General features: G+C 41.8%; 3 protein-coding genes across 16 annotated transcripts in view; 2 read left to right on the forward strand and 1 right to left on the reverse strand.

The window, feature by feature from the left end:
* Positions 1 to 24,354: 24,354 nt before the first annotated feature.
* Positions 24,355 to 46,391, reverse strand: LOC145293151 (uncharacterized). The gene is made up of 2 exons (XM_080139583.1): positions 42,067 to 46,391; positions 24,355 to 24,969 (listed from the first exon to the last, which is right to left on the reverse strand). Exons 1-2 carry the CDS (start codon positions 42,120 to 42,122, stop codon positions 24,714 to 24,716), a joined length of 312 nt encoding a protein of 103 aa, XP_079995709.1. The 5' UTR covers positions 42,123 to 46,391; the 3' UTR covers positions 24,355 to 24,713.
* A 5,916-nt stretch (positions 46,392 to 52,307) lies between these two features.
* On the forward strand, positions 52,308 to 52,985 carry LOC145292774 (uncharacterized). Its single transcript, XM_080138812.1, has one exon. It carries the CDS (start codon positions 52,308 to 52,310, stop codon positions 52,983 to 52,985), a length of 678 nt encoding a protein of 225 aa, XP_079994938.1.
* Positions 52,986 to 57,900: 4,915 nt separating this feature from the next.
* The window catches only part of LOC145293152 (uncharacterized), a 589,140-nt gene continuing 574,951 nt past the window's right edge, over positions 57,901 to 72,089 (forward strand). For 5 of the 14 annotated variants that reach the window (XM_080139584.1, XM_080139599.1, XM_080139596.1 and 2 more), the window contains exons 1-2: positions 57,929 to 58,025; positions 60,399 to 60,480. The gene's annotated coding sequence lies outside the window, so the exon portion shown is untranslated. Of the gene's footprint in view, positions 58,026 to 60,398; positions 60,481 to 60,676; positions 60,959 to 72,089 lie in introns of all 14 variants that reach the window. The other 9 variants (XM_080139585.1, XM_080139592.1, XM_080139598.1 and 6 more) reach the window with 4 other exon arrangements.

A 72,089-nucleotide genomic window follows, 5' to 3' on the forward strand; every position in this document is an offset into this window, starting at 1 on the left:
TGACGGCTTCGTATGGTGTTGAGAAAATAATGAGCTCTATTAATCTCTCGTTCAGCTCCTCGTCTGTAAAATCACATTTATGTGCTAAGGTTCTGGCTCATGTAACAAAGTTGTCCAGCATTTCGTTTTGTTTCTGATGGTACTGCATTAGGTGGAGTCTGTGGATTCAGAAGTTTACATTCACCCGGAGTTGACTTTCGAAGAAATTCCACAGGTGTTCCGGTGACTTCTTTTCCTTGTCAGTGAATCTTAGACCTTGGCATATTTTCCTAGCTTGCTTTTTGCATTCAGTAATTTCTTCATATAGGTTCATTTTGCATTCAGTAATTTCTTCATATAGGTTCATTTTCTATTTGAACAGGGACATAGCTTCGCTGAGGTCTGGGTCTGACCAGTTCATTGTCGATAGGAGGTATGCCATAATTTATTGTTTTGTTATTTTTTGTTTTTATCCGACTCCTGACACCATGTATGAGGGAAGGGACTCATAAGGGAAAGAGAACAAGACACGGTAGTTAATCTCGATAATGATGATGTTTTCGACATGGCAAATAATAATATTATTATTATTGTTATTATTTCTGTTTTTTTTTTTTTCTACAAGAGCGGGGCTCTAAGAAGTATAAATAATATGTATTCACGCTTCTTTTTCCAATATGGCATCGTTTGTATCCCCATGTGGTCACTGGCCGACTGTGCGTGCACAAAGTTTTTTTTCCATCTTATTTTCTTTTCTTTATTGTCGTCTGTAAACATAATACCGAGTTATGTACCCTTGACCCGAGCTTGTACGTCGCTTATCGAGATTACCGTGTCTTGTTGTCTTTCCCTTATGAGTGAGGCCCTTCCCTCTTAACTATACATGTCAGGAGTCAGATAAAAATAAAAAATAACAAAACAAAGGAAAAATACAACCCATCCTAAATAAGAAACATGAAAATACGTACGAACGACAAAGGACGCACCACGTGGTAAACTTTATTCGGTTCTTTGTTTGTTTTTCCACTTATTTAATATCCACTTTTTTAATATCAAGTCACTATACATATTCTATACACTTTATACACTTTCTAGCAAATGAAGCTTCATCAAAACACACAGAAATCGACCCAATTTCTTTCATGTTACAAATGCAACAACAACAACTCGCCATGCAAAAACAGACGACGAACCTCATGGCACGCCTTCTGCCCACCGAGCAACACGCCCCCCCACCCCATTGTCGCGCCATTAACGGGTGAAACCTGAGTGACCAGTAATAGAAGCTGACTTGTCAGACAACAAATGGGTCATTTTTAAGGATGCATGATTTTGTTATAAAGAGATGACGCAACTTACCGACCCCACAGAAATTCGAAATGCACTACAGTCTGCATGCAGTTCATCTGTCAACGAAATGTTGTTCAACTTCATTGCCCTGAATAATACCACAGAGGAAATACTGCTAGAATACATTAAATCCGTCGCAGTGAAAACCGTTCATCCTGAGGTATACCGTCAGCAATTCTTTGTAATGAAGTAAAGTGATGGGGAGATTATCACGTCCTTTATTTCCCGGTTGAAATCAAAAACGATGCTCTGTGCTTTCAATTGTGGCAACCAGCAATGTCATTTTTTGAGGACATGATCAAATCTCAAATCATTGCTGGATTACGGGACACCTCCAACCAGAGCAAAATTTTAGCAGAGATTACGTTCCTGCCAACTGTAAATGACTTAACTAGACGTCTCTTGACTCTGGAATCTATCGCCAGAGCATCTAATCACTTCCGACCAGCAGAGTGGCCCAATTTAAATCTGCGTCGTTAAAAAGTTTCCACCACCAAATAAGATGAAACATAATGATGGCAAATGCAAAGGTTGTGGACACAAGACACACCCAAAAGGACGAAGACAATGCTCCGCTTGGGGCAAATCATGCCACAAATGTGGCAAAGAGAACCACTTCTCAACTACATGCCACGGCACAGCATCGTCAAATGCCATAATGGGAGACTACCCAAATGACAGCCAGGATGAAGATTCTTCATTCGTATCGACAATGACTGTGTGACCTGAATGTATCACAACTTTCACCTAGTAACAGTCAAAGCCGATCACGTAAGGCTTCTTTAAGTAGCAGCTTAACATATTAGGAGAAAAAAGAAATAGAAAGAAAACAATGCAATTTTTAAGTAACACACAAATTACATTTATTAACAGAGAAGGGGAAAAAAATGAAAGCGAAATGTTCTTTTTTTGAGTCCTAATATTCAAAGTTCATTCTTATAACATCGACTGAAAACTTCTGGGTGTGAACCCATAAAAAGAGGGGGGCTGCATAATAATGCCCCATTATGCCACTCTTAACAAGCCATTTAACAGTTAGAGAGAGCATCAATAATTAAAGGAAAGACTTACTTTGTAGAATATATTTTTTGAAGGATAGGAAAGAAAGAAAAAAAAGTCCACCATCCAATGTTGTCGAATCGCGATTACTTCCCTTGTATCTTTACAAGCACAATTTTCTTACTGCAAAAGTTTCTTTTGTAGAAGACGTAATTTCCGTAGATAGGATCCTTTTCTTGGTTTTCCATTCAACACAATTTTTCCTTAGCTAGCAGCATCCGTCTAGCTCTCCGTTGATTACTCGTGATTCTCGCGATCTTGCCTGATCGTTCATGTCTTTGTGCTTTAGGCGTAGTTACTCTTCTTCGGCACTTGTTCTACAGTCTTTTAGAACAGTTCCTGTTCGAGACATGACACATCCGTATATTCTCGGCTTCTTGTCTGCGTCTCCATTAATTATCCTTTTTTAGGGCCTATCTGCCCGACCTGAAACACGTCCCATTCCTAGGACTGTTGTTTCAAATTCCCGAGTCTACAGACACGTCTGCTCATTACAAAATCTTGTCTGCAACTGATTAAATTGGCGGTTAATTTGTATTTTGGCGGCAAAATCCTCTTTCCAACCGTCAACTGAAATTCAACATGCGCGACATCAGCAGCGGCTGTTACAGTTTCATAGGAAGTGAGGGGGTGGAAAGGAAAGAGAAAGAAATGAAAAGAGAAAGAAAGGTGTACCTAAAATTAATTTCTGACAAATGACTAGAGGAAGAAGAGGGGATCCCGCATGGTGCATGGACCAGCAACAAGTTCACACCAGGCCGACAAGAGCCACCTCCATTTTTCAATATTACCATTACGTTAGATACAAAGGCCCACCAACACCTCGGATGATTCAGACATACAAATAGGAAACATCAACCCATCCAATTTCCCACTTTGGCAGACACGGGAGCTCAGAGAAGTATACCTGGTGTGGACTTATTAAACAATCTTGGGTGCACTGCTGAACATCTGCTACGCACTAGGCACCGGTTATGTGCCGTTAATGATGACAACCTGTCCATCATGGGGGCCTTAATTACCACGATGTAAGGCAGCATATTCGAGGATAATATACATCAGCCCAAGGGTTAAGGGCCTGTATATATCACAAACGGCCCTGAAAAAACTAAAAATTATAAATGACTTACCAGCACAACTTAGTAGTCCAGCAGCCACAACGAAGATGGACCCGAAACCAACTGACCAAATGTTAGCCCCTTGCGGATGCCCATACAGATCACCATGCCCACCACTACCAGACAAGCTGCCATTTCCCACCACACCTGAATATCGAGGAGAAATAGAAAGCTGGATCAAATGCCACTTTGCCAGCAGTGCATTTAATACATGTATGCACCAGAAATTGCAGACCATGACCGGAGAACCGTTTACTATCATATTCCTCAACAACCACCAACCTAAGGCTGTTCACAAACCAATCCCTGTCCCCCACCACTTGAAAGAGGCTGTCAAACCCCAGCTTGATGGAGATGTAGCACTGAACATCATTGAATCAGTGCCAGCAGGGACACCAACGACATGGTGTTCAAGAATGATCACAGTGCCCAAAAATGACGGCAGCCCACGTAGAACGGTCGACCTCCAAAATTTAAATGCAGCGACAAGACGAGAAACACACCACACACCCTCTCCATTCAATCTTGTCAACACAATACCCCCCAAGTAAAAAGAAAACTATTCTGGATGCCTGAAACGGATATCACAGTGTTCCTCTGGCTGTGAAAGCATGGGATGCCATCACTTTCATAACAGAATGGGGCAGATCCAGGTATTTGCGAGCCCCCCCCCCCCAAGGTTTCCAAGCATCCAATGATGGTTACACAAAGAGATTCGACACCATTACAGAAAGTTTCCCTCATGTGGCTCATGTGGCTCGCTATGTGGACGACTCTATCTTGTGGGATGATGATATAGCACTGTCCTTTTTGCACACTATTAGATACATCATGCTATGTACTGAAAATGAGTATTTAACCCAGAAAAATTCCAATTTGCAAAAGACAATGTAGAGTTTGCTGGCTTCGACATCAGCCTAACAGGGTACAAACCATCTCAAAAATGACTTGAGAGCATCAGAAACTTTCCATCACTGACAAACATTACAGGAATTAGATCTTTCTTTGGTTAGGATTAACCAAGTTTCATATGCGTTTGCCCAAGCACCATCATGTCGCCCTTCAGAGAACTACTGAAATATAACAGCAGGTTTTACTGGGACGATACATTGGAACAACTCTTCCAGTAATCTAAGGAAACAATCCTAGAAAGCATCCGGGATGGCGTTCGAACATTTGAAATAAATCGCCCAACATGTCTGACTACAGACTGGAGTTGAGCAGGAATAGGATTTATCCTACTCCAAAACATTGTGCATGACCGTTCACAATGGACCACCGTTGTGGGCCAGAACATTGGAAAGTTGTATATGCTGGCTCCCAATTCACTAGACCTGCTGAAAACCGGTATGCACCAATTGAAGGGGAAGCTTTAGCTATAAAGTTTGGATTGGAAAGCTGCAAAATGTTTGTTTTAGGCTGCCCCCACCTGATACTCGCTATTGACCACAAACCCCTCGTGCCGATATTCAATGATCATATCTTGTGTAACGTGATTGACCCGAGGGAGCAATTTGCCCCTCATTGGGAAGCTTCGGACTTCCCAGGAACTGAAGAAGGCCGTATAACTATGATAAGATAGCTTTAATAGATCCCGGGCAACGGTGGATATCCCAAAGTAGTAGATATAGATATATACTTTATTTCATTGTCAAAATAGTTATATTTTGCTTTATTGTTTGGAAATCAGAAATATTGTTATTCGAAAATGATGACGGAAACGTTAGAATAATAGCGTCGACATTGTCTCACCCGACAGACTCAGTACCGGGGGTTCTGACTGACAGCCGATGAACTCTGGGGATCATGGAAATAGATATCATATTTTAGTCCCAAATTGTAAGGCTAGTGATATGGCTGAATTTCACACCCACAAATTTGGGTTCTCCAAATGCGTGTCGTGATTTGATTGGTTTGGGGAATTTTCCATCCCGAACACACACACCAATATATAATGCTAATATCGCGCGAAATTAGTCAGTTTCCAACCAGTTTGCATGCGAAACTCGAAGTAACAATATTATTCTCTGAAGACGTGACCAGCACACCCCTCTTTCGACCCATTTGAGTGCTGTCTCCGAAGAGAAGAGAGATTTGAGACTGTCAAATGTTTTTGACTTGTGATGGGGGTAGATATTTATTTGCTGCCCACATCAGCAAAATGTGGCACAAGGCCGGAAAGTGGGGACCCCGCAGGCTCCCCTAAAGAAGGGGCACTCCTGCAATTTTAAAAATTGCCTGAGTAACCCCGTCGGCATTCCCCGGTCGGGGCGCCTCAGGCAGCAAGCAATAAACTTGCCCCACCGGAAAGCCCGGTGGCAAGGCCTGGGAGGGTGGACCTCCTAGGTATTACCCAGGCGGTGTACCTCAGTCCAACAGGTGCTGGGCCGGTTCCCGGCCCCTCACCTGTTGGGCTGAGTGTCAAGTGACGAATCCTTGACTGGTACTACCCTGTCTCCCTGCAGCCGGAGCCGCTAGGAGACATCCCATCAAAATGGACTTTTGATGGGGGTAGATATTTATTTGCTGCCCACCTCAGCAAAATGTGGCACAAGGCCGGAAAGTGGGAACCCCGCAGGCTCCCCTAAAGGAGGGGCACTCCTGCAATTTTAAAAATTGCCTGAGTAACCCCGTCGGCATTCCCCGGTCGGGGCGCCTCAGGCAGCAAGCAATAAACTTGCCCCACCGGAAAGCCCGGTGGCAAGGCCTGGGAGGGTGGACCTCCTAGGTATTACCCAGGCGGTGTACCTCAGTCCAACAGGTGCTGGGCCGGTTCCCGGCCCCTCACCTGTTGGGCTGAGTGTCAAGTGACGAATCCTTGACTGGTACTACCCTGTCTCCATGCAGCCGAAGCCGCTAGGAGACATCCCATCACAATGGACTTGGGTATGAGATGAATGGATTCGCCAATCATTTTTATAACCAACGGCTGTGCTAAACAACCAATGAAAACGTCGCAAAATTATTCTAAAAATTGTCGAATTTTGGATTCAATCAGTTCGCCGTTTGCTACGTCATGGACCGCATTTAATTTTTCGCCGCCATCTTGGTTACTGATCTGAACTACGCCGCCATCTTTGTTCAACACAATGTCTCAAAACTTAACAGAGACTTTTAAAACTTGCTAAGAACTGAACAACATATTGTAAAAAAGTCTGTAATATATTTTGTGAAATTAGAATAGAATTCAAGCGTCTGTTGTCTTTCTTGCCTGGTTTTGTTATTCGTTTTCACATACTAGGATTCAATGTGATGACCTCTCAAAGAACCAGACGACACGAGCCAAAGTTTTCGAGACGATCGGGGGTCCTTACATAGTTCACCAGAAAGGGTGTTACAAATGGTGGCCGTTGACCTGGATTTACCCTGTTTTGGTTGCCACGGACAAAAGAGAAATCTTTCCATGACGAACTCAGGGGGAAAAAAAGTCGTAATAATAGAGATCGACAGAAAAAGACAAACAGACAGAGACAGTTGGGGAAAAAAAAGAGAGGGAAAGAAACTAAGGAAGCCCGAAAAAAAACAAAACAAAATAAACTCGGAGACATTTCAAAAAAGAAAAACCTTAAGAGAGAAAGGAACATTGAAAAACATAGAAAACACACATTTGAAAAAGACTCTAAGACAGAAAAAGAAACCCCGCACCCCGTGAAGAACACATTTTGAAAAAAACTTAGAAAAGAGGAAAGGAAAGAGTCTGATATACAGAAAACAAACTTTTTTTTTTCCTTTCCCTCTTTTTTGGACCGCAAGTGTGTGCGACGTCAACGACGTAGAGGAGAAAGACGAAGAGAGGAATTCACGGTAAGCAAACGTTTTTTTTTTCTCTGCTTGACTGTCTGTGCAATTTAGCCTCGTTGTAGAGAGAGAGAGAGAGAGAGAGAGAGAGAGAGAGAGAGAGAGAGAGAGAGAGAGAGAGAAGGGAAGATTATATGTGTGTTTTAAAAAGTACATAGGAAAGCGTGTTCTTTTTGCTATGTAAACTGTAAAACGATTAGCACGAATAGTCATATTATTGAGTTAGAGAAAGAGAGAGAGAGAGAGAGAGAGAGAGAGAGAGAGAGAGAGAGAGAGAGAGAGAGTGTGTGTGTGTGTTTGTTTTTAAAAAACAAGAAATACAAATAAAAGAGGAAGTGAAAAAAGTTTTTATTGTTTTTTGCTTAAAATCTTTTGTGTGAATGCATAATTGTTTTTTTTTTTATTATTCTTATCAGTTGTTTATGTGATTTTTCTCTCTTATGGAAGTTAATTGACATTGTGTATATTTGAATGTTTTGAGTGTCATGGGGGCGCAGAGAGATAATCAATAATATTAGTGAAGTAAATAACTGAATTATGCGAATGTCTAGTTAAAACGTAAGAAGGAATTCTTAATTGCGATCCCAGCGTAAAAGGGGATTGCGAGATGCGGGCATTTTAGTAGCAAGAGAGGGGTGTGTGTGGCGCCAGGGAGCGATGATCATCATCGCCGATGATGTTGGTGACAGAGGTCAGGATGGAATTAACTTTTTACGATGAAGGAGAGAAGGCATTAGCAGCCCTCTCGGCGATGTTGGTTGACAAAGACATCAAGAGATGACTCAGTCCAGAGAAATTCCTGGAGGGTCAGAAGACTGGCTTGATTCTGGTTGATGTCACAAGAGGTCAATGATGAAAGGTTAGAATAACCTTGAGTGATCTCCCTGACCTGTGGTCGAGGTTAAATGAGAACTGTCAGAGAATGCTTATAACTTGGGAAGCAAACAATCGGAAATGGGATGATATGTGGCCCCATAACCCACCAGATACAGGGCTAGAAGGAAAAGGGAGTACCCTACCTCGAGAATAAGTTAATACGAGGTTATAGAGTTTTGTTCACTTATTTTGAAGTGACTATTCGTTGACTTCTGTCGAGAGTGGGTTGGCTCTGATGATAATGATTAATGACTTTGGTTACATTACAATTTTAAAATTGTGAGGAGAGAATTCCAGTGATTGAATTTGGTTGAAAAAAAAATGAGAATATTAATTTAATAAGTTCGTGAATTTTGATGAAACATTTTAGCTGAATTGATCTGTGTTTATTAATCGATATTAATCATTGTTGTTGAGAATTAAACTTTTGAGAGTTGTGTTTTTATGTATTCAAACGAGAATACTTGGAAATATTAAATTTTGAGAGTTGAATTAATTTTTGAAAAAAAAAAAAATTTTGTTTACCTCAGTCTGGAAGGATTTCGCTTATTAAACTGAACAAATTTTAGTTGAGTTCGGTTGAGAATAATTAGAAGCATTAATTTCGGCGAATGAACTGACTTTTGGAAGACTTGGAATTTTGCCTCAGTCAGGAAGGATTTCTTAAATGCGAAATAAGAACTAAGAGGCTGCAAAACTGAATGGAATGAGTTGAGAATAACTGGTGCACTCAGTTTTGCGCGAAAGGCGATTGATTTTTTTTAGATGGATTTTATTAATTAAAAAAAAAAGGATAGAATTTCTCGTGCGATAACGAGGCGTTAACTGAGTCTTCTTGAAGGCCGTTAAATATTACAAATTTTTTAGTAATTAATTTCTTTTTAAGTTGAATTCTGAAAGTAACAATCAGTAATGATTGAAGTTTGCGTGAGCTCGTGATGCATTTCTGGATATGGATCCGTTCGGACATGCCGCCTGGAAGGATGCTGGGGGGCGCGTGGATAGCTCCTTGTAATTTTTTTTAGTAACCGTCCATAAGGAGACAGATTAATTATGTTGGAATTGAGGTCGTTGTCTGCATGAGCGTGTGTGTGTCACATGGAGAGAGAAGTGTATTATGGGAACGTGTTTTGAAATACCGAAAGGAATTCGATAAATTAGGGGGCGTATCTGGCTTCCTGTAGTTTTTTTTATTATTTTAACTATCCATGAGGGTATGGATTAATTTTATTGAAACTGAATTGATTGTTTAAACAGCCTGTGACAAAAAGGTGCTTAACTTTTTGTAAATAGTTGTGTTGTGTACTGACAGACAGAATTTTCCTCGCTTTGTTCCGGGGATGGGTGTGATCAAGCTGGTGTATCTGTGGAGACCAGAAGAAATGGTCTGATAGCAAAATGGCGAGCGGTAGCTGACAGAAGGAAGGAGCTGTGTAATGTGATGTGGTCCCGGGCGTGGCAGAATCGCAATATGTTGACCCTCGGTGACCCTGAGCACCACGTTCGCTCTGCTTGTGGTTAGGAAAAAAATAGCATTGATGAACGCTCCACCTGGAGGATGGTTGGAGAGATTGATGGCTGTCAGTCATAGCTGCGTTAATGAATATAAGAGATATTTGGAGGAGTAGAATAATATACCTGAATATTAAACTCTTGGAGCATAACATATTAGTGTTTGTATCTGTAGCAGAAACAAATAGAACTCTTCTTGTGCGTCAGTGCCTCCCCTGACTCTGCGATACGACAAATACTGACCAATAGGAGGCATAGTGCAGGGATCTTCCTTACCCCTTAAGGAACTATAACTGCTTCTGTTCGGGACGAGAAAAACTCTTCCTTTTTCAGCGAGACGTCAAAGAGAGCAGACCTGTTTTCTCACTCTCTTTCTCTGCCTACACCGGTATTGATGGTTCCCACTTGGGAATAACTCTTAAAATGACAACATTACCCGCCTTTGCCGGTGACGTTCGAGTTTGGTTTGCCCAACTCGAATCATGTTTTGCTGCGAACAACGTTTTGGAGCAAACACAATTACATATTTTATTTAGTGCTTTCCCCGCGTCTTTGACTCCTGTTGTCAAGGACTCTTAATGCTACATATGACAGCATAAAGTGGGAGGTACTGCTCCGGACGTCAGTCTCGGCAGAAAAACGTTGGTCCATAACGAACATTTAGGGGACTGCAGGCCAACAGAGTTACTCCACAGAATGAGGGAGCTGGCAGAAGATGTCCCTCCTGACAGTACCCTAATTAAGCAGCTTTTCTTTTCAAGGCTGCCGGCGCAAGTAAAGGCAATACTAGCGCCTATGATAGAGAAGCATTCCGTCGATGTAGACTTGGAATTACAGAGAGACTTTACATGGGTTTTTACCGTAGCAGATTTACCTTACCGCATCCTAGGCGCAGACTTCCTGCATCATTTTAATTTAATGGTAGACATGCGCAGACACCGGCTGATAGACGCTAGTACGGAACTTTCCGTCCCTGGCATAATGCGAAATGTCGCATCTATCAGCCCGGTATTTTTCATTGCCACTTCAAATGATCCTTACCATGAGTTGCTACACTCCTACCCGGAGTTAATAAACTTAAATTTTGTGGTGAGCAAACCCACGCACACCACAAAACACCACATCGAAACCACAGGTGCTCCTGTGTTCTCACGCCCTCATCGCCTCCCTGCTGATAAACTTAAAGCAGCGAAGGCTGAATTCAATCATATGCTACAGTTGGGAATAATACGCCCCTCGCACAGTCCATGGGCTTCCACTTTGCATATAGTCCCAAAATGTGACGGAGATCGGCGTCTGACTAGGGACTACCGACGACTCAATGCCATGACGGTACCTGATCGTTATCCAATCCCACATATACAGGATTTTGCTTCCTCATTGCCTGGTTGTAAGACCTTTTCCAAACTAGATTTGGTCAAGAAACTATGTAAAACTGTATATTTCTGTTAAAAAAGAAACTTTTCTTTCTCTCATTTCTACAAAAAAGAACGTTTTATAAACAAAAAAAAAAAAAACGCAAATATTCCCCAACTTTTTACAGAAAACTAAGAACATTTTTTTTTCTTTGTAAAAACAAAAAAATAACGTGAATAAATGTACATTTTTATTTAATTTTTGTTTTCGTTCTGCTACCTTTTTCTCTGTCGTTTTTCAGCCTAAGCAGGGGGTTATGTAGCAGAAACAAATAGAACTCTTTTCTTGTGCATCAGTTCCTCCCCTGACTCTGCGATATGGCACATACTGACCAATCAGAGGCATAGCGCTGGGATCTTCCTTACCCCCTTAAGGAACTACAATTGCTTCCGTCCCGGACGAGAAAAACTCTTCCTTTTCCAGCGAGACGTCAAAGAGAGTGGACCTGTTTCCTCACTCTCTCTCTCTCTGCCTACATCGTTATCAACAGTTCCCACTTGGGAATAACTACCGGGCAAAGGCAGACGAGTTCTATCCTAGCTTTATCTTTTTTGGCATCTTACCCTTGCTTCAATAAACTTTTTCCTTGTGAAGTTTTATGAAGTTGTTTGTTTGTTTATTCAGTAGCTTGTGTTGAAATATTTATTTTATTAGGGAGTGCCCGAAAAGCAACTCCCTAAATATCTGTACCCCTCTGGATCGAGGAACCAAATACGAGGTTTATCAAGTTATTACTCCACCCGCTCCATATCCACTGGACACACCCAAGTTAGGGTTGGTAGTCAGTTACAGACTGGAGTCAGAATATGTAGCGTTTAATATGGCAAGAGATAGATTCATGCTGTTGAATCAGCGAGAGGCAGGAAAATGCTGAAATAATGGTCTTGGAATTTGACGGTCACAGAGTCCGTTGTATGTCACTGGATATCATGAGTTGTGTGTGTTGGGATTATTTCAGGGGGATGAGAGAGAGTGATAAATCGCGTCTGCAAGGTTGAAGTGGCAAGTGAAGGTCTTTTGCCACTGGCTATAAGTGTAGCTGAAGGCACCTGGTTGGTATCCACGCAACAGAAGATGGAATTGTCCAAGGTATGCAGTAACATGGCTGCTGGGATAATCAGGGTGACACCACCTTTAACTATGGTAGAACTGGACAGGGGATGTGAAGCCTGGTGAAAGGGCATAGGGTTACCTGCGTATTATCAGGTTGAGGAACGGTATTTGTGAAAAGCACCTGAGGTAGAGTGTGCGAGTGACCAATTGAATAACCTCACTGACTTCTGGGACCCCCTGATCCATCATTCACCGCCACATACCTGACTTAGGCTACCAAAAGCTATGGGAGGAGTTAGACGAATAGATTTGAGTGAATTGCAGGCCCGATTAAACAGTCTGGAGAATACAGAAGCTAGGGATAGATTTCATAAGGTAGTGATTACAGGAGCGGGAGTGAGCACGCTAGTAACAATAATGGTGCTGTTGTTGGTGATTGTATGATGTATGAAAAGGACGAATGTAAGAAGGAAGTGAGGCGATGAGCATCTCGAGGCTGATTGCACAGGTAGCAAGAGAGAGTGGTTTGAACCCGCCTGTGATCCTGGAAAATGCGGCTGCTGGTGCTGACAAAATCGAAATGCATTCCAAAAACCTCCCCAACGCTGAGAGACAGAGGAACTGAAGACGGCTTGAAGATTCTCTTCTTTTCTTTTCTTTTTCTTTATTTTATCTCTGTTTTGTCAAAATTCTTGCAGGACGCTGAGCTGAGAACCGTCAAAAGAAAATCCCAACGATAGCTTGAATGACCATCTATTGAGGTGAGAAGAAGTCCTCAGTTGAAAGAAATTCTTACAAGATGCTTATAAAGAACATTTGAACTGTGAATTAAAAGGTGAAACTTCAACTACGATTTCTTAAGGTGAGAAAGATTCTCCTAGTCTAATAAAAAGCGGGTCTTTTGAGTACCCTGATTAGGGCTGTAACCCAATGGCAAGGCTATCTGATTATTAACAAAGTGGAAAAAAAAATCTTGTGAATTATGATTGAACTCTGTGAGAAGCAAAAATTTGAACTATGATTGAATTTCTGAAAAAACTGGAAAAGGGGGAATAACTCTTATGAATTGAAAAAAAAGAATGACAATTAATAATGGGAACTTTTGTATTTTATTGAGTGACATTTATAAATGGTGATTATCTTTGAATTATTAATGTGAATAGTGAAAAAAAAAACAAACACAAACACAAAAAAATTTGCATGTGAAAAGAAAAAAGAGACTTAAATACCTGATGAACATGTGAACTATGAACTGCATCTTATTATCCCTTATGAACTATGAACTTTTTGAACTGACTTTCTTATGAATTTTGGAATGGAAAAAGGGTGAGAACCCTGATTAAAGGGTGGTTGTTGGATTGTGTACATGTTAATTTTTTCAACAGGTAAATTGATGATGGAGAGAGGGAGGTGTGAAAAAAAAATCTGAGGGCGAACTGTGGAAAGGATGGAGCGGTGTGTTGAGAAATTAGACTCCATTGGTTCTATCGAAGCAATGTAGTCTAAAGGGGTGAAATGTAACGTGATCGACCTGAGGGAGCCATTTGCCCCTCATTGGGAAGTTTCGGACTTCCCAGGAACCGAAGAAGGCCATATAACTATGCTAAGATAGCTTTAATAGATCCCGGGCAACGGTGGATATCTCAAAGACTTAAAGTAGTAGATATAGATTTTTTTTTTACATAGAAGTCACCACTTATCAAGGCTCGGAGGCCACCCAGGGATAAGGGTTATTGCATGTACAGTAATCAATGAGATAGTATTGTAGTAATCATTAGTATTGGAGATTTTAGTGTCTTACTTAAGAGGGCGGTTTGTCAGGAATTTGTTTATGTTGAATTTGAAGATATCCAAGTTGTAGTCAGGTGGTAAACAGGCAAACGGAAGAGAGTTCCACAGGCGTGCACTTCTGAGAAAGAAGCTCTGCTCATGGAATTTATGTATGGATTTAGGCACAGATAAAGAGTGGAGAAAATTATTGACAGTAGTTTCTGCCAGACGGGTGTTCCTCATGAAAGATTGGCGAGGGGGCACAAGAGATTGGAGCTCAGATGAACACTTGCCATGGAAATAACGAAAAAACAAAGACAGGCTCGCAACGTTTCTTCTGTGGGAGAGAGACTACAGGGAAGAGAAAAGGGCATCCCCCACTAAGCCACCAAGTCTATTTTGTACTCTGTCAAGGCAGGATAGGCTGCTTTTAGCAGCTCCTTCCCAGATGTGGCAGCAGTACTCCATCCTTGGATGGTATGTTCAGTGGAGAGATTGGTTACGGTGGAGAGTTCGGTGGGGGGATGTCACACCCGGTGGCACCCTAAGTTCAGTTCGGGGTACCACTCCCAATAGTGGTGCCCAGAGGAAAGGTAAACAGCATGGCAGGTATGACCTGTCAAGCCTGCCAGATGCTGAGCCTCTCAGTGCTGTCCCCCACACCATTAATAGAAGTGAATTAGTCAGCTTGTGTGGCTACTCTCCGACCTCATTTGATGTTGTCGGCCCCAGCGCGTCCTATCTAGCTGGGGCGAGTGATCAGGGCTGGTGGATCCATACACCGGCTGGTTGACGGGCTTCAACTGTTATCCTGCCTGCCCACAGGAGGAACATGCTCCTGAGGGCAGGAGTAAGGTCAGTCAGTTCTATGGAGTTGCCCAAAAAAGCAGCCACTGACCCTGATCAGACTACAGCTGAAAACCTCTATGACTGGGAAGCCGCTATTGAGAAGATGGCTACTTCCTAAAGATCAGCAGAAGTAACAGCAGTAGAAGCAGCAGCAAAAAAGAATAGAAGCAAGGAAGTCCAGGTCCCCAACAAAAAAGGAGGGGGTTGCCAGACGGGGAGCTGCAAAGATACCAGTAGCAGCTCTTAAAAGGCCACAATGCTCTTGAAGAGTGGCCAACGTTGTTAACTGGGGCGCCGGATTCCGGGACCATACAACCCGAACAAAAGACGCCTGCAAGTCCTGCCCAGGAGCCATCCCCAGGGACAGCTTGGGGACCCCAGTCACAAATGAAGCCAGGAGAGTATCGCCAGCTCTTCGAGACCAAACACATAGACTTAACAGAAGGGAACATCATTAAACCAGCCTCTTGAGCCGTTAAAGAGCTGGCAAAAAGAATAATCTCTTTCGTCTCTACAGATCTCAATACAAAGGGATTGCCTGGGGTCACCAAAGACACTATGGCAGAACTCCTGTGGGAGTTAAATATCCCAGCTCAATACATATGTAGACAGAGCTATGCCATGTGGGATGTGCTTCTTCCCACAAAAGAGGATGCCTTTAAATTGTCCAGGTCCGACTTGAAGTGGAGGAACATATGCCTCAAGTCAGAGTACTTGAGCTGGCATCCTGTTTTATTGACAGCAAACATCTGGGAGCTGTCTTAAGTCAGTATGGGGATGTTGAGGCAGTCATCCCGGTTCGTGGTCCCCATAACCTCATGGCAGGGGACTACCAGCTAAAGATGAATCTAGACTGGGATGGGTTTAATGATACCACCGTTGCTCAGGTGCAGTACCTGAACAATGACCTGGACAATGAATGTTATTGTGGAGGGCAAGAAACCCAGTTGCTGGCATTGCCAGCAGCTGGAGCACATGTCGAAAAACTGTCCTCAAAAAAATCTCCCCCCAAACCCCAGCTGCTCAGGCCCCGGCAGAACTCCAAAAGTAGGAGCTCCCCCACAACAACAGAAGGGGGCACCAATAAAGACACCAGACGGCTGGAGTAAGGTGGTAAAGGCCGGGAATAAGATGTCGACAGAGCCTCCACCTCCAGCAGCCAAGTCACCAGCTAAGAAGACCCCCTCCAAGAACTTGTGATCCCGTGGCTTCCCGAATCCATAAGTGCCACCGAGGAGCTGCGGAAACCAAAACAAAAATTGTTGTTCCTTTGGAAACATACTCAGAAGGGGAGCAGCAAATAAAGACAGAGGAGATGGAGAAGGAAGCCAGCAAAGCTAATGATAAGATCAAGGAGACTGGCTTCCCATCCCTTCCTCAAAGAAAGATGTGACTATCATTTCTGCTCAGACGCCCCCACCTGAACCCTTCATTCCCACTCCTGAGCAGAACACCCCTCCCCTATTCACTCCCCCAGCAATACCAAGGAGCTGGAAAGCTCCGTAAGACTTACTTCTGTCTCCTTCAGAAGTAAGAACCGAAAAAACCCGCAAGCTCCTCTTCCTACTAGGTGACTGAATTTGCGAGGTAGACCTGCAACAATGCAGCGGCTGATATCACCGCCTGCCAAAGGGCAATCATCAAACCTTTGCAGCTTCTTACTCAGGTCCGAAGTAAAGATGTTGATAACCCAAGGAACTTTCCGGATGCCCCCCACTAGTAAAAATATTTGTGCGGAAGGGCAAAGAGGGCTGTACAAAAGCTCTTTAGAAGATGGTGGAAGAGGGACATGAATCCCTGCCTCAGCTAGAGCCCCGTTGTGAAGGGAGGGTCCCTATTTTTATAGGGCCCTCAAACTTACCTTTCCTTTGGATGTTGGAGGAATTGCCAGAGGCGGACGAGTTTCGTCTGAACTGCTTTTGGGCAGTTTCGGTCAAGCCTTGGCATCCTGACCCCCAGGAATTTCAGGATGGTGGTTGAAACTGATTAGGTGTAATGGCCACATACTTGAATTTGTGTAGTCTAAATACGGTGGACATGAGGTGTTGAAGCAAGGCTTCTCGTGTGCTGAAGGCCCTCATGTCCTTAGACATAGATGTGGCTGTATTACAGGAAATCCACAATGATTCAAATGATGATCATCGATTGCTGTCGAGTCATTTTGATGTCTTTTCAGCATTCGGTAATCAGCAAGCTAGAAGATCCCTCTGTTAGTAAGATGCACCCTACCTGCAATGGTGAACGTTGCACACACTGATGCCAATGGCAGACTGGTTGTGGCCGATGTTGCCATGAACAATAAGAAGTACTGAATTCTTGCAGTTTATGTGCCCTATTCAACGCAGGAGAGGAACCTCTTTTTTTTTTGGCAGTTGGAGGTGTTTCTTGGTGGTTCGGAGTGGTTAGTTTTAGTTGGGGACTGGAATGCCATCCTTGATCCCTGAATTGATAGAGGGGGCGCTAGCAGGATGGGAAGGTGTAATAGCAGTCTGACCTGATGGCCTTGTGCAAGCTAGTCAACAAATTTCACATTGTTCACCCTGGGCGGGAGATGTGGACTTGGACCTCGTCGGCCATCAGTGCAAGATTATACCTGGACCATGTAAAGTGTCGGCAAGATGACATATATTTGGAAACACACTTGTTGCCACAAATGTCTTGTTTAAGTTTGCCTCTCTTGCAAGCGGGTGAGTCTACTTCTATGGAAGTGCGACGCCAAGACCACTCCAGTCTTGTAACTGGGTGTCTTGGGTTCGATTCCACTTCTACACGCCCCCCCCCTTCTAGGGCCACAAGATACTCACGTTGTTGTCCAATGTTTTGAGGCTCTGGAGTAGTCGTGCCACGTGCCCTATGTCTGTGTGGATAGTTTCCTGGGTGGTCGCGTCACCCTTCTGCTATGACACACTGGTTGGTCTTCCTCAACCTCCATCATCTCAGGGGAAGATGTGCCATCCACCTCCATCTGTTCTGGCAGAGTGTTGAATGTTTTGGGCTGGTGTTGATCCGTACACATGGAGGACCATTGTCCCGGTACTTCGGGCTCTGTTATGTTGTCTATGGTATCCAACATTCCTGGTAGCTCCTCAGGTATCGGGTGACAAAAGGTATCTACCACGGAGTTTATTCTTTGGAGGAATCTGCGATTGCGACGGGTTACCCGGTTACTCCCATCAATGCATACATTATACTGCCATTTACCTAGTGTTTCCACCACTCTTCCCATCTTTGCCCATCGGCGCAGGTGTGGACCATCTTGGTTTTGAACCTACAGTTTCCCGAATTTTCAGTGCCTGAAGTGGGTGACATTCCGTGTCATTTTGTCATCGCTGTTTCCCTATAACAACTGATTTCCCTCCAGCATTTATGGATTCGATATCAGTCCTGGAGTACTGGAAGATGGTCCTTTATCACACGACCGTAGAGCATCATCGCTGGAGACATATGTAGGTCTTGTACCAGGATGTTGCGATGAGTCAGTAGGGACCTAGCTGCCCGGTCATTGCATAGGCGATCGCAACTGTCTGTGTTAGGTAGTTCTTCCCTCATAAATCGAAAAAGTCCATCAACTTCTTTTGAAATGGGAACTCGGGGTTCGATGGCGGCATTAGGGATTCCCTAGGTTGTGCCGGTGCATCCAAGATGGTTTTTCTAATTTTTGCAAGCACCAGCGATGCCTGGTTAAAAGGAGACGGTGTATGATGAGTTTCTCGTAGGGTTAGTGGCGTTGAACTTTTGTAGATCTACTGTATGCCTCAGTGACCCATCCTTTTTTGGTGCAACCACCATTCTGGAGCACCATGTTGTAGGAGTACCTACTGGTATAGGTTCTATATGCCCAATGCCACATCTCAGTTGAGGTCCTCCTTAACTCTTTTCTTCTAATGGTGTGGTACCAGGATTGGGGTGTGGACCGCTGAGGATTTGGCCCCCGGGATGAATGTGATGTCCATGGGTTTTCCTTTCATCGCCTGCAGCCGTTGATGTGGGTATACATTGAATTCACTGGACTAAAAATGCTTCTTTATCCATCGTTCCAATCGGGGTCTGTTTTTCTCCGTAGGGGCAAAAGAGATATTGTCCAGCTTAGTTGAGACATTAGTTCTTTGTGGGCACCCACATGGCGCCTTTCCACCATCACTAGTTGCCACATTCTGCTGGGAAGTTGGGTCTGGAAAGTTCTCTGGTACCAGACCAAGGTCTTTTAGGGCTGACTCGGACAGGCAGAAATCTGATGTATTCTTTGATAAATATATAATCTGACGTGTTTCCCGTGATCCTACTCTGATTTTAGCAAATATCACGCCTTTTATATTTAGTAGGTTTTCTGTGATTCCCCGAATTCGGTGACTGGTCAGTACTAGATATTTGTCTGGAAACTTAAGAATTTTTTGGATTTCTGGTCCGCTAGAGCATGTCTGTGCCCCAGTATCTGCGATTGCATCAATGCAGTGAGTATTGAGGCCAGCTGGCCCTATGGAGATGCGGCTGAATTATACATGGGCCTCTGGAATCAGAGTTATCTCTACTGTCAGGGTTGGTGCTGGATCAGAAGTACCACTTCGGAACATATTTTTGTTCCAAATAAGGTACGGCACGGCCTTTGGTTTTGTCAGGTTGGCTTCACCTCTCTTTTTTATTTGCCCATCTTGGCAAATCATCCGGTTACAACGCTTTTTGTGTCTTTGGGTAGTGAAAGTTCTGGATTCTGCTCCGACCACTCCCGCTGTAGATCTGTTGCTGGACCTCTGCTTCGGTTTTCGGCAGACTCTTTTAAAATATTCGGTCAAGCCGCAATTGTGACAAGCCATCTTTGCTGCTGGGCAGCTCCCTCGTCCTTTTGAGTCATCAGGGTGTGAGCTCTTCCCACACCATTTACAGGGTTCAGTATCTCTCGGATTTGATACAGTCTGGTTCTCCCGAGGCCACTGCCTGTGGCCCGACTTCTGTATGCTCGTTGTAGTAGGGTATACACTACTGTGTCTCAAGGCTGACAAGCCTGATAAATTTTTCTTCCAGTGTCGTAAACGTCATAGCCTCCAACAGCACCTTGCTTTGATGCTCCAGGTTTGCCAGCCCTGCCATCATTTGTCCTGTTACCATATCGTTGGAGTAGCTGACTTTTCGACCGCATCCTATCCTGTTTGGATAAGTCACTGAAAAGTTACAGAATTTTGCGAATGATCGAAGTCGTGCCACTTCTGCCTTACAGAATGAAATTCTTGCCAGTACACTTCTTTGTGTAGACTTCTGATGGCTACAAGCTTTATGTGTCATGACAGCTGTTCTTCCGTGACGGAGTTCAGTATTTCTGCTCCTACCATATCGAACAACAGCCGGTTTACTTCTGGAGAGAAGGTCGTTCTCAGCTTGTTTGTTAACGCTGTTGGCTCCGTCAACCCACACATCTCCTTGTATCTATTCCAGGAGCCAATGAATATCGCCCAGTCACCATCACTTCGGTTCTATGGTAGGTCTGTCAGGTCTCCTTGTAAGTGGCTTGCTGGACTGTCCTCCATCTCTTCGCAGGGCGATGTTCTCTTGCTGTAGCTCAAGGATCCGTTGCAGTAATGTCTGCTGTGTTTGTTCGTTCACATTCCAACATTGTTTGTAGCAGGTTTCCTATATCAGTGACGCCATGTAAAGTGTAGGCAAGACAAAGTATATTTGGAAAAACTCGTTGCCAGGAATGTCTTGTTTAAGTAGCCCACTCTTGCCTCTCATGTGGGTGAGTCTACTTCTATGGGGGTGTGACACCAAAACCACTCCGGTCTTGTAACTGGGCATCTTGAGTTCGATTCCACCTCTACAGACCTATTGTTAGTTTGAAGAGGTAATGTAGATTACATATCCTGTCCAAAGTTTCACTGGTTAGGGCACTCTGCCAGATTAGAGTTAGATAGGAACACTAGCATAGCTGGGTACTGGAAGTTAAATACTTCCTTACTGGAGTTATCTGACTTCGGGAAAAGCTAGGAAAACACATAGTGAAGGGCTTAGTGGGGGCGGTTACAGGAAGTAAGTGGTGGGTAAACACTAAGTCTAGTATTAGGCGCTTTTCTGTTCAATATAGCCAGCGCCTCACCTTAAATAAGGCTAAGGCAGAAAAGTGTCTAGTTGCCACATTATACATGGGCCTCTGGAATCAGAGTTATCTCTACTCTCAGGGAAGATAAGTTGACCCAGGTGGTGGCTGGGTCCCTAGCGATAGAACTAGGTAAAGAGGAACTGAAACGCTTGTCTAGCGAGCGGTATGAAGGTTAAGTAGTTAAGGCTAGGTTAGAAAGAGTGTCCAATGAAGCCGTGAATGTTGACGTATCAGAGTGTAGATCTTCACTCTGGTACAGATCGGACAGCTACATTCATAGAGTTCAGAGGACGTGACCTGGTATCAGCTTGGGAGATTTGTGAGGGGTTCCAAAAGCATCTCGCAGATTGCTTCTCTTAACTGTCCAGACTCTGCGGCCAGGAGTTCAGTGACTATTTGGCTGGCTTGCCCCACTTGGAGGAGGCTCAAGCAGCTAGTTGTGATGGTTGGGTTATAGAGCGTGAGGTAGTTGCTACACTAAAGCAGGCCAGCTACAACAAATCTCCGGGACTTGATGGTTTGCCCTACTAACTGTACTTGAGGCTGTCACACATATTCGTTCCAATTCTGATGGGTGTGTTTAACCACTGATTTGAAACAGGATCCATTCTGGGTCAGGTTACCAAAGGAGTGGTCACACTTCTGAAGAAGAAGGATGCATATGTTGGGGGGTGGGGTGAAGCAGACAATTTTAGGTCCATAACTCTGCTAAACACAGAGTTAAAGATTTTGGCACGCGTTCTTGCAAACCGGTTGCAGGTCATTATTACTGACTTGGTCGAACCTGATCAGAATTATGCTGTGAAGGGGAGATCAATTTAAAACAATTTGCATCTGGTCCACACAATCATAGAGGGATTAGAAGATGACACTGATCAATTTAGATCATTCCAAGGCGTTTGATAGGGTCGACCATGGATTCCTGAGATCGGTTCTAGAGGGGGCAGGTTTTAATCCGGGCTTTCACAAATGGATCTCCACTTTGTACACTCGGCTGACGGCAGTTGTTGAGGTGAATGGGATGCGGTCAGAACCTTTTATTATCTCTCGGTTGGTACATCAAGGTTGCCTGTTGTCTCCTTTGTTTTACGTCCTCGTAAATTGAAGATGGGGGAGACTGGACTGGCCCTGCACAGAATTGCTCTTCCTGGTGGCGTGTGCGCCAAGGTTTATCCATATGCCGATGATGTGATAGTATGCATCTCGAACCTGAGATACATCTGCATCATAATAAAGGGTCTCAGGCAGTACAAAGAGGTTACAGGGGTTGTAGTCAACCTTAGCAAATCTAAGGGCCTAAGGTTGGCTGCCTAGCGAAGTACTCTTTCGCTTCTAGATCACTTCAATTGGACTGATGGCCCGGTTTGGATCCTTGGCGTTTGGTTTGGACTGAGCCTCCAATTAAACAAGAATTGGTGGGAAGTACAGGCAAAGGTCTAAGTGTCTGTAAGGATTTGGCTTTGTAAGGGACTTTCCCTTAAAGGTAGTGTGGAGACACATCTTTCCCTTATCCTTTACCAACTGTCTGTACTACCCCTACCTGTGGACCGCTTAAAGGCATTAATGCATTCCATCTCCTCACTTCTTTGGAATGAGGGAAATTCTATGGTTCATAGACAGGTCTGCACTCAACGTCTGCGTGATAGGGGATGCCGAACTTGACTAGCCACAAAAATGCAGAGATTAGCATTTCTAAGTAGAATTCTGACAGTGGAGTCTGCGTGGGGCCCTGCGGTTGGAGTCACTTTTCCCAACCTCATCTCTGATCACTTAGCCAAATGCCATCGGAGGCCAAGGGGTCAATCGCAGTTCTATGATGAATGCTGAGCTGCGCTTCGAGTGTTGCCAGGGTTTAGTGACCTCGCCCGGACTAGGAAAGCACTATATTGCGATTTAGTGGTGGGGACTGCTTCTGACCCACTAGAGGAGCAGCTACAGTTTTCGGAGGGAAGTGGAATTAGGCGCCAGGCGAGAGTTATATAAATAATTCTGAATTTTCTCTGACCTGGTGATTGATTCGCAATGCACTATGCCTCAATGACATGCTCTTCAGGATTGGTTGGACTATCGACACCTTTTACCCATGTTGCCTAGAGGATGAGGTGGAAACGGTTGAACATGCATTCTTCAACTGCTCTAAGCTGTGTGAATTCTGGACATATGTCAGTGGGGTAACGGCTCACATCGTCTCCGAGCAGACGATGTGCCTGGATTTGGAGTCAGTGGTCTACAACATGGATCCATTGTTGTCCAGAAAGGAATGAATGGTGTTTCTAGTGATCTTAGGCATAGCTAGACTAGTAGTGTGGGTTTTACGCATAGAGATAGTGTGTGGGAAGTCGCCACCTTCTCATTACGATTTGATTTTGTATTTTTAGGATCAGCTTAAAATCAAAATCAGATGTGATAGGAAGTTGCCTCTCGCGATATTGAAATTAGGTGGATTCACACCTCTAGCTTCACACCATCCTTAGGTCCCGAAAATTAAAGACCAAAAGAATTGTCCCTTAGTCAGTTGTGTGAATGAGTAACGTCCCCCATTTATTTTAGGTGTTAGAATACTTCCAGAATGTCCTTCCCCATCAAAGTTATTTTCATCCCTTGACCTGTTTCCATGGTATTCTTTTTGGAGGTCACTGTACCCTAAGGACCCCCCCACACACACCTTTTGCCCATAGACTACCAACTCCCTCTTAGGAAGTGTCGTTCTTGTTTTTGGCTATAGCTGTAAAACAGCGAGTGCTTCAGCAACTAGAGTAGATTAGTTAGTTAGCATTTTGTTTAGTTCATGTTATTTTTCTTTATTTAAGGCTTAGGCATATCCCATGTTTATTTAAGGCTTAGGCATATCCCATCCCCCATCATTCGACATTTTTTTCCTTTTTGATTTCATGTACAATCTTTGTTTTCTCTTAGTTTGTATAGAAATGTTTTGATTTTTTTTTCTTTTGCTCAATAAAAAATTGTTTTTCTTGTTTTTGTATATGAAAATGTTTATTATGTTGTTGTAAATAAAATTTGGAAGAACGTTCATGCGTGTGGGAATCTTAAATAGCTTAAGGCCACAAAGTCAACGAAGTATTATAGTGAGTGATAAACTAGCTTAGGGAATAGACAAAGTGGATGACCCCGACCCTCATTCCCCCCCATTCCCTTTTGGTCTCATACCACATTGTTTTAGGAACCCCTCTCATTCTTTGTTACATATTTTAAATAAATAAAGTATTATATAAAAAAATAGGGGGACTTGGCAATAAAGAAAAAAAGAAAAGAAAGAAAGAAAAAAAAAGGGCCTGGCCTTTCGTGCCAGGACATCTTGAAGGTTATCAGCTTTGATCAATGTGAGGAAAACACCTCCCACACACATTAAAAAGGGTAAACATCATAAAAGATGCTGGCTGAGAGAGAAATCTTAAGTTTCAAACAAAAACGAGATGAACTAACCCCCATGAATGACAGACATGGGTTGTTTGGTTAAAGACGAGGATTCGCCTTTTATTTTTTTAAAGGAAGCAAAAAAATTAATCGTTGGATCTGGTTGCTGGTCGCCTGGAAGGCCGCACGTCACTGGAGGCTAAGGTCGGGAACAGGTACTCTAGACGTAGCGTGGTTCAGGGTTGTTCACTGGGTCTGGAATGATCAGCTGGATGTCAAGGCGGCCCGGAACGGATGGTGGACACTGAGATGGAAGGGTCAGTGTTTAGGAACGTGCAACACTGAGAACGGAGGCATCAGTGTTAAAGAACGTATGACACTGAGAATGGAGGGATCAGTGTTTAGGAACGGACAACACTGAGAACGGAGGGATCAGTGTTTGGGAACGGACAACACTGAGAACAGAGGGATCAGTGTTTACGAACGTACGACCGGCAGGGAGCCAAGTGCGAGCAAGGTGGCAGGTGAGGCTGCAGGAGACACCAAGGGCTGGAAAGCTGCAGGAGTGATCTGGAGGCGCTGGAACGAGCTGAGAGGCACCAAGGGCTGGAAAGCTGCAGGAGTGAGCTGGAGGCGCTGGAGCGAGCTGATAGGCACCAAGGGCTGGAAAGCTGCAGTAGGTGTATCAGAATTTTGGGGGGAATTTTTGACACCCCTAACACAAAACTGCGAATAAAATATAAAAAACTTGTAATTTCTCTTATTAAAGTGGGTTGTTTATTTTCTTTATGGGATATACTTCCAAAATAAACTAATAAATAGATAGAAATATTAACAATAGAAATATTACTTTTATTATTTATAAAACAGTATTTACAAAGTATAGGCATGGGCAACGCGCACCTTCAATGACGCCATTTTTTTACGTAATGAAATCAATTGAAATTTACAAGTTAAATTTTTCTCAATTTTTAAACTTCTTATCAAAATTTTTTTAATGGTTCAATTTTTACGATATTTTCAGGGTCAATGTAAAATTTTATGCTCTTTCCAATAAACCAAATTTTAGACAAACGTTTTTTTGTGAAATTCACCCCCCCCATTTTGAAATGTCTATTAAAATTCATATAATTAATTGATTCACCAAAGTTTTATACATCACAAATTGAAGATAAAAGATCAATAAATAAAATATTCAAATTTAAAACAAAAAAAAGAAGTGTTTTTTAGAAATTTACCTGTAAAGTTCAAATTTTAAAACTTTGTTATTTCAAAAACCATGTCGATTTTCTCGTTTTCTTTTTTTTGTGTGTGTGTGTATGGAAGCTTATTTTAGGTTTACATAATTCACTTAATATTGGCCGATGACAACATTTTTTCCTATTTTATCCAATGTTTTTTTTTTCGATATTAAAAAAAAATTTCCAGTCGCTGAATAAGAATTTCAATATATTAAATCAAGAATTCATGTATTTCTTTAAGAGATTAAAAAAAATAATGGAAAAGTTGTTGATCCATGGAGTTGTGAGTGGTCAAAATCCATGAATGAAATGTGTGTATTTTGTATGTACAGTAGCACCTTATCGTCGATAGCTTGTTAAGAGAACATTCTACCCAGTTAAAGTGGAAATGAAATATTGCACAAACTAGCTCTGTGTATCCACCTACGACTAAATACCGAGCGGGATAGCCTCCTTCTATCACATCTGATTTTGATCTTAAGTTGGTGTTTAAAATACAAAATCAGATAGTAATGAGAGATTGGATCCCCCCCTAGCCCTATCTCTATGCGTGATGTCCACACAACTAGTCTAGCTACGCCTAAGATCGCTAGGAACACCATTCGTTCCTCCCTAGGCCACAGCAGATCTGCGTTGTAGACTACGGATGCCAAATCCAGCCATGTCACCTGGTCGGGAACGATGCGAGCCATGACCTCGCTGACATACGCCCAGTATTCTCATAGCTTAGAGCACTCGAAAAAAGCGTGTTCAACAGTTTCCTCATGCTCCTCCTCGCACCAAAGACAATTTGGATTGGTCTTGTCGTCGTAACTGTGACGCTTGTCATTAAGGACAAGCGCGTTCCTAACCAGTCGCCAGGTCAGGGAAAACTCGGAGTTGTTGAGGTAATCCCAGCCTGGCACCCAATTCCACAGAGAGCGCACCTCCCCTTCCAACAGCTGCAGCCACTCCCCCAGTGGGTCTGACGCAGTCCCCTCCACTAACTCCCTGTAAAATGCCCTTCTCGGCTGGCCAAGGTCACTGGACCCCGGCAACACTCTGAGCACTTCTCGGCATTCGTCGTAGAACCGCGGCTGCTTTCTCGGCTTGTGTCTACTTTCGACTGAGTGATCGGGGATGAGGTCGGGAAAAGCTCTACCGACAACAAGGCGCCACGCAGATTTCTCTATCAAAGTTCTACTCAGGAATGCCAGCCTCTCGGCCTGTTTGTGGCTCATCAAATCTGGCATCCCCAAGCTCTCATCAATTGGACGTTGAGTACAGACCTGTCTACGGACGAGCAGCTGCCGCCCATTCCACAAAAGGGAAAAGAGCAACCGGGTCAAAGCCGCAAGACAGTCCGCAGGCAGTGGAAGTACAGCCAGCTTGTAAAGTATGAGCGGAAAGACGTACGTAACACACGCCTCCGATCTACCTTTGAGGGATAACCCCCTCCGAAGCCAAGTCCTCACTGACGCTCCGACCTTTGCCTGTACCTCCGACCAGTTTTTGTCGAGCTGGAGGCCCAGTCCGAACCAAACTCCAAGTATGTGCACCAAGCCGTCTGTCCAGCCATAAGAGCCCGGCGGTGCTAAAGAGCCTTGCCAGGCAGCCAACGGACTTGCTAAGATTGACAACTGCTCCTGTGATTTGTTCGTACCGCTTGAGTGCCTTAATCACCGCGAATATGTCATGATGGCTCGACACGCACACGGTGACATCATCGGCAAACGCGGATACCCTGGCCTGCGCACCGCCAGGCAATTCAATACCGCGTAGGGCCAGTCCAGTCTCCCCAGTCCTCAGCTTGCGCAGGAAAGGTTCTAACGCGAGGACATATAACAGGGAAGACAAGGGGCACCCCTGGCGCACCGACCGGGAAACAGCGAACGGCGCCGATTACACCCCATTCACCTGCACGACTGACGTCGGCCGAGCATACAGAATGGAGATCCATCTGCGGAAGTCAGGCCCAAAACCGCCAGCCTCCAACACAGATCCCAAGAAGCGATGGTCCACCCTATCACCCTTGGACTGATCCAAATTGATCAGCGCGGCTTCGGTGTCGTCTTCTAAGTTTTCTATGATCGTGTGAATCAAGTGCAGATTGTTTTGAATTGATCTCCCCTTCACAGCGTCTGATCCGGTCCAAACAAGTCAGTGATAACGACCTGCAAACGATTCGCAAGAACTCTGGCCAAAATTTTGACATCCGCATTTAAAAGCGTGATGGGCCTATAGTCATCTAACCCCCCCGACACACCCGTCCTTCTTCTGAAGAAGCGTGACCACTCCCTTGGTAACCTGACTCGGGATGGATCGCGTGTTGAACCAGTGGTTAAACACGTTTGTCAGAATGGGAACGAATATGTGCGACAGCCTCAAGTACAATTCATAGGGCAGACCATCGAGTCCGGGTGATTTGTCGTATCCAACCGGCTTCAACGCAGCAACGACCTCACACTCTGCAACCCGACCATCACAACTAGCCGCTCGGGCCACTTTCAGGCGGGGCGAGCCAGCTAAATAGTTATTAAACTCCTGGACGCGGAGCCTGGACAGCTGTGCGAAGCGATCCTTGAAGTGCACCCAAAACCGCTCGCAAATCTCCCAAGACGACACAAACGAGCGCCCTTCCGGGCTTTGGATTTCTCAGATGTAATTAACTAATTTGTGCCCGAGTGAAGTTCTACGCTCTGAAGCGGCTATGTTCACGGCTTCGTTGGACACCTTACATAACCTAGCCTTAGTTACCTAGCCCTGATACCGCTCGCTAGCCGAACAGTTCCGGTTCCACTTGGCTAGTTCTATCTCTAGGGTGTCCCCACACCCCGGGCCAACCTATCCTCTAGACGCTTCTTTGCCTTGGCCTTATTTATGCGAGGCGCTGGCCGTACTTGACAGAGAAGTCCCTAATGCTAGCTTTGGCACTAACCCACCACTTATTCCCGGTTACCCCCACTTCCCCCACTAGCCCCTTCTTAATATGATCGACCAGCTTTTCCCAGAAGTCGGCCAAGGAGGTGTTCAACTTCCAGTACCCGGCCAGTTTGTACTTCCTATCTAAGTTGATCCGAGCCACAAGTAGTTTGTGGTCGGAGCGACCTAACCAGTGGAACGTGGGACAGGTAGTATAATCGAGGGTGCCTCTTCTGACTAGCAACCGATCCAAGTATGTACTCGGGCCAGAGGGCCTATTAGAGAGCCACATCCACATCTCCCGCCCCGAATGATTCACCCGGAATCTATCGACCAGATCGCACGAAGCCATCAGATCAGACAGACTGGTGTCACACTCATCCGTCCCGCTAGTTCCGCCCACCTTATCTATCCTGGGATCAAGGATGGCATTCCAATCACCCACTAGTACTAACCATTCCGAACCCCCGAGAAACACCTCCAACCGCCGAAAAAAGGAAACCTGCTCTCGTGTGGTATTAGGCACATAAACCGTGATGACTCGAAACGATCTATTTTCAACGTCAACATCGGCCACGACAAGTCTGCCATCAGCATCCGCGTGCACAACGCTAACCACTGCAGAAAGAGTGCGTCTAACTAGCAAGACCGCCCCCCCCTACTATGATGGTCACAGAATGCTGAAAAGACATCGTAATGCCCCTCCAGCACCCGTTGATCATCAACTGAAACGAAGTGAGTTTCTTGCAGCGCTGCCACATCTATGTTCATGGACATGAGGTCACTCATTACCCTAGCCGCTTTGCTTCAGCACCTCATGCCCCTCACATTCAGACTAGCTAGGCTCAAGTACGTAGCCATTATGCCTATTCAGTGTCAACCACTGGCTTGAAGTCTTTTGCAGTTAGGATGCCACAGGATTGGGCGAGGTTACCCGAAAGCAACTCGGACGTGACTCGTCCGTCTCGCGTAATTCCCCCGACATCCAGCGGAAAGGTTAACTTTATGGCCCTATAGAACGAAGGGTGGACGTACAACGGGACCCTCCCCTCGCACCTATTTGCCAACTGTTTGAGGGAGTCGTGCTCCTCCTCCACCAACTTTGTGTTCTTGATTGCCGTTTTCGCAGCCTCTATCATGTTCCACATGTCCTTGGTGCGTCCCACCCTCGTGTGATGCACAAAGGTCATGAGTAGAGGAGCGTTTTTAAAATGAGTAGGATCTGCAGTCGATAGACTGTCCACTGTCTCCAGCTTCTGGAGTGGCTTCAGGAGCCTCCTCTGCCTGGGGTTTATTTTATCGGCAGCATGGTGAGGATCCACCTCACAGATCCGGTCTCCGGGGAGGAAGGAGAGCTTCCTGGTCTTTTCTCTCCTTATGGGAGAGGACGATGCCGATCTGCGGCTAGTTGGTGTTGCTGGCCTCTCCCTTGACAAAGAATGGGCGCCAGCTGAGGGTGTATTGAATAGGGGTGGGGATTTTGGTTCAACAGAGGGGGTCTGGGATTCGGGGGGCTGAATCGTAGACAGTCTTCTCTAGATGCATGGGGGAGGGGGAACGGGACCCAGCATCCTTGGTCTTCTTGGCCTTTTTCAAATCTTGTTTCCAGCATTCTACAACGACTGCTGGGCTGTTGCTGACTACCTGCTCCCCTTCAGAATCTGATGAGAAGACCGGATTCTTCCTTTTCAAGGACGACGACTGCAGATCCTTTATCGTGTTCTGAGATTGCGGCTCTGTGCACTTGGTGGAGGAGCCACGTGACGACCCTGTGGGAGCCTGCTTACATTGTTCTTGCAGGGGCTGCTCTTTTGGTTTAGATGGGGTCTTTGCCGATCTTCGTGATACAACTTTGTTCCAGTCCTGGCTTTCTTCTGTGCCCCCTCCGGCTGGCTTTTCAGGGGCTGTTGGTGCCATTGCCTCAGTTGTTCTGGTTGTTGTTTTAGTGGAAGCAGGGGCGCCCGTAGGAAATATTTTGGGGTAATTCCTTCATCATATACCTCTGCTTCAAGCAATGCCAACAGCTTGACCGCCGACCTTCGACAATGACGCTCATTATCCAGGTCTCGCATCTGTGCAAAGCGGGGATTTTATCGAAGCTGGTGCGGTCCACCCTCATTTTGAGTTTGTAGTCCCCCAATAACAGATTACGGGGACCATGCACTGGAACCATAGCTTCGACGTCCCCATACTGGCTCATCACAGCCCCGAGCTGCTTTGAGTCTATATAACAGGGGGCGCCAAGAATGGAGATGTTAGTGTGTCTCTTACTCAGATACTCTGGCTTGAGGCGCAAATAACCCCACCCCAAGTTGGTCCTGGACAATCTAACCGCGTCTTCTTCCGTGGGCAAAATAAGATCCCACGTCCCATAGGCTCTTCTGCAGATGTATGTAGCTGGGATACTCAGCTCCCCCAGCATCTAAGCCATCACTTCCCTCGAGACCCCAGTCAAGGAATTTTTCTTAATAGTCAATAGTGACTAGAGATACTATCCTTCTCTCTAGTCTGGCTATTGTGGTTGGCAACGGCTTAATGATGTTGCCTTCCATCAGATCCTTATACATCGTATAGTATAACCGACGGTAGTCCTCAGGTGCCAACTGAGACTGAGGCCCCCAGGTTCTTTCCTGTGTTGCCGGTCGCACTGGTGTATTTGGGGGTGTCCTGCTGGAAGGTGGCAGTGTTCGTTGTCCGGAAGGAATCGTGCTGTCCAGGGATTCCTGGGTGCCCGGAAGCGCCAGCCAATCAGAAGGCTTCTGTGCTGGTGACGTCACAGTGGCCCCAACTGCCCAATTCTTGTGATCAGGGTGAGCGGCCCCCGCCTTCCTTCTCTTGGAGTGCGATCGCCTTGCTCCCATCTGGGCTGACTTTTTACTTCTAATGTCATCATCGCAACTGTCATAGTTGCTGCTGCTGCTACTCAGCTCCATGTCCCTCTTTAGGGTCTGCGATAGCTTCAGGTCAAGACCAATGATGCTGTTGACAGCCTGCTCCCGCATTCTTAATTGCCTGATCTGGGTCGGTGGTTCTCAACTGCGAGAATTCGAGCGAACCCGAATGTTTCAATCCCGGCCCCAGGAGTACGCTCTTCCTCTGGGTCGGGGGGCTGACAGTTGAAGCCCTGGGTCTCTCCCACCGAGCTGGATCATCTCTCCCAGCTGGCCTAGCCCTACTGCTGCTGGGGACGGCAACATCAAAAGAGTCAGAGTAGCCTAATGCTCTAAACTCTGCTTCTAGAGTGCGGGGGAGGGGAGGCAGTACTCGTACTGGCCTTAGGGGCGTGGCTCTTTATGGGGCCTGTTCCGATGACCGTGTCAGGGACACGGGCGGCAGAACCCGGGCTAGGCAGAGTAACGGAGCCCAGACCGCAGGGAGTGGGTGGGACAGTTGTGAACCCTAGTCCAGTGTTCAGATTTGACCATGAAGGCCCCCTCTGAGAACCGGACCCCAGGCTAGGCATTGCTGCACTGGAGCCTGGACCAGCTACTCTCCTCTTCCCGGAGCTAGACCCGCCGATTTGAGCTCGGGTTTGACCCGCAACCACACCCTACGTAGCTCGGCCAGCTGCTTAAGTCAGCCCGAAAAGAGAACCCTAAAATCTGCAAAAAATATAAAGAAAGAGACAGTTAGTCGCCCCCAAAAAGGGGGCAAGCAGACCAAGGAAGCAAGAGAGATGCTTCCTCGAAGAAAACTCAAAAGAACTAACGCAGGACACGATAGTATAGTGGGGACCGCCTGAGAACAAATCCCTGGGCGAGTTTTTATTTATCATAAAAATTGTGTGTACATTTTTAAAGCATACAACAAGTGTCAGACAGGCGTTATATAACAAAAAAGAATGTTACAATTTTATGATTAGGCATGAAGCCCGAAGGGAATGGGGTGGGGAGGGGTGTCGGGGGTCGTCCACTGGTCTATTCCCTAAAACTAGTTGCAATCACCCCAATACCGCATTCACTCCATGAACTTAAGCTATTTAAATTCTACCCAGAATGAGCTATATTCATTTTGCCGGCGTAATATTAGTGAGGTTGGTCCCCATGAAAACAAACAAACGACTCTATTTAATCCTTGAACGAAATTTATGCACTCAAGAGTAGATTGGGAGTTTGTTGATTCCATCTAAATTAATTTCGTCTAAAGGGTAAAAATTAAATTGCCTGTTTTGTTGATATATGTTCGTGCATTTCACTCGTGCTTAGCCGCATGTTTTACTCGTGTTTTTGTCGAACGTTTCACTCGTGGGTGGTGAATGCACTCGTGTTTGGAGAATTTTTCACTCGTGTTTGGCGAACGTTCATTTCACTCGTGTTTAGCCGGTAAGAGAAGGAGTGGGGGCGAAGAAAGAAAGGAGAAAAAAAAAATGGGGGCGGTGATTTGAAACCGCGACAAGTCTCTCGTCAACAGCTTGTAGTAATTAATGACAGGCCCTGTAACTCTCACGTCGGTCTCCTTTCTCTGAAATGGTGTTTTTTGAAACACCAATTTCAACCTCTCAATAAAGGACGGTTGAGAATTTTACGTCGCTCGCTGGGCCCGACGGAATTCCAAAAAACAGGACTTCACTGTCCGAAGTCTTCTTTGGAATTAATTAGAAAAGGATCACACAAAACTGATTGGGATTGTCCAGCCAATCAGCGTTAAGCAATGCTGATGGCTACCAAAAAAAGGGAAGTCATTAATAGAGAGAGAGAAAGATAGAGAGAGTGAGTGAGTGAGTGACAAAGACGTACTCGTATTCGCCAGCTGCAAGCTCCAACCACTGGTAGTAGAGGTCAAGATGAGGAGGGGGGTAGGGGTTAAGTGAATTTTACAAGTTGGCGAAAATGCTGACAACCCCATCCTTCCCTTTTGCACTGATAATGGTGAAATCCTTAAGAAAATAAAATTCCGACAAATTCAAGAGAACCAAAAATACGGGGGAAGGGGAGGGGGTACTCTCTTTCTTTTGTATTGAATAAAGATTTTAAAATAAGTTTAACCACATATCCAGCTAGGTAAAAAACGAACACTCCGAAAAATCAATTTTATCCTTTAAAAAACAGTAAACAAGTAAAAATATTTCTAAAAAATATTATAGGGTAGTCTTTTCTAAAAACCGCAACCCAAGAATGGTCATAAAATATTTTACAATCAATATTTATTCAATAATAGACCAGTTTTCCTACCTAGCAAAAACGGACGAGGCTTCCATGGACAAATATTCCGTGGACAAGTTTTCCATGGACGAGTTTTCCTAAATTCGGCAAAATGATAGGGAAACAGTTTTGAAAGCCGGTTTATCGTATTTTTTTAAAGGTTTCTGATTACTTTTTTTATTATATTTGAAAGATTAAGCTTAAAGTTAATTTACAAAAGGAAAAAAATATTTGTACACGTGAAAAAAGTTATAATGAAAAATGTTTTCATAGAAACATTCAGACTCTGACAAATTCAGCTAAATTCTGAAGTTAAATAAATTAATTGTAAAAATCCCTTGAAAGATAAATATTAGTTTTCTGGGCCTATATTCTCAACACCTTGGTTTTGCCCTTGGCAGGATGAAAGAAAACAATCAGAAATTACAACAGGCTCACCTTTAAACTTCAATGTAAATTTTATTAAAGTAAAAAGATTCAAATTGCAAAAGATGTGTCATCATAAGCTATCTGCTGGTAACACCTGGAAAGGGTAATAGTTCATAGTTTATCTTTGCGTAATGCTAGATGCAATACTCCGCTGTCGAAGAAAAGCTGCAACAGGTCAATGAGTTAAGTGATGTCTTCCAAAGATGAATGCTGCTAGTCCGGCAGTCCTTGTGGAGTTCACTGTGCATAACGATCCAAATGACAAACAAAGGTCAGGTCAAAATGTAAACCTTAATTTCATCTCTAAGAGACATTATGAGTAATAATGAAAGTCAAAGTTCACAGAGCACAACAGTGTGCGATGAATTTAATATTTCACCCAACATAAGGGCATTGTTGTTTGCAAATAATAACATTTCACCTCACATTCACATCATATTATGAGCCTCAATGAGACAAAGAGGTTTCAAGGCTACAAGCCTCGAGTGAGTTTTTGTACATCCATTCTTACTTAGTCTCTGGGAAAACTACTGAGCTGAAAAGATAAATTTAGCGCCAACCTCAACAGTTAGTAAGAACAAACAATCTGATAGGTTCAAACAAAATTGTGGACGGACAAATCAACTAATGAGGAGCCTGCTTATTTCTGCAGAATTTCTTATACACTGTCAAGGAAAGGAAGAAAAGGTAATGGAAAATCATTACTTTTTTAAATAAGATAATGATGTACTTTAAAAAACTGTCAAAAGTGACAGGTAAGAAATACTCAGTTATGAATTCAATGTGTGTCTGTCTGTTGCCAAATTCAAATTTTATAACCAGCAATTCTAGTTTAACTAAATGAGTTATCGATAATAAAGAGAAAGTGACTTTAATTTAAGTCAATGATGGAATACAAGAATTTATTTTGACATTTTGTCTGTACAACTGAGACAAACCCACTCACCTATGGTGTCCCACTGGTCAACCTCAACGCAACAGAAATGATACCAATTATCGCATAGGTGTTGTTCCATCATTGGCGATTGAACATGTAGGGCATGTAAATTCTGCTACTGCAGATTCAGAACCATATTTTACCTCAAGGGGATAAATATTTTTTAATGAATGAACCTGGACACACCCATACCTAAAAACTTTGATAAGAACGATTTTGTGCTTCAACATCTTTAATTTGGCGTCTACTTTAATTGACAGCAAATGGTCATCGTGCCAAATACGTCTAAATTTACTGACAAATTCATCCCTCAGTTCAAGGAACGCAAGAGTGTATTTTTATTAAGAGGTTCTGGAAAAAGATCCTCAGAACTATAATTATTGATAAGCAAGTGGGGGTGATAGCACGTTTGCAAAAAATGATTAGGGGTCAGAATATCTAGCTGAAATAAACGTGATTTCATTTACGTCATTTATGGCCTTTTGAACATCCAAAAGGGCGGTTAGGAAATCAAAATAACTGACTTTCCTCCTACCCAACAACTTTGACAGATACTGTTTAACAGTCTTAATCAATCTTTCTCATGCTCCACCATGACAAGCAGAGTAAAGGGGAATGGTATAATGAACAATAGTAGTTGATTTGAAATGTTCTTGAAATTGGCCGGAGACAAATACATCTGACAATACCTGACGCTAAGAATGATTTGGCATTGTTGGAATACACATGGGTGGGCACACCAAATAAGTTGGTGAACCTAATAAAGGCTAATAAGAATGAGTGTGTGCTCATGTCTGGCAGTAATTCCAGATGTATAGCATGCAAACTCATACAAGTAAACAATAGGGCGTACAATAAAATAAATACATATTAGATACGTTTGAAGCCAAAACAATGCATTATTACAAAATAAACAGATATTTATTTTGTTTGAAATTTATATAGAAATTTGTAAATATATTTCGAAGATACATTTCATTATCAATATGTCTTTCTTTCTTTTTTTTTTTTTGCTATGTTGTTGTTGGAGCATAGAATCAGTAGAAGTCATTTGTTGTTTTCATGATAGTCTTTTCAAATTTCATAATGCGGAATTCACAAGGAACACAAACCCTAACGTGATTAGGACGTACATTTTGACTTCCTGATTATTATTTTTGACAAAAAATGTCCAGTAAAATTTACACCAACCTGTTTGAATGGCTGGACAAAATTTACCCTATGAGAGGGCAGTTGATGGCCGGAGAGGCCCTTGCAGGGTAGAGAATTGATTCTCTTACATATAATACAGCTGCAGAAAATGTATTTCACCAAAAACCGGATAGCCTTAATTTGCTATTCATTTGAGTTTGTTCCTATATTAGCAACAATTCAAGTGAGATCCAATAATGATCAGTTTGGTCAGGTGATTATTTTTTCCTAACAGTATAGGAAATTTTACATCATATGGGAAAATATCAGAGTTCTGAATGCGTCCTTGGGTCCACATCAGTCTATCTTTATCTAGAAATAAGCTATTTGAAGGTTGTTTCAAATAATCCAATTCCAAGGGAAAAGTTTCATTTTGCATATGAGAAAAAAAGCAACAATTTAGCTCTTTTATAGGTGTCAGTACTTTGGTGTTGTAATTTATCACCAAATCTTAAAACTTTTTTTAAGACATTAATCGCCTTAGATAATGTGGAGAAATCAGATATTGTAATTGGTAAACGACTCTTGTCTGAACTAACTTCATCCGAGAACATACATGTTACGATTTTTTTGTTATTGTAAGGGTAAGGGAGATATAAGCCAGCAGATGCTAACTTGATTAAGCCAATCTGGTTCACAGATTCAAAATTTGAACACTTTGTAGGTTGTAATGCTTCTGGTTAAACGATCTGCTGGATTGTCCGGTGAAGTAACACATTTTAGGCTAACCTCCTCCATAGATTTGTTTATATTTATACGATTTTACACAAAAATATTCTTTTTTTGAACCTTTCCCGTTTAAAACACAGACAGGGCTACTTGTGCATCAGACACAAGAAAAAATGCTTTGATATTGATAGGAATTAGGGCCTCCAAAACCTGAGGAATAACTTTAAGGACCAGATATATAGCCATCAATTCTAATGTAAGGAGTGATTTCCCTTGAATGGGAGCCACCTTAGCTTTGGCAAATATCAAGGAACCCCTTGTTTGGCATATAAAGAGAATCAGTAAGCACGCTATCACAGAAACAAATAATTTCAACTGGGGAGTTCTCCAGGAATACACACCTGGGGAACTCAAAGTCCCAGAGATTGTTCAATTCTTTGGCGTGTATTTGCCACAAAGTCATAAAATCTTCAGGGACTTGCTGGTCTCATGATAAGTTATTTTTTCATAATTGACTGATAATAATCTTCCCCTGAAGAAGTGATGATAATGGATCATAAACACTCGAAACTGAAGATAATATACCATGTTTTGTTTTGACATTGTCGTCTATTACTGTGGGAGTAATTTTAAAGGAATATTTATACCCTAGCATCTTTTCATAGGTGGGGGAAGGGATGTAATAGTACCATCTTCCAACATTTTACTTTGCAAGCTCGTACAATTGGAATTGCAGGATTGAAGCTCAAAACCTGCTTCCTTTAATCTGTCACGGACATTGCTATAAACTGACTACTAGTGGTGACCAAATTGTCAACATAAAAGTTTTTGGAAATCGTGTGGTAGATATTTACCGGCATGGAATTTGAGTATAAAACTCAGTATAAATGGACTGTCATTAAAGCCAAATATAATTGTATTAAATCTGTAGGTGTACAATTACAGGTCTGTGGGGAATCCATATATAATTCTCACACGTTCCATGTGGAACCGAAAAGGATTCAATAACCCTCAGTCTTTATATTCTTTGAAGACCTGCATATAATCATCATACAGTCCTTTACTACTTAAGGACTGAGCAACTCTCTGCATTATTTGTAGTGAGAGCACATAATTGGATTCTACCTTAGGAAGAATTTTCAGAGTTCCATGATAGATCGATATAATATTTGCCGTTCCTAAGAACAATAGTCTTCTTGAAGGCATTTATTTTTTTTTCATCATTTTTTTCACCTTTTTGATTTCAATGGAGTCTAGGGATAAAAACATTCCACTCCATGTTCAAAAGCAGAATCGGCGAAAAACAGTGGAAGTACATCTTCATAAGTAGCAATGGGATTTAACACGCTATCAATTAAGTATAAATTGCACATAGGTAGTGCTTTAATAACTTCATCAAAGGCCAGTAATTCTTTCTTAACCTTTGCATTGAAATTCAAAAATTTAGGCCCCTCACCAAAGGGAATTATGTACTTGGAGAGTGTTCTTGCAGAACCTCCCAAACATTTAATTAAATGGAGATTATTTATCCATTGAATAAGATCCAGGCCTATTATTCCGTGAATAGTACCTATTTACTATGCCTCCCTACGGGACAGTGTTAGACACTAGGGTCGTTTTTTAATGTGGAGAAAAGGTACAAAAATAAAAATTGTCTCAGTCGTGAAGGACTGATCCTCCATTGAAAGAGAACAAGAAATGGAAGTGCAGAATCTGAAGAACAGATACTACACTTTGATATTGACCAAAAGGCCAAAGTAGACCCATTCAATTTAAAGCATCTAGGACAAAGACAAAAACCCTCCTTAGTCAATTTTGACGTGATCTCATCAAATTTCTCCATTTTGAATTTTAATCTTAAATCATTTGCAAACAAAGCAGAAAATGGAAAGTGATGCTGATATCCCAATTTAAGAGACATTTCCAGCTCTAAGTTTTAACGAATTAGTCCCCACAAGCGTATTTTTTTTTTTTTTTACACCACTTATCAAGGCCCGGAAGCCACTCAGGGATAAGGGTTATTGCAAGTACATTACGTTAGTGTGGAGATTTGATGAAGTGTTTACTTAAGGGGGTGGTTCATTAGGAATTTGTTAACCTTGGACTTGAAGACATCCAAGTTGTAGTCCGGTGGGAAGCAGGCAGACGGAACAGAGTTCCACAGGCATGCAGTTCTAAGAAAGAAGCCTTGATCATGGAATCCGCATTTTGATTTAGGCACAGATATAGAGTGGGGGAAATTTTTCACAGTGGATTCAGCTAGACGGGTGTTTTTCGTGAAAGATTGGCGAGGGGGGACCAGAGATTGGAGTTCAGATGAGCACCTGCCATGGAAATAACGATAAAACAAGGATAGGCTCGCAACGTCTCTTCTGTGGGAGAGAGGTTGCAGGGTAGAGAAAAGGGCATCCCCCACTAAGCCACAAAGTCTATTTTGTACTCTGTCAAGGCAGGATAGGCTGCTTTTAGCAGCTCCTGCCCAGATATGGCAACAGTATTCCATCCTTGGACGTACTTGGCTTTTATATAGATAGAGAATTGCATCAGTAGTGAGATATCTTCTGGAGTGGTAGAAGGATCCCACCATCTTTCCAGCAACCATGGCAACAGACTTGATGTACGTGTTCCATTTCAGATCAGGAGTAAAGGTCAAACCCAGAAGCTTGTCAAAACATGGGGCCTCACCCAGACAAGAGCCATCCATCACAATTGATGCCAGCTGGGGATCAGAGCGTTGATGATGTAAGGATAGAAGTTTGGTTTTGGATGCGTTAAAGGTAACCAGCCACATCTTCCCCCACTGAACTACGCGCTCGAGATCAGAGGAGAGAGAATCAGAGAGAACTTTGTCATTTACAGCCTTTGATGTGTTGCCGTAGATGGTCGTGTCATCAGCATAGATGTCAACGAATGATTTAAGTATGTGTTTAGGGAGGTCATTGATGTAGATCAGGAAGAGAGTTGGGCCCAGGATTGACCCCTGAGGGACTCCAGCATTTATATTGCAGGCCTCCGATTTTTGTCCATCTACCACTACTCTCATGAGCCTATCGGAGAGAAATGATTTAATGATTGAGAAAACATTTCCAGTTATACCGTAGCTGGAAATCTTGTGAAGTAGACCCTTAGGCCTTTGATATGTCAAGAGCAATTGCTCTAGAAAGGAAGCCTTTGTCAAGAGATTCACTAATCCTGTGGGATATTAACAGGCATTTCCACCATCACTGGTTTTAATTTATTCCTGGGACTTAAACGGTTTAATATTACCTCAGAAAAGAAGGATTTCTGGCTACCCGTATCCAAAAGACAATAAAAATAGACTGGGCACCCTTTCCCTTCATTGATATTTTGAATTCAGGAAATATACATTTTTCCTGCCCCAATAATATTGGCTTGGGACTTTTGGGGCACATAATAGAAAAATTGTTCTTAAAACTACAAACGGCGCAAGGGTAAAGAAAACCCTTTATTCCCTTGCAAACAGTCCAAGAGTGCTCACCTAGGCACCTGATATATAATTTGAGTTTTTTGGCTCTTATAATTTTTGAGTCAAAGTCCCGATATTTGGGACAAACTTTAGTCGGGTGATCAGTAACTCTACGTAATTTGCAAAATTTATTAATCTCACTATTAATGAGTTAATAAGAATTAATAAGTAAGTGAGAGACTTACTACTCTTTTTTACATTAGTGTGTTTAGGCTTGGAACTCATCACCATATTATATTTTGGATCCGAAGAAGAAGCCAACATTTTTGGCGGGCTATTTTCCTGTCGTGCACAACTAATGGTCGCCATCATAATATTTAAAATGTCAAAAGTGTACGACATGATGGAAGAAAGAGAAGGGAAATGTTCATTAGATTTATTCATTCTGTGTACACTGTTTGGAAATTTAGAGAACAGGATGTGAGCAATCATAGTTCCTGGCATAGAACCATCGGAAAAAAAAATCTGTATTAAAGGATTAGTCCATCTCAGTCAATTCTAGCTTAATGCTCTCGAGAAGAATTTTGAGGTCTTTAATTAGAAAAAATTGCACTGGTCGAGGAATAATATTCTCAAAAATTTTGTTCATTATCAAAGATGAATTTAAAAATTTTCCCTTCAAACAAGCCAAAGCCTGCTCATAATTTTCGGGATTTATATCAATAACTTTACCCTCGCTAAACCAAGTTACTAAATTCAACCTCGTTGGAACAATTTTAAAACTATATTACCCAAGCAACAGGCAAACAGCATTAATAAAAAATTACAATTAATAATTTTTTTTTTATATCATTATCTCCTAATCATGGGATATTCAATCATATTATCTTCATTTGATGAATAATGAAAAAAAAAATTTTTTTTCAAGTTACAATTTAATATTAGATGCTCCTTTTTTTTTGTTTTCCAATTAATAAGATGATAATGGTTTTTTTTTCGGTTACAATTTTAATAAGATGGACAATAGTTATTTATTTCAGTTACAATTCAAATTACGACAATCTAAGAACACTTCAAATTAAAAAAAATTCAACAATCCGACAAAAGAAGCGTAGACATTTATAGTGCAAGATAACAATTATAAGAAATTAAACTACAATTATAAATCAGCCTTATCTCTTTCAAGAAAAAAATGAAGAAGAGGGGAGGGGGAAAAAAAAATGTTTTTTTTGCAAAAATAAAAAACCCCAAAAAAACGATGTGAGATATTCTCTCATTTCGGTTTTGCCCTTGGCAGGATGAAAGAAAACAAACAGAAATCACAACAGGCTCACCTTTAAACTTCAATGTAAATTTTATTAAAGTAAAAGATTCAAATTGCAAAAGATGTGTCATCATAAGCTATCTGCTGGTAACACCTGGAAAGGGTAATAGTTCATAGTTTATCTTTGCGTAATGCTAGATACAATACTCTGCTGTCGAAGAAAAGCTGCAATGAGTTAAGTGATGTCTTCCAAAGATGAATGCTGCTAGTCCGGCAGTCCTTGTGGAGTTCACTGTGCATAACGATCCAAATGACAAACAAAGGTCAGGTCAAAATGTAAACCTTAATTTCATCTCTAAGAGACATTATGAGTAATAATGAAAGTCAAAGTTCACAGAGCACAACAGTGTGCGATGAATTTAATATTTCACCCAACATAAGGGCATTGTTGTTTGCAAATAATAACATTTCACCTCACATCAGGGCATTATGAGCCTCAATGAGACAAAGAGGTTTCGAGACTACAAGCCTCGAGTGAGTTTTTGTACATCCATTCTTACCTGTTGTCTCTGGGAAAATGTAGCAGAATTAGCAGTAACCAAAATGAGAAATAGAGAGCTTACCTCGGATACGTCTGTTTTGGGCTGAGTGAAAGAGAGAGTTCCAAGATGGCGTCCATGGGCTTTTATTAGCGCTTACCCAATGTAATTATCGTTGAATCACGTCTGCTCTCACGCGATTATGCAAATATGTCGTTCCCGGCCGCTATAAAGGCAAGACACTGGAAAGGAGAGGGAGCGTTCTGCAGATTGTGTGTAGGTGATTCTGGCGAGTAGATTGCGCTTGTTACGACCCATGTGTCTGCGAGAAGCGAGTTTTTTGTCCCGTCTGTTTTTATTTGTATTTTTTTTTCTTTGTTTGTTTTGCCTACTACATTTTTGTTTCAGAAAACTACTGAGCTGAAAAGATAAATTTAGCGCCAAGAATAGCCTCGGCAGTTAGTAAGAACAAACAATCTGATAGGTTCAAACAAAATCGTGGGCAGACAAACCAACCAATGTGGTGCCTGCTTATTTCTGCAGAATTTCTTACACTATTTCAAAGTCGTAAAGATCTAAGATATTGAATTAAAATAAAAAAATATATCTTAATCACCCCCAGCCCCAAGTCGTCTAAGTATGGATTCTATGGAAGCCCAAAATATCAGTAAGTCAAAAGGCTGTCTAAAAATGACATCAGGTAGTGAGAGGCAGGTAAGGAGTGCAAAATGGACTTGTTTTCTTTCACCTCCCCAGCTTGTGCATCTGTACATTCATATTGTGAACGTTTTTCTTTCTTTCTTTTTATTTATGCAATCACCACTTATCAAGGCTCAGAGGTCACTCGAGGATAAGGCTTAATGAGTGTACAGTAATCAGTTGGACAATATAGTAATCCTTAATAATGGAAATTTGGTAAATTTGTTAACTTAAGTGAAACGGCTCATCAAAAACTTGTTTACGTTGGACTTGAAGACAACCATGGGGAATTATTGATAGTATTTTCAGTGAGACGAGTGTTTCTTGTGAAGTTTGCCAGGGTGGGGCCATAGACTGGAGCTCAGTCGAGCACTTGCCATGAAAATAACGATAAAACAAAGACAAACTCGTAACATCTCTTCTGTGAGAAAGAGGTTGCAGGGAAGAGAAAAGGACATCTCCTACGAGGCTATGAAGTCTATTTTGAACTCTGTCAAGGCAGGATAAGTCCTTTTTAGCAACTCCTGCCCAGATGTGGCAACAGTACTCCATCCTTCAACGTACTTGGCTCTTATACAGATAGAGAACTGCATCAGCAGTGAGATATCTACTGGATCGATAGAAGGATCCCACCAATTTTTCTAGTAGCCTTGGTAACGGATTTGATGTATGTGTTTCATTTCAGATCAGGAGTAAAGATGAAGTCCAGAAGCTTGTCAAAACATGGAGCCTCCCCAAGACGAGAGCCATTCATTTCAGTTGATGCCAGATAGGGATCAGAGCGTTGATGATATAAAGATAGAAGCTTGGTTTTAGATGCGTAAAAAATAACCAGCCACCTCTTTCCCCATTGTACTACATGCAGAGAGAGAGAGAGAATCAGAGTCGTTTACTTGGTCTTTGATGTGCTACCATAGATGGTAGTTTCATCAGCATAAATGTTTACAAATGATGTAAGGATGTGATTTGGAAGATCATTAAATGTAGATCAGGAAGAGAGTTGGACCCAGGATGGACCCCTGAGGGACACCAGCATTAATACTGTGAGCTTCTGGTTTCTGCCCATCAATCACTACTCTTATGAACCTATTAGAGAGAAATGATTTAATAATTTAGAAGACATTTCCAGCTATACTGTAGCTGGAGATCTTGTGAAGTAGGCCTTTATGCCATACCCTATTAAAGGCCTTTGATATGTCAAGAGCAATTGCTCTAGAAAGGTAGCCTCCGTTGAGAGATTCGCTCATTCTACGAGATATAAATGTAAGCACATCTGCTGTAGATCTAGCAGAACGGAAACCATATTGCATGTCACTAAGAAGGTTATTTTTGCTGGGATGGTTGATTACTTCTGTATTTAACACAGATTCCAGCAACTTACTCATGACGCACAGAAGACTTATTGGCCTGTACTGAGAGGGAGATAACAGATCACCTGAATTCTTAAATACAGGGCATACTGATGAGATTTTCCAGGGTGATAGGAAGCAATTCTCCTTAAGACAACGTTTAAAGTTTTGTAAGTATGGGCGCTAGTTCTGGTTGAAGTCTTTTGAGTACTATAATTGAAATATCGTCAGGGCCAGCTGCTTTACTGGAATCAAGGTTTTTGATTAGCTTGGCAACATTATGTACAGATTTGTATATCACATAGCATGTTTTTTGATACAGGAAGAAATATTGGGGGTTGGTGGCCTTGGTCGCAAAGGGTAGAATTAGCTGCAAAGTTCTTTATTTAATGTAACATGTTTATTCAGCTCGAAAAACAGTGTTTACTGATGTATTGGAAAATTAAAAAATGGTGCCCGACTCTTGCTTGAACGTAGTAAGTGTGGGAAAATGAGTTAAAAATAAGAAACTATAAAAAATACCGAATATATGTCAGCCTCTGTTACGGTAACATATTGAGTGAGTTTCTAACAGTATTTTGTATAGTTTTTTTTAATTTTTAACTCAATTTCCCAAACTTACCATGTTCAAGAGAGAGCCGGGCGCCATTTTACATTTTCCAATACATCGATAAACGCTGTATGTTTTTTGAGCTGAATAAACATGTTACATTTAATAAAAACACTAAAAAAGTATCCAGTTAGGTAGTGTGAGAAATTCCATTTACATCGCCATGTTTCTTGTTTAAGCCGCCTACACAGTTCTAGTAGACGGCCCATGATTGGTTAGTTTGTATGAGTTGTATTGCCGCCCTTTTTTGTATCATGCTTTTTTTTCAGTCCACGTTAAACACTCGTCAGGAAAAGGACTCACTAGGACAGTTCCAAGAATGGAGCTGCCACAATTTCTTCATGTTATATCACCAAAATGTTGGTAAACAAAGGACTTAAATCTCTACAAGCAGAGACACCTTTATATTGTGTCGAAGATATCCTAATTACAGGATGGCATCCTTTGAACATTTTCTTCATCTGGTAAATATTGGAATTTTTCTCAATTTAATTAGTCCCAAGGGACTCGCTTTATGCCTAATTATAGGCACCAGCATTCTTGCCAAACACACCATGAATCCTTTTAAGGAAATGAACTAACACTCCAACAATAGGAGTTTAACTACCGGCTCCCTGTTTAAGGAGGCAAAACTTGCCCACCATTTTGTAATGGACTGTACCAGGATGAATAACTTTTCTTTGCTGTTATTATTGAATAAATTTTGAGTTTTAAAGGTATGGCTTTTGTAATTTGTGGATTTATTTTACCTCTGCCAGAGAGTATTGAGTTTGTGAGAATTAAATTTCTCACAGTAGAAAAGTAACTTATCTTGCCCTTGATAGCATTTATTTGTTATATATTTGTTTTTTGACAATTTTTTCGAATCTATGTGTATAGTAATACAAACCCGATTTCGTTGATACGGATTTTACGGGCTTTTTTCGCAATGTTTCTGAAAAAATTAGTTTTGTTTTTTTATTGTTATAAATTACAATGCTTTATTTTCATAATACATTCATTTTTTTTTTTTTTACTACTGAAAATTATAACTTTAGTAAAAGTGTGTTTTTTGTTTAAACAAAATGCAGTATAACCCAACTTCTTTGTGCCCTTCAACTCTCTTATATCCGGGTCACACCTATATCCGGTGTTCTTACACTGTACATTAACACAGGCTCTAATTTGGGACCAAAGAAAATCCGTCTTATATCCGTTTTTCGTATATTCGGGTCTCTTATATCCGAGTTACACTGTGAAACATTTAAGATTCAATGGGTTCATTATATTCGGCGATCACTATTCAATAAATACTGAAAATGTTATTATAATGGGTGAATTTTTAAGTAAAGGGAGAGGTCAAAATGTTCATACATTTTGAGCATCGTCTATCTAGCACGTACTTAAAAGGAAATGAAACTACTTTTCGTCGTGTTAGGGTTAGAGGCAATTTTAGGTACTCTATCATAATTTGACCCAAATTCTCGTGATTTCCCATCAAGCCCGGGTCAGGCGAGACCGGCAATCATCGGTGTCAGCCAAGCAGCGTAACAGACGCAGACTAAGGAAAAAAAGCAAAACAAACCAAAACAAAACAAAACAAAAATACAAATGCAAATTATCAAAAAATAACAAAAAACCTACCTTGAAAAAAGCAAATATGTTGGTGCTAATGCAGAGAGTGATCCGCGCTATTTTTTAAATCGTATTTCTAAGTTTAATTAAAGTTTTATGATATGTTTTTTTTATTCAATTGTAAGGTTAAAGTACAGAATAGGTAGAAAAACCCCTCCCCTCCCTCCCCATATTAAGAATGGCTTTTTAAATAATAACGTTATTTCAGCACGGATCACTCTCTGCATGAGTACCAATATGTTTATTTATTTTACTTTAGTATTTATTTATTTTTTATTTTTGCAAAATATTCATCAACAGCAAGTTATGTAAATATTGTTATCTTCAAGAAAAGGTTGTTAACCCGTAGAAATGTTAGGTGTAAGTACAATTTTTCTGTTTTTCTTTAACTGTATTTTTTGTTGTTTTTTATTTTATTTTCAAGACTTTTTGTTCAGTCAGGTTGTTTTTTTTTAGTGGGGGGGGGAACAGAAATAGAAAAACAGTTTTATTTACGGTTGTTAATTGCCGGCAGAAGAACTTTCTTGAGATAAGGGTATTTCGGTACTTGTGCATTTAACGAACCAGACGTAACTCAGCATTTGCTCGGCTTTGTCCGGCGCATGACGTCAACAGCTTGGGTTTTGCTGCTGTCTGACGAAACATGGTCAATCAAAACGCTGTGCGCTTAGTTTCAACTCGACGCGCATGCGCGCGTGTCAAGCAGCAGATGAGAATTCCGATATGGGCATTCGAGATGGTGGCGACTAGGAATCGCCAGCGCGAATGTGGGTTGCGGTCACGCCACACAATTGTGGACTGGAAGAATTTCCTGCGAGATATAATATGCCGAGATTACTTTCTCAGGAATCCCCGGCAGATAGGAGGCCCAGCACGCCATATGGTCGAAATCGACGAGTTTGTCTTCTTCAACTGCCGGAAACACAACGTCGGACACCGATGATTGCCGGCCTTGCCCGATTTTTTAAAAAACAGTAATGAATTTTACGAACTCAATATTTTTAAATTTTTAAACTTTAAAAATCTATCCAAATTTTCCTATTGATTCTATTTTTACGATATTTTCAGGGTCAATGTGAAATTTTATGCTCTTTCCAATAAACCGAATATATTTTAGACAAACGTGTTTTTTAAATTCACCCCCCCCCTCATTTTCAAGTGTCTATTTAGGCACCGCCAAAACTGGGGGGGGGGGGCAGGTAAGTACTTTTTGACGGACCGTCTTTTTAAAAATCTACCAAAAATCAGGTAATTATCCGATCAATACAAAATTTTCAGCGATTATTAAGAGAAGAATGAACTTTATAACAGTGTACTTATTTTTCATAAACGATATTATATTTATTTTTTTCTTACCCCCCCCCCCTGGGTACAAATATGCTTAAAATAATCATCTGAAACTGAACACAACATATTGTGTTGTTGTAAGGGACAGAATTATAGATTTAAAAAAAAAAATTAAAAAAATTGTTTGCATACCTTATTTTAACGTCTGATTATCAGAACTTCGATTGTGTTTAATTATCCCGCTTTTGAGTTTTGAAGTGTGAAATTCGGTGAATATGTTATGTAAAATAATTAATTTAAGTTAAGCAAAACAAAAAAAAAATTTTTGGCAAGACTGGAAATTGGGTGGAAATATAGTCTCTAACCCAAAATCCGATAAAAGGAACTACTTACTGTAGTCACCGGTACGTTGTCATGATGACGAAATATAAGCTATAGCATATGTTTTTCAGAAGTTAACCGTTTTAAATAAGCAGATCTTTTTAAAAAATAAACAATATGAAAACTTTTTTATTTTAAATATATTTTTAGGTTAAATTCAGGTTTCATGAAATATTGTTCACAAATCTTTTTAAATTTTCAATTTTTTAAATTTTTATATTAAAATAAATATTGTTCCCGGATGCATTTAATTATACGGGGAAAGACTTCCCCCTTTTGTCTTTTTCGCCACATGAATTCCATCATATGCGTATCAAAGGTTTTTTTACCATCTTTCCTCTTTTTTTTTTACTGTGAAAAAAAGGATGAATGATTGCTCGAGAAGAGAAGGATCGGCGTGCACTTACCTTGAATACTAACCAAGAAGAATTGTTGTTGTTATGCACCCTTTTAAAGTTTTATTTTGGGCTCCGGATCACGTGATAGTTAATCATCTGATCCTTCCATTATATAAGAGGGGAGATTCCCTTGTCTTCTCTCTCTTTTTTTCTTCACCACAAATTGATTCAGTTGCCGGTGATTGAAAGTAAATCTTTTCCACTTTCGTCTGGCGAAGACGGTTACGTCGCGGAAGGGGGCAATTCTTTCGCAACCTAAGGTAAGTGCATTGCTCCCTTCTTGATCTGAGCGGTCATTGATTCTTTGCTGGAAATTAATTTTTTCACATATTTGCGAAAGAAACCCCATACTAACATGGATGTGAGTCAACCAGATTTAAGGAAGAGGATTTCTCTTCTTTGGACTAAAATCCGAACGATTCTGGAGATGGCCAATCTGGAGGATGAACTCTCTGTTAAATCCTTCTCTGCACTGCAGAAATCGGTGGAGGAATATTTGACTGAAGTAGACATATGTGTTAGTAAAATCCAACTTCAATCTTCTGAGGAAGAGGATTGGATTCAAATTGAGAGGGAGTCTCTTGCACACACCCTGAGATTCCGAAGAGAATTAGAACATCTTGAGTTAAAGCTCATCTCAGTGGCCATGGACTCTCTGAGTTTTCCATGTTCCCCAGAAGTTGGAAGAGTTGGGGCCTCATTTACTGTAAAACCACCTCAAATTCAGATCACGGGATGGATTGGACATGCAATCTAACCCTATGAGCTTCAAGGAATTCTTGTCGCGTTTTGAGAATTGTGTAGCTGACATGGCCAATGATGTCGAAAGACTGAATTTTTTGAAGTGTAAACTGTCTGGCCAACCCCTGTTGTTGATTAATCATCTTGCCATCAGCAACAGAAATTATAAGGTGGCTCTTTCGGTCCTGAAGAGCGAGTACTTCGATGAAGATGAAATCATAGATAACATCTTCCAAGACATATTAGATTTTTCCTGTAAACAGGACAGATCCGTTACGGCCCTGGCTAACTACATATCCAAAGTAGCCTCCCTATTGCCTGAGTTGGAGGACTCCTTTGACTGTTCGTTTTCAAACGACCTTTCTTCTGGGGCTCGGCTTATGGCCAAGATTCTCTTTGCAAAATTCCCCAAGGAGGTCAAGGGGGAGTTGATATTAATTTCAGGTAGAAGAATCCCCACCTTGTCATCAATTCTGAGAGATACTAAGGAAGCGGTTAAACGTCTCCTTATTAAGGGGGATAAGATCCCTGGCTCGGCTTGTAACACTATGCGGGGGGCCTTAGGGAATGTACCTTCAGGACCTAGATTCGGTACTTCACGGAGAGATTCCTCTATTCAGTCCAACTCCGCCTATAGCATTCGTGGTGGAAAATTCTCGAGCCTTCCCCCTGTCTTTGGTAGGGGTGATAAAAGTCAACTGTCTATTGGACACAGGCAGTGGACGGACTTATTTGTCCAGTAAGGTCTTGGACCCCCTCGGTCACTTGGAATCCATTGGACATGATTGTGAAATTAGGCTGACTACCATCCTTGGCGATTGCGACAGGCGTTTTAAAGAGGTAGCATTGGATCCGGTTGTCCATTTTCCCTGACGGTGTTGGTATACAAAAATATTGATATTTCGGTACACATCGAGAATCTGGATTTTATTTTGAATGAATTTGAACGCCTCAAATGTCCCTTAGCCGCCAGATTTGACAGAGGCACAAATTTTATTCCAATTCATGGAATAATTGGGCTGGATGTTATTCAACATTTAGAGAGCCTTCAATTGGTTCCTTGTTTGCTTGGACAGGCCTTTTTGACACCAATAGGACTCGTCCTCTTCTGTGAGGTGAAGCAGTTTTTACATACTGACCATTCTGTGGACAAGAACTCAGAATGCCTTACCTTCAATGCTGTACTTGCGTCGACAGGTGAGGTCAACCCATCTCACCTATGTTTTGTGCTGGAGTCTCAGGGCACCTATGAAGACCCTCTAAGTAATTTCTTCCCTGAAAGTGATGTACAAAGGGGTTTGGAGAAGATGTTCAGTGTGGAGTCACTGGGTATTGAAGAACAGGAACTGTCTAATTATGATGAACAGAAGATTGCTCTCTTTCGACAGTCTATTTCATTTAAGGATAACAAATATTACGTTCAGTTGCCATGGGAGGACAATAAGATCTCTTGTGTTCCTTCCAATCATGCAGTGGCTCTGCGAATATTGGAATGTGTCGTGCAGAGATTGGAGAAGAGGCAACTTTATCATGAATATTTGAAGGTTTTCCATCAGCAGGAACGGGATGGAATTATAGAGGAGGTCTTTGTGCCTCCTCAACGTTTCGGAGTTTGTCTGGATTCTGCACAGGCCTGTCCTGAAATCGGACCCTACCTCCACCACTAAGATTCGGCCAGTGTTCAACTGCAGCCTCAAAGTTGGTGACTCTCCTTCCCTTAACGAGGCTACCTACCAGGGAATAAATCTTACTAGTGACCTATTAGATTTGTTACTTACCTTTCGTGCTAATAAGCACGTCGTGTTAGCAGATATTAAGAAGGCCTTCTTAATGATCTGCCTGAAGCTTGAATCGGACAGGAATAAGTTCTGTTTTTTCCTAAAAGAAGGAGGTCGCCTACGCTGCTTCAGATACAACACAATTATTTTTGGGTATGCTGCTAGTTCATTTATATTAAATTATGTCCTTAAATACCATACAGCGCAGTTTCCCATGGATAATTGTAGATCCATGATGGAGAATCGGTTTTACGTGGATAATTTGGTTATGTCGCACGATGATCCTGATGAACTGTGCCGGTTATATACACTCACCTGGGAACGATTGCGTCAGGGAGGATTCGAACTGCAGTCCTGTAATTCTAACCATGTGGCGATTCGAAACAAAATGCAGGAGCATGGTTCCCTGAGTGACCATGGCAACAAATGGGAGAAGGTGCTCGGATATAGATACTGTCCTCTCTCAGACACTTTTGGTGTAGCAGCTGTTAAGTGCGACTCTAGTACCTTTACAAAGAGACGGATCCTCAGTGAGACAGCTAGAGTCTATGACCCGTTATCATTGTGCCTACCGGTTTCGTTACGTGGCCGTATTTTGTTGAGTGAACTTTGGAAGAAGGGATTGGGATGGGATGTAACGGTCCCACCGGAATACTTGTCCTTATGGAGGAAGCTTTCCCTTGATCTCTCTGAGCTGGAGACCGTCTCCTTCCCCAGAAGAGCACTCAGCGAGAATGAGACTGGCAAACTTTTTCTTTTCTGCGATGCATCTCCAGAGGCATATGGCTTCGCAGCATATGTAGTGCAAAATTGCCAATCTGGTCTGGTGTTTGCAAAAGCTAGGGTGGCTCCCTTGAAAAAGAAAACTCTACTCACCTTAGAACTTATGGCCGTGTTTTTGGCTCTCCGGTGCCTGCCTAGTTTGTTGAGGAATTTTGGAGGGTTCTCTCCCTCTGAGATTCATGTAGCCACAGATTCGCAGGTGGTCCTCTCTTGACTGATTTCTGGAACAATTGTAAGCAGAAACCTCTTTGCCCGGAATAGACTGAAGGACATCCAACAGATGAGTACTGAGTTGGAAGCCACACTAGGGTTCTCCCCCTCATTTTGTTATGTCTCAACAACTGAGAATCCTGCCGATTTGATCACTAGGGGGTTAACTTTGAAAAGGTTCAAGGCTTGCCTTCAATTCTGGTGTACTGGTCCGGATTGGTTAAGTAGCGGGATCAGTCCATGGGCTGCACAGCAGTTGCCATGCCTCAGCCAGCACAGCCAAGTGGTGGCCCGTTCTTCTTGGAATGCTGCCATCCTACAGGGAAAGGAACCACCTACAGTTCTTCCTCTCGAAAGATTTTCTTCCTTTACCAAGCTATTGAGAGTGACTTCCTTGGTCCTCAGATTCATCCATCGGCTGTGTCGATTAGAAGTTGACACGTAAAGGCTTGCAGCCATTCTGCTGATGAAAACGATGCAGCGCCAGAGATATGCTGAGGAACTAGCATTCCTGCGGGATTCCTCAGGTAGGACAGTTCCGGGTTTGGTACGTGATCTCAACCTGTTCATTGATGGTGAGGGTCTTATCAGGTCAGGTGGCAGAATTGCAAGGTCTCTCCATTTCGACCCGGAAGTTAAACACCCTGTTCTGTTAGCAAAAGATCACCCAGTAACTCGGCTTATAATAATGGATGCGCATACAAGGTGTCAACACTTGGGGGTTGCATCCACTCTGGCAGAGTTAAGACGGTGTGGTTACTGGGTGCCCAAGGGAAGACAAGCAGTGAAAACAGTCCTGGCTTCATGTGCACTGTGCCGCAAGTACAATGCCAGACAAGTATTGCCCCCCAATGTGGCCAGCTTGCCTGCTTCACGTGTTGAACTGGAGGTTCCCTTCAAACACACGGGAGTAGATTTTACAGGCCACCTTTGGGTTAAGGAAGGGGTTAAGGTGGTGAAGATGTATCTACTCATCTTCACCTGTCTCAGTGTCAGGGCTGTACATGTTGAGGTGGTACCAGACATGAGCGTGTTGTCCTTTTTGCAGGCTTTGGTACATTTTACAAACCTCCATGGTGTTCCAACAGCCATTTACTGTGACAATGCTAAGACCTTCATAGGAGGTGGGCGATTATTTAAGAGGTTGTGTTGAGCCACGATTATCAACAGAAGTTTGGCTTGTGTCTGATTAAATTCTGTCCTATCCCTCTATTTTCGCCTTGGGTAGGAGGGGTCTGGGAGAGGAGTATTCAGACAATTAAAAATTGTCTGCATAAGGTGATTGGTAGAGGTGAGATAAATTATTTCACGTTACTAACCATAGTATCGGATATACAAAGGGCAATTAACAACCGCCCTCTAACTTATCGAGAATCTGCGGAGACTGAGCTGGAGGCAGTAACTCCAAACATGTTTCTGAGGCCCAATAAGAGTCCTGGACTACTTTTGAGTTTAAATGAGGAAGATTTTTCTTCCCACCTCCCTCCAAGTCGAGAGAGGCTTCTCAGGACCATGCAGGTACGAAACCGGTGTCTGGAGAAGTTCAGAGCACTATGGTATGATGAATACCTCTTAAGTCTCAGAGAGAAGCCCCTGGGCCGTTCAAGGGTGCCTTTCCGAAACAGGCTTAAGGTCGGAGATGTCGTTTTAGTTAAAAGTCCTCTTAAACCAAGACCCTTTTGGGTTCTCGGTATTATATTGGAAATGTTTTATGGTGAGGATGGTGTAGTAAGGTCTGCAAAGGTAAGGCAGGGGGGCAATGCAACACACATTCACTCATTGAAGAACCTCTTTCCACTTGAGCTCTCTTTAAACAGCGAGAGTCAGGATCAGTCCATCCCTGCATCGGTCGATGGTGCAGTTTCCCTTCAATCGACTCCTTCCCAGGAAGAAGAGGTGATTTGGCTTTGTCGTGTGTGCAGTTCCCCGCAAGGTGATCAGGATATGGTCTGTTGTGACGGCTGTGATGACTGGTGTCACTTCAAGTGTGTGGGAATTGTTTCTCCACCTCCAGAAAGGCAGAAGTGGTATTGTACGGATTGTGCACCTAAGAGACGACGACGAGGTAGGTCTAGCCTCCTCCCAGAATAGTTAGGGACTCCAAAAAAAAAATAAATAAATAAAACAAAAAAATACTAATGCGTTAACTATATTAAGTAATTGCATGGCTTTATATCCTTTGTTTTTCCACGCATTTTTTTTTTTTTTTTCTTTCTTGGGGATTGTGTGAAAAAAAGGATGAATGATTGCTCGAGAAGAGAAGGATCGGCGTGCACTTACCTTGAATACTAACCAAGAAGAATTGTTGTTGTTATTCACCCTTTTAAAGTTTTATTTTAGGCTCCAGATCACGTGATAGTTAATCATCTGATCCTTCCATTATATAAGAGGGGAGATTCCTTTGTCTTCTCTCTCTTTTTTTCTTCACCACAAATTGATTCAGTTGCCGGTGATTGAAAGTAAATCTTTTCCACTTTCGTCTGGCGAAGATACTACAAGACGGTTACGTCGCGGAAGGGGGCAATTCTTTCGCAACCTAAGGTAAGTGCATTGCTCCCTTCTTGATCTGAGCGGTCATTGATTCTTTGCTGGAAATTAATTTTTGTGTGACCATAAACCTTCTATGGTTTGGGTGTGTATAGACGGGTCGATCGGATCAACAAAGTTTTTTTCATGGATGATTTCGTCATGGTAATACTTTCCATGGTCGAAGTGGTCCAGGCCTTTATAGGCTGCCCATCCACCAGATAAAATCCGTGTCCTTGGTAGGATCCACGAATTAATTATCAGGAATAGAGTGTCCCGATCCCTGCTTTCGACTCTGGTAATATTACATAGATTCGAGCCCCGATCGACGGCTCCAAACACCCGGACACTCTTCTTAACTCGTCCTCTGTTATACTTTCTTTTAAAAAAGTAGGATTCATCTATTTCTACTTCTTTCCGCTTGTTTCCTTCGTCAATCCCACCAAGCATAATTGGATGATTGAGGAGATCTTTCTCGCAAATCTCACGGATGAAATTCATCCAGTGAGAATCGCCATCACCTATCTCTCTTCTGATCATAGCATGTGGTAGCTCTAGGCTCCAACAAAATATTACTATTAAAATTTGATGGATTTCCAGGTGGCTTTTTTAAAAAAACGAGCCTTTCCTGACAGAATTGGCTGATCTACACGATGGACATCTCCAAATGAATCTATCTTTTTTGTAACTTTATAGAAAAATTGCTGTTTTTTCGCATTTGTCGCAGAAACTGTTGTTCATTATAAGTCCCAAAGAGGCAGCCGTTTTTATCGTGTCATCCTTTAACGAGCATAAATATGCAAAAGTGCATTTCTTTTCTTTCATCAAATGTACATATTTGATTAAAAATTGTTTACCATACTCGTGAAAATTAGTAGATTTCAATTTTTTCCCAAAATATTGTAAGAATACATGTTAAAATAAATGGAAATTATTGAGAGAATACACTTTAAAATAAATGGAAATGAACAAATTATAATTTTTTCAAAAAAATATGAAACAGAATAGACGTGAAAATTTTTAAATTGCAATACCTGGCGCGTGTTTAATGAATTTGTATCATTTATAATAACTCACGTGGTTTAATAATCACGTGATTCAATTTTAAATTAAATTGAAAAAAAAAAAGGTTTTCATATTTTAAAATTATACAAGGTTCTATTAATATATTTAAAAATATTTTTTAATATGTTCTGATAATTTATTCCGATTTTCTGAGCTTAAAATAAAAAAAATATATATGAATCCTGAATTTAACCTAAAAAAAAAAATATTTTAAAATAGCGCGATATCAAAAATGTATGAGCACCAAAATTTGAAATAAAAAGTGTTCATATTGTTTTTTTTTTTTTTTTTAAAAGATCTGCTCATTTAAAAAAATAAAGTTTTCATATTATTTAATCTTTGAAAAGATCAAAATAAAAGTTTTCATATTGTTTATTTTTTTTAAAAGATCTTATTTAAAACGGTTAACTTCTGAAAAACATATGCTATAGCTTATATTTCGTCGTCACGACAACGTACCGGTGACTACAGTAAGTAGTTCCTTTTATCGGATTTTGGGTTAGAGACTATATTTCCACCCAATCTCCAGTCTTGCCATTTTTTTTTAAATATTTATACGATAAAAGCCATTTTAAAATCTTTGATAAATAAATTAACAATTTTTTTTTTTTAGCGAGCCGAATAATGCATGACCATTATTAAACAGGGCATGCTTTGAAGAATCGATACAAAAAAAAAAAAAAAAAAATTCGATAAATATTGTGCCCTTTGTGTTAAAAATAGCATCATTTTTTCGATCCCGTTTGAAAACGTTTGCCGCCTTTCGACTATGGTGGACCAAACGCGCTGAAATAATTTTTTTTATTCTGCTTTAAATTGCCCCCCCCCCCATTTTGGGGAGCCTGGCCCCCACACACATACACATTAAAAACGAAACTCATACAAATGGTCACCCATCTGGTACTGGCCAGCCTCGGCGTTAATAATACATTGAAATTTTCGTCACTGAAAAATAAGTTTTTTTTGGCCTGTCTGGTCTTCCATAGTTTGCTTTTTATTAAACACAAACGTAAACATTGTTGATCTAGACTCTAGACCGACGCGAAGTAACTGGTTGCCTGTATGAATAAGTGGAATTATTTTGGGTTTGTATTACTGTACACAGATTCGAAAAAGTTGTCAAAAAAACAAATATATAACAAATAAATGTTATCAAAGGCAAGATAACTTACTTTTCTACCTAACTGGATATATTTTTCGTGTTTTTATTCAATGTAATATATTTATTCAGCTCGAAAAACAGTGTTTACCGATGTATTGGAAAATTCAAGATGGCGTCTCACACCCTCTTTAACACCGTAAGTTTGGGAAAATGTGTTATAAATAAAAAACTATACAAAATACTATTAAAAACCCGCCGAATATATGTCAGCCTATGTCATGGTAACATATATTGAGCGAGTTTTTAACAGTATTTTAACCGGTTTTTTTTATTTATAACACCTTTTCCCAAACTTACCGTGTTAAAGAGAGAATCAGACGCCATCTTGAATTTTCCAATACATCGGTAAACACTGTATGTTTTTCGAGCTGAATAAATATGTTACATTGAATAAAAACACGAAAAACATATCCAGTTTGGTAGAAAACTAAGTTATCTTGCCTTTGATAACATTTATTTGTTATATATTTGTTTTTTGACAACTTTTTCGAATCTATGTGTGTAATACAAACCCAAAATGTCAATTGTTAACTTTTTGGGAAAATTTAACATTTAATTAAAAATAGTAGAAAAAGTTTTACATTATTCTGTTTTCTATATGATAAAATTCAGGGTTTTATCTTTCTGGAAAAAAAAAAGTTACTCAGAAATAATGGATTTTAAATGTAATTTCGTTTTAAAAAACAACAACAACTTGATTTTTCGGCCATTTTTGGCGGTGCCTAGTCTATTAAAAAGTAAATAATTAATTTACTCACCAAAATTGAAGAGAAAAGGTCAATAAATAATATATTCAAATTTAAAACAAAAAAAGTAGTGTTTTTTAGAAATTTACCTGTAAAGTCCGAAGTTTAAAACCTTTTTTTTTTTTTTTTTAAATGAAACCTTGGTCCTTTAAAAAAAAAAAAATTAGGGCTTGAATTACATTTTTCGAGGAGCTTGGAAAGACGGGGTGGAATTATTCACTATTTTTCACGAGATTTCTGACACAACTACCGATCCGGGCTCGACGGGAAATCACGATAATTCGAGTCAAATTATGCAAGAATACCCTATTTTTCAACCTTAAATGCATATCTGCCAATTTTTAAATATTAATACATTTAAACTAAAAAGAAACAACTCGGAACGATTACGAAATGGGACGAGAATTAGGCTATCATCGTCTAATTCCGCTTACATTTTAAGTTACTGCAGATAATATTGCCGAAGTTTGCCTTGATTGGCACAAAAGCAATTTACAGATGCCATTCATTTACAATTCAATGTTTATACTAATAAACTAATAAACCGGAAGTTGTAGAAAGTAGACGCCATTCAACCTACAACTTCCGGTTCCGGTTCGTCAGTGTCACTGACTGCGCATGGGCGGTTAGCTGTCAAAAACCATGGGAGCTCCTTTTCAATTCAAAGTTCTGTTGAAGGGAGTAAATCGTAAAGGTATTATTTAAATACTTTTTCCTTTAAGATATACTGTTTGTTTCTATGATTATTACAGCATTTAACTCCTATTAAATACTGTAATAGTTTATTTAACCCACCCCACCTTTTTATGCATAACGTGTTCCTATATTAAAAAACTAAATCTTAAGGATTTTATTTTTATAATAAATAATTAAACAAAACATAAGTTCCTAATATAATGATCGAGTTTGTTTTACTAAAAAGTTGTCAAAAAGCAAATATATAACAAATAAATGTTATGAAAGGCAAGATAACTTACTTTTCTACCTAACTGGATAAGTTTTTAGTGTTTTTTAAAAAATGTAAAATGTTTAATCGGTTTGAAAAACATGCAGTGTTTATCGATATATTTGAAATAAGACAGCGAGCTCCGTGTTGGAAACGTTAAGTTTGAGAAAATGACTTCAAACCAAAAATAAACTATACAAAATACTGCCAGAAACACACCCAATCTATATGTGATAGTGACATAGGCTGACATATATTCGATGGGTTTTAACGTATTTTGTATTGCCCTGGAAATATATTTTTCGAACTTAAAAAAATAGAAATTCATTCATATGTCTAACTCTGCCCTCGCGGGGAGGCAAGTAAACAGTAACACATCCGTCACGCCATGTTTCCATGCCATTTCGTAAATCAAGCAGTGTTCTTCATGACTTGTTTGTTTTTTGTTGTGTCGTCTGCTCTCCAAGAACGTGTTGTTTATTTCTGTTTTTTTTTTCTTTTAAAATTGTAAACTTTTTTTAACAGAAAATTTTGATTCTTGCACACCTGTTAACTATTTGAATATTTTTCAATAACTTTTAAATCAAATTTACTTGATTCCTTTTTCCTAACATGAAAATAAATCATAATTTATGTTAACTATCGAAATGAAAAAACATGGCAGACGTTGGCATATTCGATGGGTTTTAACGTATTTTGTATTGCCCTGGAAATATATTTTTCGAACTTAAAAAAATGGAAATTCATTCATATGTCTAACTCTGCCCTCGCGGGGAGGCAAGTAAACAGTAACACATCCGTCACGCCATGTTTCCATGTCATTTCGTAAATTAAGCAGTGTTCTTCATGACTTGTTTGTTTTTGTTGTGCTATGCAAATCGTCTGCTCTCTAAGAACGTGTTGTTTATTTCTGTTTTTTTTTTTTTTAAATTGTAAACTTTTTTTAACAGAAAATTTTGATTCTTGCACACCTGTTAACTATTTGAATATTTTTCAATAACTTTTAAATCAAATTTACTTGATTCCTTTTTCCTAACATGAAAATAAATCATAATTTATGTTAACTATCGAAATGAAAAAACATGGCAGACGTTGGCATATTCGATGGGTTTTAACGTATTTTGTATTGCCCTGGAAATATATTTTTCGAACTTAAAAAAATGGAAATTCATTCATATGTCTAACTCTGCCCTCGCGGGGAGGCAAGTAAACAGTAACACATCCGTCACGCCATGTTTCCATGTCATTTCGTAAATTAAGCAGTGTTCTTCATGACTTGTTTGTTTTTGTTGTGCTATGCAAATCGTCTGCTCTCTAAGAACGTGTTGTTTATTTCTGTTTTTTTTTTTTTAAATTGTAAACTTTTTTTAACAGAAAATTTTGATTCTTGCACACCTGTTAACTATTTGAATATTTTTCAATAACTTTTAAATCAAATTTACTTGATTCCTTTTTCCTAACATGAAAAAACATGGCAGACTAGACTTGCCCCCCCTTCTAATTTCTACAATTTACACCTTTTTCTTTTATTCGCGTTAATCTCATCGATTCCAAACTTTTAGATTAAAGAAAGGGTACTAATGCACTTTTTGATCCATGCTGAAATAATGTGATTATTTAAAAAGCCATTCTTAACATGGGGAGGGTGTTTTGTACCTATTCTATACTTTAACCTTACAATTGAATAAAAAAAACATAAAATAATTTAATTACACTTGGAAATACGATTTGGTATTTTTTTAGATTAGGTCCACCTCCACAATTTTCTTTTAAAGCCACCTTTTATAGGTTTTTGACTTCTTGTATTCTTTGGCGGCCATCTTTTTTTACGCGCGTGCAGTGTCAGTCATAGAAGAGTAAATTTGTTTATGGCGCGCACGCGCGTAAAAAAGATTGCCGCCAAAGAATACAATGCATAATACAACTTTTTATATCTCGATAACTAATTACTTCTGCAAAATTTCCAAGCGATTTTCGTATTCAGCATAGTCGAAAATCTTTAAAATTCGTCATTTAAAAGAAAATTGTGGAGGTGGACCTAATCTGAAAATTTACCCTATGTTATTTTCAAGTTAAATTCAAGTTTTACGATATTTTTTTTTTGGTACTTCTACACTTTAGTGGTTTTTCCGTGAGTCTTGCTTGCCGGCGAACGACGCGCGTGCCCCAACACCACCCCTGTCTCTTTTGGTTAGTAAGCAAGGTAAGTGCACACCGCTCTCCCTCTCTTTGAGCAATCATTATCTCCCCACTTTTTTTTTTTTTTTTTCACACATTCCCCAGGAAAGGAAAAAAGAGAAAATAGAGGAAAACAAAAAAATATAAACGCATGGACTTACTCAAAGTTAACCTGTTATTATAATTTTTATTTTATTTTTTGTTGTTTCTTAATTATTCAGGGAGGAGGCTAGTTCTATCTCGCCACCGTCTCCAGGGTGCACAACTTGGACAATACCATTTCTATCTGGCAGGAGGTGGAGACTCAGTTCCCACACACTGGAAGTGACACCAGTCATCACATCCGTTGCAATAAATCATGTTCTGATCACCCTGTGAAGAACCACATATAGGACAAAGCCAAATTACTTTATTGGCAGGTGTTGATTGAGAAGGAATAACATTAATCTCATCCCCAGGCCTATCAATAGATGCCGATATGGATCCATCTTGATCATCTCCATGTAAGGATAATTCAAGGGGGAATAGGTTTTTTAATGAGTGGATATGCACTGCATCCCCCCCCCCCTTTTACCCTTGCTGACCTGACTACCCCATCCTCTCCGCAAAACATCTCCAAAATGATCCAGGCTTATGTTGACTCCTCACCTTATACATCCCCAAACCTTGAACCTTTTTTGGAAGGGAACTCTAGAATGCCCCAGGGGTTTCTCCCAGAGGCTCAACAGGTATTCATTATACCATAGAGTGTGGAAATTCTCCAGGCACTTGTCCTGAGCCTTTCTCAACTGGGTGGGAGGCGGGAGGCAAAATCATCATTGTTCAGATCTAAAAGTAACCAGGACTTTTATTAGGCTGCAGATTCTCGATATGTCAGAGGGCGGTTATTGATAGCTCTTTGGATATCTGATATGATGGTAAGTAAAGAAAAATAATCCATCTCACCTCTACCAACCATCTTGTAAAGACAATTCTTAATTGTCTGGATACTCCTCTCCCAAACACCTCCCACCCAAGGTGAGTAAAGTGGAATGGAGCAGAACTTGATAGAACAGAAGTCAAACTTCTGTTGGTAATCATGGTTTAGCATCAACCTTTTAAACAACCAACCACCTCCTAGGAAAGTTTTAGCATTATCACTGTAAATGGCAGATGGGATGCCATACAGGTTCGTAAACTGCACCAATGCCTGCAGAAAGGTCAACACACTCATGTCAGGTACCATGTTGATGTTTATAGCTCTGACACTGAGACACATGAAGATGAGTAAGTACATTTTCACCTCCTTACCATGTTGCCTAACCCAAAGGTGACAAGTGAAATCCACTCCTGTCTGTTTGAAGGGAACTTCCAGTTCGACATGGGATGTGGGCAAGTTAACTACATTGGGAGGCAAGACCTGTCTGGCATTGTACCTTCGGCACAAAGTCAGGATCATTTTAACCGCCTGTCTGACTCTTGGCACCCAGTACCCACAACGTCTCAGTTCCGCTAAAGTGGACGCAATCCCCAAGTGCTGGCACCTAGCATGCGCATCCATTATGATGAGCTTGGTAAGTGACGTTTTGCCAATAGAATGGGGTGTTTTATCTTGCTAAAGTGGAGAGATCTACCAATTTTGCCACCTGATCTGATTAGATCTTTATCATCAATAAATAAATCAATGTCCTGCACCAACCCAGGTACCGTTTTGCTTGAGGGATCTAGCAAAAAATCCAGTTCCATATACCTAGCATTGCATCGTCTGCAAAAGCAAAACAGCTGCCAGTTTTTCACTGCCAATAGCATTACAAGTTGAGTTTTGTTTTAGATATTTTATCAACTTGCATAGCTCTATGTAAAAGATGCTTAAAACTGTTTGAATTATGCAAATACCATCAGTAGTTCAAAAGTTATGAGAATTTTAAGTGACAAAATTTAGGCTTTTCCGTGGACATTTTTCTTTAGAAAAACTGGACTAAATTACGGACCTCAACATTTGAAGAAATTCGGTAATTTCGCCACCATTTATTTATTTTTCAAGCTATTCTCATGAAACGTGGCATTCTTATGTAAAATTGTGTGCTCTTTCTGAGTATGCAGTCAAATTTGATGTATCTGTTGGATTGTGTAGTGGACTTTCGGTCAGCGTTCAAGTTGTGGATAACTTGACAAAGACTAAAGTTAATATTTATTTTATTTGATAAAATAAAATTACACAAATAAAAATGTGGCACAAGGCCGAAAAAGGGGGGTGGGGGTTAATGTTGACCTAACTAACATAACGTTAACTTAACTAGACTCTTTCACCAAAACACCAGAATCACTCTGTGGACATCCTACTTAAACCCCAAAAGTTACAAATATATATACATGATGTGGGGGGGTTGGGGATAAAAATCTTATTTACAAAATTGGATGAAAAATATACAATGCTAAAAGGTGGTTAGTAAAAAGAACCCCCTCACTACTAATTGTGGCGGATAAAAAGTTTTGCCAGTCTAAAAGATGTAGGTCCCACGAAAACTGACTTTATACAAACACAACAAAAATGGCCCACATCTCTGGCAAAACAGTTTATCCGTCACCTAAGGGGCCGGGATTGGGGGTTATCGAAGTGGGAGGAAAAAAAAAAAAAAAAAAAAAAAAAAGGGACGCTGGGACAGGGAAAACCAAAAAAAGGGGATTGGGGCGATGATAGCATGCATACTCTAGCTAAGTTAAAAATCGAACAAAAATGCCTAACTAGCCTACTCTAGGAGGTCCGATGCATGTCTATGTTTGATCAAGTCACCCAAAATCCTTAAAAAAACCTAAGCCACTCAAAAAAGAAATTCAAGATTAGCTCCATTCACTTTACACAATCGCGAAACTTTCACCCACCTGTCGTTGAAATTCACAGGAGTGAGTTTCACCTTCTCCAGCTTAATTCGCATTTTCAATCGATATTTGAAAATGAGGACAAGCTGGGGAGCAGTGAAGGTCTCACCTCCGTAAACCTCCTTCTGTCGCGTCGTCCAAATCACGCCTCTCATAACTGCTAGTAAACACAGAAAAACATAGCGTTCTTCTTTCTTCATGGTCGGTGCCCAGTTGCAGCATGGGGAAACCGACTCCAGCACAAAAAAACGCTCGCTCAGCATGCGAACCGTGAAGCCTTCAACTAACTCACACAACGGTCGAACAATGGCGCAGTGGAAGAAAGCATGATCAAGGTCTTCCTCCCATTCTCCGCATCGGACACAATTGGGTGTCTCCATAAAACCCGCTGCGTAAAGTCTTTTGCCGACCCAGAGGGCATTTCGTATTACCAGCCAGGTGAGTGATGCCTCGTAATTATCGAAGCAGCTCGACCCAGGTGCCCAAGGCCATATTAAGCGGCGCTCCTCCTTCGTAAAACCGAACTCCTCAATCTTTTCGTCTCGAACGGATCCCCTCACTAAGGCCCGATATAGCGCCTTGCGAGACAACAGCTGGGTGTCAGAGAGGCTTTCTTGGACCCGTAGAAGAAATCTCAAGGCCTGCCGACACTCGCGATAGAAAGGGCACTCGTTTCGGAACAACTTGTGTGCCTCCCCTCTAGCCGAATGCACACTCTCCAAAGCCTGAAAGGCTTTCTTAGTGTCTTCTATCCAGAAGACACCGTTTCCCTCACTTGGTGTACACATTCGATCCAGGTATATCAGCCTAAGAGTGTGTCTACGTATTTGCACACTAGGCATACCCAGACCGCCTTCAGACGGATGCAGGTAACAGACCTCCCGAGTAACCATGGCTTGCTTTCCGCGCCATAAGAATGCAAAAAGAGCACGCACCAGATCAACTAGTGTGGTCTCCGGGAGTGGAAGTACTGATAGACGGTAAAGGATCAGGGGGTAGATATGAGAATTGCATACCTCCGCCCGACCCTTCAAAGACAGATTTCTCAAGGCCCACAAATGAGATGCGACCTTGACCGCTTCCAATACCTCCGACCAATTTTTCTCCAGCTGGAGACCGGGGCCAAACCAGACGCCGAGTAGCTTGCATGGCCCATCAGTCCAACCAAAGGGTCCCTGAAGGGGCATACCCCTCCAGGCACCGATACGTAAGCCAATAGACTTAACGTAGTTAATTATGGCCCCTGTGACCTTGGCATACCGACTTGTTTCTATGTCAACGACTCTAATCTCGGCACTGCTCGTTACAAGCACAGTCACGTCGTCAGCATAGGCGGTATACTTTACCGGGGTAGAGCCACCTGGCAAAGTAATCCCGCGAAGGACCGGATTCACCCGAAGCTGGCGCAAACATGGCTCAAGCGCCAGCACATATAACATTGGGGATAACGGTAAACTTTGACGGATCGATCTTGTTAACATGAAGGGTTTTGACCTCACCCCATTCACTTCTACCATAGCACCAGGGTTGGCATACAAGAGGCAAATCCAAGAGCGAAACTGGGGACCAAACCCAGCCGAGCGAAGAACAGCCTCTAGGTAACGATGGTCTACTCTGTCGAATGCTTTGGACTGATCTAAGTTGATCAGCGCGGCTTCAGTGTCAACTTTTTCTACGATCAAGCGTATCGTGTGCAAATTGTCTTGAATCGTCCGGCCCTTAACAGAACAAGTCTGTTCGGGACTTATTAGACGGTGTAAGACAATCTGCAGACGATTTGCTAAGATCTTGGCCAAAATCTTTAACTCTGTGTTTAACATCGTTAAGGGCCGGAAATTACCTATCCCATCCCCTCCATTTTTATCTTTGCGTAACAATTTAATGATCCCCCTGGTAAAGTACTGAGGTATGCACCCGTTCCTAAACCAGGAGTTAAAAAGTACGGTCAGCAAAGGGATAAAAATGGGCGACAGCCTCAAATACACCTCGTAGGGCAGACCATCTATCCCAGGGGTCCTGTCTAGCCCGACCTGTTTCAAGGCCTCAATGACTTCTTCCTCTTTTATGCTACCTTCACACCTAGCTGCTTCGGTCGCCTCCAGGCGAGAAAAGTCGGCTAAATAGGTGTCAAACTGTTCAATAGTCAGACCGGGCTCCTTGGTAAAAAGTTCCTGAAAATGAGTCCGAAAACCCTCCAAGATTCCGTCGTTTGAAGTCACGGTTCGTCCGTCCGGCAATGTGACACTGGCGATGTGTCGATCTGCAGAACGTCGAAACTCCTCCGCACGCAATGACTCGGCCATGTTTGTTGCCTCGTTTGCCGCTCTTTTTAATCTAGCCCTAACTAATACTCCCTGGTCCTCCCTGTTATCCAAGGAGTCCAGTTCAGCCTTAACTACAGTATAGCTAGCACTATCCCCCTCCTCCACCGCCCTTTCTAATCTATCTTCTAGCGCCGCTTTCGCTGCTCTAGAACTACGTTTGAGCCGGCGACTAAAATCAGCAGCGAAGGACCTAATGACTTTTTTAAGGTTGCCCCACCACTTATTCCCGATGATAGCCCCCGTCAATTCCCTCTGTATTGTTAGTAGAAGCTGTTCCCGGAAGTCCTTCACATCGAACAACGACGTGTTGAACTTCCAGTAACTAGCCATCCTAGGTTTAACACTATCTAAGTTTACTCGAACCCGGACAAGCCTGTGGTCCGAATAAACTATACTATGAAAACTTGGACAGTCTAAAAGCCCTAAGTCGACTCTCCTAACTAAGAACCGATCGATGTAACTCGAAAGTTGCACCGAATCGGAGCCGCGTCTACCTGTCCAAGTCCATGCTAAATCCCCGGGTTTTTCGTTCCGAAATTTATCGACAAGATCAAACTTGTCGACAAAGCCTCGAAACGCTTTAGCATCCCGGTTCTGATTAGTATCCCTTCTGGTATTAACCCCGCGATCTAACTCGGGATCCAGGACCGCGTTCCAGTCTCCCGCTAAAACTAACCGTCGAGACGAATTCATGAAAGGCTCGATTCGCCGAAAAAAGGAAACTAGCTCAGCATGGTTATTGGGCGCATAAACCCCAATAAAACGAAATGCCACATCCTTTACGGTAACATCTAGAACGAGCAATCTTCCCTCTGGATCTGCATAAATAGGGTCACACGACGCATCAAGAGTGCGCTTAACTAGCCAGGTAACCCCCCTTGCATGGGTATCATAATGTGCTGAATAGAGCTGAAAGTCTCTGAGGAGCACACCCTGATAATCACTAGGAATGAAGTGAGTTTCCTGTATACAACAAATATCCACACCAAGGCGTTGAAGGTCGCGTGCAACTCGAAGTTTACGAGAGGCGTCCCTCAACCCTCGGACATTTAAACTAGCTAATCTTAAGGAAGCCATCTTGAGTTACTTAGGGTTGAGAAACCTAATCAAACATAGACGGTGTCAAGACACCGACAGCTGTCCCCAATGATCCAGTGGTCATCTCAGTGGTGATAGACCCGTCAGGGGACAGACCGCCGATGTCTAGGGGGAAGGTTAGTTTAACTGCCCTATAAAGTGAAGGATGGAGTTTGATGGGGACCCGTCCAACACATCGTTTTCTAATTTCGATTAAATCGTTGTCGTTGAAATAGGCTGCTGGAGGATAAAGGTTGAAAGCAGAGTTTGCTTCCTCCAGCATAGTCCATAGTCCTTTGGCCTCCTCGCGTTTCCTGACAACTGTTAGTATATGGTTTGTTTTAAAATTTTCAGGGTTAGTAATGTCTTTTTTTTGGTATGATTTGAAAGCGAGGAGGTTTCTGTATTCTTTCCTGCTATGGGACTTCATTATGTTCTCTACTTCCGCCGTGATCTTGCACACATCCTTCCCATTAAAGAAGGGTTGTTTTTTTTTTTCTTGATTCAGTCTCTACAGAGGGGCTTCTATGTCTTTTCTTATCTGAGGGGGGAGGAGGGGGCATGTCTGTTTTCATTGGAGAAGGGGGAGGGGTGTTCTTGGGTGTGTTGTTTGGCGAGCAGAATGGTGACGGTTTGGGGGTCTTTTTGGAGGGGGAACCTAGAGATGTCATTTTGGTGTCTCTAGTGGGCAGAGAAGCTTTAGTAAGTGGGGGGGGGCTTTGCGAGGGATTTGCTTTTCTTTTGAGGTCGGTTTTTCAGGGAAAAGGGATTCAGGGAACTCTTTCTCCTCAGATTTTCTCCTTTTCTCATCAAGAGTCTCTTTTAGTTTAAGTAGGGTTTTGAATTTATTGCCCCCTGGGTCTTTACTTGTTCTAATTTCAATTTTCTCTTCTTTAGAGAGGGACTTAGCATAAGTCTTGGGTGGGGATTTTTTTGAAAGAGGGATGAGTGTCCAGTTGTCCTTCTTTTTGGGGGATTGTTTCTCTGAATTAAAAGTCTTTTCAAACTCTTCAGGTGTGATTTCGTTTTTCTCTTCTGCTGGTGTCTGGGAATTGTCCTTAGGTTCTACATAACCTATTTTCCGGTCATTTGTAGGGATAATTTTTACAGCTGGCTTCCTTTTGGGGCATGTGTAAGTGAGATGGCCGACTTCCCCACATATCCAATATGCTGGTCTTCTGCCTGCGACCACGATTGGCAGCTTCTCTACACCAGCCTCCAGGTAGTATGGTATACGTAAAAATGCTTCTGCGTTAAGCAGAATGTCAAAAGTCCATACTCCATTATAATGGTCCTCCTCTATTCCGGTTATGTCCCCAAACTTAAGTAAGAAAGCGGCTAGGTATTCCCCGGGGACAGCACCAGGAACTTCAAAAATGGACACTGTAGTTCTTCGCCTTCCTAAGTATTCCATCCTCAGAACGTACTCATTGGTAATGATTTCTTTTTTTGTCATAGCTATGCATTCGTCTTCCGTCTTAAAAAGAGCTGCCCATGTGTTGTATCCTTTACATTTTGTAATTCGCTCAGCTCTTAAACCTGCTGATGCAATTAATTTGGTGACAACATCTTTCGTTGATCTTATTAATTTTTTTGTTTTGCGGTCTATTACAAATAGAGAAATAGTCCTCTTAGCAAACTCCTGTAACGTTCCAACTTAATACCAGTTTCTGTCGTAAATTCAACGCATTTCTTTGCGTCTTTGACAAATTTTACCACGTCAATTTTTACTTTTGGTGGTTTTGTCCATCCACCTGATGCCTCATCTTCCTTCACCTCAAACGTCGGCACACAGCTGGCAGATGCCATGGCCGGCGTATAACAAGAGGAGAGAAAGATAACAGTCCAAAAAAAAAATAAAAAAAAAGAGTCCGGTAATTGAAAAAGTGGTGCCGGGGGAAGAAGAAGATAAGCAATAACAAATTTAACAAGGTGATAACAAAATATTAACAATATAACGCGCAGAATAACAATATACGAACCAACAAATTTTTAACCATGTAACTCGAACGATGAAGTCGTAGTCAGACAAAGACTAAAGTTACTTCTCATGAAAGAGGAGAACTATTTATGGCACAATGGGAGATTCCATTGTGCACACATGGGCCAGTCTATTCCTTGGATTGTGATTGGCTGAATCACCTGATTGGATATGCTTGTACATAAATACAAGCCCTCAGTCCAGCTCAATCTGATGTCTGTCTTGTGCATGAGCTGAACCCTTGGTAAGTGTTGCTGCTATTATTATTATTGTTGTTGTTGTTGTGTGTTATTGACTAACACAGTTCTTTTGATTATTCTACATCTCCCCCCCCCCCACGAGTAGGCTGGGTTGTGTGAGAGGTGTATCTCTCTTTCAGGCCTAGTTTGTTGTGTGGTAGTAACCTAGAAAGAGCTCGGGGAATCCTTGATCGAAAGCGTGGGGATATATGTGTGGTTTGTTGTTGGGGTTTGGTTGCTGTGTATGTGCTATTACAGGGAGATAGTGGGATATGCAAGAATGTAGTATCGCTTGAGGAAATTGTTGGTCCTAGTGCTGCACTTGGTATTGGGGTTGGTGTAGGCTTAAGTTCGCATTTTCTGAGGAAACGGCGGTTCCTAAGTGTGATCCTTCTGGATCCGTTAACCCTGATTCGGTATTGTCGATCTGGTAGGGAACTGATGATTTTGCCCGTTGTGTTCCATCTGCGATTGACTGGATTTTGGATGGCTACAGTGTCACCAGCTTGTAATGGTGGAAGGTTGTGGGTATATTTATTGTATCTTTCTACTATTTTTGCATTGCGGTGGTGGAGCATTTCCTCGCGATGTTGTGCCGCTGACACCCATTCAGGATGAGGCTTGTAGAGGATTGGCTGTGATGGGATGGAGTCACGTAGTCGACGGTGAAGTAATAATTGGGCCGGTGATAGGCCAATGCTTTGGATTGGGGTATTCCGATACTGCAAGATGGCCCGGGCAACACTGTCATTGTCCAAGGAACCGTGGGGGCCTGTGTTTCCTTTCACAATCCTCTTTGCAGTTTTTACTGCGAGCTCTGCCCTGCCATTGGATTGGGGATACGCAACAGAAGATAATCTGTGCCTAACACACCATGTTTTCAGAAATTCTTGGAACGTGCTGGAAGTGAAAGGTGGGCCGCCATCGGTGCTGAGTTCTTCTGGGGCACCATATGTTTGGAACAGTTGTCGGCATATGGACATCAATTTGGTTGTAGTAGTGTGACCTGATTCTAGGCGGTATAAAATTAGCCAACCAGTTAGCCTATCTGCGCAGGCAAGGTATGTGTGATCTCCAATATAAAAAATATCCATGACGATTTGTTGGAATGGCCACTCTGGGGATCGTGTTAGAATGATAGGCTCCCTTGGTTGACTAGGTGCGATGGTTGAGCATACCATGCAATTCGCCCTAATACTGCGGATTGATGCATCCATCCCTGGCCAGTACACAGATTCGTTGGCACGTGCTTTCATGCCGACTACTCCTTGGTGTGCAGAATGCAGGCAGTGTAGGACCTTTTTTCGTTGTGTTTTGGGGATGACAATCCTTCGATCCAACAATACTAGACCATTGTCAGTGCTAAGGCGGTGCCTCACCTCCCAATACTCACGGATTTCGGGCGCAGTGAGATTACGTGTTTTTGGGAAGCCTTGCTGTATTGTGTCTATTAATTTGTTATATTGTTGATCGCCACGACCTGCTGAACGAATTAGGTCTGGTGATATCATGGCTATATTACTGCTGTCTGCAAATGTTGCTATTAAGGCTGTTGACTCTGTTATGTTGCTTATGTTGTTCGACTCAAGTATATCCATTTGAGAGGGTTTTGTTGGAAATACATCGAGGAGGGCTTGCACCATCGCCACTGGGTGGCGGGAAACTGCATCAGGGCCTCTGTGCCACTTCCCGGGGCAATGCTGTATGGTAAATCTGTATCTCAGGGTCTTTTCCTTTAGTCTAAAGAGCCGGGGGTTTTGGATCTTGCTCAGATCACGATCGCCAAATATCCCCTTCAGCGGTTCATGGTCTGTGACCACTATGATGTTTGGAGAACCCATGACGAACATACGGCATTTCTCCAATGCCCATGCTATTGCTGCTGCCTCACCCTCTATTGGTGCGTATCTGCGCTCAGCATCCGTGCAAAATCTGCTGCCGGCATATATCAGATGCCAACCTTCGGAACAGCAGATTGGGGCTTTTTGCATGGTACATTGGCAATGTTTTTGTAGGAGTAGGAAGCCCATTCCTTCTTTGCTCCAATCTGGAGCAAGGCAAGTTGCTCTGTCTTTGTCAAATGTTGCTACCCCCTTCTGGACTAGGTGAATTATAACTCGCTTGGAATCTTTGAATGCGTCTTCAAGGTTTTGATTCCAAGCAAATTTGGAGTTTTGTTTGACGAGGTCCCGAAAAGGCACCATAACTGGACCCAGTGAATATGCCCAGGCTACTTGGTTGACAAGCCCAAACCATGATCTGGCATCAGTAATTGTCCTTGGGACTGGAAAATCCTGTATTGCTTGTATCATGGACTCAGAAGGGGTCACTCCTGAAGAAGTTATCTGGAGGCCTCCAAATTGTACGACATCCTGACAGAATTGGAATTTGTCGGTGTTGAGCACAATTCCATTCTTAGCACATTGGAGCAGAAAATCGAAGGTATGATAAAAGGCTCCCTCAATGCTAGAGTCATATAGCAGGGTATCGTCTACTATCTTCACCTTGCGTGGGATATCTTTTATTATCTCATCGTATCTGCGAGTGTAAGCATCCCCAGATGCGACATATCCTTGAGGCATCCTAAGATACATGTATCTTCCCCACTCAGTTATGAAGGTGGTTAATGGTTGAGATTCTTTGTCTAAGAGAATCGAGTGGTATCCATCAACAGCGTCTAGGACTGTTTTCTTTGTTCTAGGTGGCACTTGCAGTGCCAACTGGAATGGCGACCCAGTATGGTGGGTTTCTCGCTTGCATTGAGAGTTAAGGTGTTGGTAATCTATTGTTCTCCGTGGATTACCATTCTTTTTGGCAGTTATTACCATAGTACTGCACCAATCAGTAGGCATACCCACGGGTACTGGAGCTATGATACCTTTTTCTACATCCTTCCAAAGGGCTTGTCTTACTGGTTCCTTGAAGTGGAAGGGTACAGGAATTGGGTTATGCCTGGCTTTAGGGATTGCTCCCTCTTTGAGGTGAATGTGGGCAGCTGGGCCGGACATGGCTGGAAATATCCCATCTTTGTTGAATGTCGTTTTGGCAAACTTTTCTAGGAGCCAGCTCTTAAGTTTGCCTATGTTATCTTCTGTTGCGGGAAAAGGGAGGTTTTTGGGGCGATTTGGCAATTGATCTACACCCTTTTTAGACT

This window comes from Euprymna scolopes, chromosome 14 (assembly GCF_053919585.1).
Source record: "Euprymna scolopes isolate OS-2025 chromosome 14, ASM5391958v1, whole genome shotgun sequence".
Lineage (NCBI taxonomy): Eukaryota > Metazoa > Mollusca > Cephalopoda > Sepiida > Sepiolidae > Euprymna > Euprymna scolopes.

Excerpts from the sequence above, each read along its gene's own strand:
- LOC145293151 (XM_080139583.1), bottom strand. The coding sequence starts at position 42,122 with ATGGACGCCATCTTGGAACTCTCTCTTTCACTCAGCCCAAAACAGACG. Across the intron at positions 24,970-42,066 it reads CCAAAACAGACGTATCCGAG|TTTTGTGTTAGGGGTGTCAA; the intron begins GTAAGCTCTCTA and ends TTTTATTCGCAG.
- LOC145292774 (XM_080138812.1), top strand. The coding sequence starts at position 52,308 with ATGCAGCGCCAGAGATATGCTGAGGAACTAGCATTCCTGCGGGATTCC.